Source organism: Adiantum capillus-veneris, chromosome 5 (genome assembly GCF_014529385.1).
Source record: "Adiantum capillus-veneris isolate H3 chromosome 5, ASM1452938v2, whole genome shotgun sequence".
Taxonomy (NCBI): domain Eukaryota; kingdom Viridiplantae; phylum Streptophyta; class Polypodiopsida; order Polypodiales; family Pteridaceae; genus Adiantum; species Adiantum capillus-veneris.
The window spans coordinates 82,319,965-82,392,053 of NC_140935.1; the positions used below are offsets into that span (position 1 = coordinate 82,319,965).

The following is a 72,089-nucleotide window of genomic DNA, read 5'->3' on the forward strand; positions in this document are numbered from 1 at the left end:
TGTAAGTTTATTCCGACCAAATCAACGGTTAAGACACCGGAGCTAGCCAAGTTATTTGTGGACAATCTATACAAATTGTATGGTTTGCCAAGTAACATTGTTAGTGACCGTGATCCCAAGTTAAACAACACTTTTTGGAGAGCTGTATTTAAACGATTGGGTACACAACTAAACCTCAGTACAACTGATCATCCAGAAATGGATGGTCAAACGGAATGGGTTAACCAGGTGCTAGAGGATATGCTAAGAGCATACGTCAGCAAAAAACAGTCAGACTAGGAAGAATACTTACCTGTTCTCGAGTTTGCCTACAACAGTGCTAAGCATGTCACAACAGGTTTTAGTCCTTTCATGCTCATGTACGGGTTTCAACCTAGGTCACTAGTTACGGTGGGGTTGGCATCCGAAAAACCCCAACAGGTTAAGGATTTTCTCCAAGACCACATGGATATGCTGAAACTTGCTCATCAGAATGTCCGGCAAGCACAGGATCGGTATAAGAAATAGACTGATGAGAAACGTTAGAAAGTTACCTTCGAAGAAGGGGAGGAAGTATTTTTACATGTGCCAGAACATTCAGAAAGTCTGAAAACTGAACCGACACCTAAATTATCTCCCCTATATTGTGGGCCTTTCAAAATACTCAAGCAAGTCGATGATCGTGCCTACAAACTATTACTACCATCACATTCTTGCATTCATCCAGTGTTTCATGTAAGCCGTCTACGAAAGCGGCTACATGGGGATGACACGTCATTGACCAACAGGTTTTGGTTGATTACATTGAACCTCTTACCTTATCACATGAACCTAAACGTGTTCTGGATTATCATGAGTTGCGTACATGACATCACGTACGACAACAAGCCTTAATCAAGTGGAAAGACTGACTTGAAGAAGGTGCCACTTGGGAAAACATTAGTGTTCTTAAGAAGAAGTTTCCCACTTTTGTTTTCGAGGACGAAAACTCTTCTTAAGGGGGGAGTAATGTCAGGACAAGGGTCCTGTAACCTAAGGACTAGGATGGTCATGGACTACGGCCAAGGGCCGGACTAGACAGTGTGGACAGGGGATCCATCTAGAGCAAGGGGCTAGGAGGCCACCTATATAATGGGTGGTTGGGAGGAGGATCTCTCGTCTAGTTTCCCTAGTTCTTACAATAAGGCACTGTACATTGGTGTTTTATCCCATGACTAGCCAGAAATGCATTAAATTCATGAGACATATACTCCACCCCTCGATCAGAGTGGAGGGTGCCCATAGTACATTTTGAGACATTTTCAGCCATAGCCAGAAATTGTTTGAAGCACATAAAAACTTGGGACTTCGCTTTAAGTGGGAATACCCATGCATTCCTGGAGTAATCATCAATGAAAGTCACGAAGTATAGGTAATTTCCCAAGGACGGAGTTTGCATGGGCCCACAAACATCACTATGTACAAGCTGCAACTTGCATGTGGCCCTAATTGAACCATCCTTTGGAAACTTAGAACGCTATATTTTACCAAAAATACAGCCTTCACAAACATGTTTGACAGGTGCTTCAAGAGGCGGAAAAGAAGCAACCATATCAGATTTCTGCAAACGCAACAAACTGGCGAAATTCAGATGCCCAAATGTGTATGCCACAGTTTTGCATCTGAAATAGCCCCTGAATCTGCAATTACATTTGTAAAATTTTGTCCACACTTGTCATACAAAGTGAGCTTATACAACCCACGACACAAAAGGCCAGATGCAACAATTTCATCATCAAAACTGAGATCATGAGCTATACATCTGTCATCCACAAATTTGACTACAAGTCCAAGTCTAGCAAGTGCAGATACAGACAAAAGATTTTTCTTGATCCCAGGTACATAAAGTGCATCAACAAGTGTGAAAGAACTGCATTTGCAGCAGTAAGCACAATCTTTCCAACTCCCTGAACCAGATAAGAGACATTGTTGGCACAAGTGACTGAATTCCCATGAGGGACAGACTCGAGAGAGGTGAACAATTCACGATGTGAGGTAATGTGCTTTGTAGCACCATTGTTGAAATACCACACTTGTGAATTTGTAGCAACTGACATGCATGCATCATGGACAACATGATTGTAAGTGCACTCTGCACTAAAAGCCCATTCTACATCAACATCAGCATCACAATCTCCTTTCACAGAAGACTCAACAATGGCTGCATTTGTAGTGGAACCAGCATTTGCAGTGGAACCACCCTCTTTCTTCTTAGCCTCTTTGGCCTTCAACTTAGGACACTACTTGATCAAGTGATCATTAGCTTCACAATAATAGCAATGCATCTTCTTTTTGCCCCTTATCACCAGAATTTCCAGACGAATTGTTGCCAACAGAAGCATTAGGAACATAAGTTTTGCCACTCGCAGCAGAACCATAAGAAGTGGCTGCATTGCTGTTACCACCCTTTCTTTGAGAAGCAATAAAAGCTTGTTCAACTGCACGCTGCCTAGTCCTTTTTTTTTTGGAAAGTGACTCTTGCAACAGCAATGTGCATAATGCATCAAACTTGACAACTTCAGGATTTCCTTAGGTCATAAGTCTCGAAGTTCTAGCAAAAGTTTGGTAAGAATCTGGTATGGCATCAAGAACCATCTGCACAAGGGAGCTGTCTGGAATGACTTCACCTACAGAAATAAGTTCTCATTGATATCCTTGACACCAGCAAGGAAAGTGTCCATATCATCTTCCTCATGCATAATCTTCGATTCCAGCTCTTTACGCAGCAAAGCAATTTTAGCCTCATTGCGGCTTGCATAAAGACCTACTAGAATATCCCAAGCCCGTTTTGCAGATTTTACTGAACGAATGTGAGGAGTGATGGTGCGCTTCACAGACAATGCAATCAACACATGAGCCTACACATCCTTTACATCCTAACGAGCTTGTTATGTCGTAGGCAAAACAACTCTAATAGCAGCAATCCTTGCAACAAGACCTGCAACATCCTCAACATCGCCTACATCCTCAGAACCAGGACGTACATCAATGCCCTGAACAAGATTCCAGACGCTCTTTGACACAAGAACATGTTGCATCATGTAAGCCTACGTAGGGTCATTGTCCCCATCCAATCTGTCTTCAACAACAAACATCTTGAACACATTTGTGTTGTTGTCCAGCCATGGAAAATGCATGCACCTGATGTGAAAACTGCCTGAAATGAGGAGAAATTGAGTGAGATCAGCACGTGCTATATAGCACAACCCGCAGCAGACTGTATGGGACTTGTTATGCAGTAGTTGGCGCTGGCAAAAATTTTGCACAAAATGATAAAATTGCATGTGTAGACATGACTGTAGTGGAAACGGAGGCCGAAATGAGCCCGAATCAGAAATCTGAGCAGACTAATCTCTTAGAGCTCTCCCGAAATTTTTGTTGACCTACGGACGCTTGCCAAAGCTCACAGAATTCGGAGAAAGTGAGCAGGAGTGTGTGCTGGAGCTGCTGGCGACTAAGCCTGGGAGGACGCAATTTGCTCTAATACCAATTGTTGGAGTTAGGGTTGCAGAGAAACACACACAACTTGGAGAAAACGAAGGAAGCTCAAGGCACACAACTGAGAGTGTATTACTTAGTGTGCAATGGAAAGATAGATAGCCCTACAGTGATGGGTGTGTATATAATGCACGGGGGAAAAAACCTCCTAAAAAGGGAAAAAATGCCCCGGTGGTCCTAGTGTGTTCACACACATCACTACCACATGTATATGGTAACATTTGCAGATCTCATAATTCTTTGGTTTCATGAAATTTGGAGGGACATAATCCTGTGCTTGCCAAAGATCACAAGAGCTAATTCCTTGAGACCATGTCTCCAAGCATGGGAATTCTCCCTTGAGCTTTTAGGGGCTTTGGAAACTTGGACACCCAACTAAATGGGTATGACCTTATGTCCTTCCATGGTGTGGAGTAGTGAGCAGTGATGAAGGAGAAGGTGGAGATGGTGCAGCCTCCATAGGTCTTGTCTCGCAAAGCTACAATGATAGATTTTTCTCCCTTCGGCCTTATGACCTCTCCAAGCTAGTCTCCACGTGATTTGGTGCAAGTCACCAAGGTCTTGTGTGTATGTGTGTGTGTGTAATAGTGTCTGCATACATGGGGTCTCTGCCCTCAAGCTCGGCTTCATCCTTTCCTTGCATGCATGCAAACTTGCTATATGCATACACCAGATTTCCCTCTTACTGTCTCTTGATATCAACATGGGACACAATACCACCCAACCACTCGTATATAGTCTTCTATGGCTATATAATCCCCCTTTCCTAGGCCTTCGAGCTTGCAGCCTACTTGCTAGGCCTTATCCCTTGCCTCACACATGATTTTCCTTGTCACGGCTTGGGATGATAGTCTATGGAAAAAGACAGTGTGGTAAACTGTGTTTACAAGGAACAAAACTTGTCATACAGATAGCCCAACACAAACCATAGGATGTCTTTAATGAATTGAAGCTATGGAATCTACAAAGAGGTGCTTTGCAAGTGATAGCCTACCATGTACAAACCATAGGGTCTTTAATAAATTGAAGCTATGGAATCCACAAAGAGGCATTATGCAAGCGAAACTTGAGGAAAACTACCCCCCTTGAAAGATGGGAAGAAAAAGTAAACACTCACAAGGCCCCATCTCGTCCTAATGTTCCGCATCCCCATAGCTTAGTTTCATCACTTGGACTTCTTTGAAGAAACACCTTGTGTCCTCATCACCGAAGGGCATAGGGTACTCAATGAAGTTGTGACCCTAGGATCAATTGTTGAAACCTCAACACACGAACCGTGAGAGACACATTATCGAATGCATGCAAAAGTAAACTTGAGCCAAGTTTATTACGTTTCCCATAGTGTTTAGAAGATGCGCTAGGATGTATGATTGAGATGGAGTCATCGTGATGCCCACACGAGGAACATCCGAGAGTCGATTTTTGTGTGTGGCCCCACCACCTTGAGACTTGTTGCGTTCTCAATTGTCAATGATCCCATGATGCACACCTTGTGCCCTTTTCTTTGGGAAGTCTAAATCCACCACCTTGAGATTTGTCGTTTTTGCTCTGGATTGTCAACGATCCCATGACATGGACCCTAGAACCTTTAGTTTGAGGAGTCCATATTTTAGTGATGAGAAATCATTGAGGATAGCCTAAGCAAGGTGACAATGATACGTTATGTGGAGCTTATGAAGTTAATGAAAAATGGTTGTAAGTTGTCCGTAGTTAGAATTAGCACGGACGTGGGCGGGTGGGATCAGGGCTTGTATCAAGCTTGGGTGCTGATGTTAGTCGAGCCGATGCCAATCTGCACTATATGACTTTTTTGGGAATGTTGTGTACTTACTTTTTACGAACATAATCTTGAGTACTTGAGATTACCTGAGATTACTTTACCTCACGACACATGCGCATGTTAAAAGCTGACAAGGATGCTTATACATCATGAAAGCACGTACAGGCAACCTGGTTAAGGCATGTGTCTTGCAACGTCTAGGTTGTGGGTTCTAGTCCTTCGAGGTGCAAGGGCGTGGTAAGAGAGGGTAGTGGAACCGATCCTCATCCTTTCATGCCCTTCCAAGATAGATAGCCTGCGCACATGCATCACCACGGTGGCTGCTCCCGACGAAAAAGGGTTGAGAGCCCACCAATGGCCCGCCACGCCCCTGTAGCTAAGCACCGAGAGACTCACCGACAGTGTACCGACAGCATCAGAACTTCAAAAGTTGTGCGTAAACGGTAACCCCCGGTGCTAGCCGTTCACGTGGAGGGAGCAAGCCTCATTGGCTGTGACGTAGGGACAATGTGCCGGGAGAGGTTGACTTTTGACTTGAATGGCCCATCGACGGTAGTGCTGCAACATGTGCGCAAGGTGCGATAGGGTAGTGAAGCTGGGGTCTCAACCGGCCAGCCATCGGAGACCACCGCATGTGCGCAGGCTAAGAGGCCTTTAGGCCAAGTGTTGCGTTCATGTGTGGATGAAAAATTGTTATAGCCAGAGAGGCCTATGCATTGCATCATGTGGCATGTCCTTGTAGGTAGATTCGGATGATATGCTTGCCCGGCAAAATTGGGACAAACCTGGAGGTTGGTTTCCAATCATTACACATTGGCCTTTTAGAATTGAAAAGAGCAAAAATCTGCAGCGCGAGCGAGAGGGGCGATGGTCGACCGCCGAGGGAATTTTGTGCGTGTGTCAGACGGAGTAACAGATGAGCGTCGCTGACAAGCGATTCTCTCGAAGCGTTTGTGCGCTGCCACTTCTTCACGCAACGAAGAAGAGGAGTTTTAGCAGGAGCGATCCGACGTTGGAATCTGGATTCTCGTGAGAGTAAACCCATAATTAACGCAGACCCTCAGCGCAAGTAGGGCGCCTTCACGGACGATCCCGTGCCTTGATTCTGACGCAATCCATCTATCCCCTGCCTCTACAACAGAGTCTACGCTCAAAGGTACCCGCCCCCTCCTCCCTTACGCTTTCTCTGCATTGAATTTCATTGCCTCCCTGCGCATGAGAGGATGGTACCCTTTCACGTCCTGCTTTGAAGTTCGATTGCTTCCATGAAACTTTCGTATCTCTGCACGTTGAAATCTGACCCAATGAACTTTTTTAATTTCTCTTCATTCATCACAACCTGTGTCAGTTTTCCTACCGAGTTCCTACTTTTTGTCGTAGACCTAGGTAATAACATGGCCCAGCAGGATGACCGTTTCTTTTCAATTTTTGTGGTTTAGAGTGTAGGGCCTCTGCTCGCATCTGTTTTTATAGATTCACATCTGTTAGATGGATGCCGCAATATTTGAGCTTTTCATTTTAGAAAGCGTCTGTTTTCATAACTACATCAGTAATACATGTATCAGCCAATTACAGTTACTTATTGGAGTCGCTTACACAGTGGCGCTCATGTTTTTCCTGCGTTTTTTCCTGCATTGAGTCGCTCCATTTTGTCCTTGTGTTTGGCAGCTTGGTGACACAGTTGCCATTTTGTATCTCAGTTTTATGTATTGAAGCAGCTACTTGCCTTCCTGCAGTGGTTTAAACTTTCAAGTCTCTTTGGGAATTACTTATGTATATGTATGACCTCTGCTGCATTTCGTGTGTGGGCATGGAGAGTGCAACGGGGCAAGAATTAAGATGCCCAAGCGTGCACATGCTAACTCAATCATGCAATCCCCACAAAAGCGCAACAGGTAACCCTCGAGCTTCTTTGCTATCATCACCCTTGGTTGATCATCACAAGCCCTCATCTGGCAACCATAAAGATAGTATGCCCCAAGGAAGCCCATCCAGCCCATCCCAAGCTGAAGTCTTTGAGCCTCATGGAAGCGTTGCTGGCATTCTGTACAAATGGGTCAATTTTGGCAAAGGCTGGAGAGTACGGTGGTTTGTTTTGAAGGATGGTGTTCTATCATATTACAAAGTCCATGGACCTGATAAGATTACTTTAAGCGATGAAAAGTACACCACTTCAAGAATTATTGGAGAAGAATCTCAAAAGCTTATTAAAAAACAGAGAAACATTCACCGCCCTCGCAAATCATTTGGAGAAGTGCATTTGCAGGTTGGCCTTTTACTCTCCAAGCTCGTTCTCATAATGGATGTTTTTGTTAGATGAGGCACTGATTGTTAAAGGCTAGCTCAGTGTACGAGATGAACACAGATAAGAGTGATACACCCCCTTCCATAGCTGAGTGTCTTTATACATTCAATCATAAAGGGTATTTGCCCTTGTCCAATTGCATCGCATCATGCAAGTCTGAGTAGTCGTAGTTGTCCCGACAATTATCTGATACGTATCTTTCATGCGTGTCAGGTGGCTTCTATACGAAAGAGCAGCTCAGATGACAAGAAACTTTACATATTTACAGGAACCAAAACGCTACATCTTCGGGCTGAGAATAAAGATGATAGACGTGCGTGGCTGGAGGTCCTGTTTGCTGCAAAAGATTATGTTCAAGGAGGTGTCACAAAACAAGCTAGTGCACCGCCTTCTTTTCAGACAGAAGTTTCAACTAAATTACTCAGAAATCGATTGCTGCAGGAGGGAGTAGCAGAGAGTGTGATTGTGGATTGTGAGGAAATTTTAAGATCAGAGTTTTCGGTGCTCTTAAAGCATTTGAAGATTCTTGAAGATAATCATATCAATCTTCTTGAGAAGCTTAAGCAATTGGAGGTACGAGAAGCCATAAATTTCTTCTTGTATTGGGCCGAGGCTCATGCTTACTTCCAATCTGTTGGAGTTTGTTTGTGTCTTGTGCACTTTTTTCCTCGTATTTTTAGCTCAATATTTAGGAGATGCATCATAAGCATGAAATGTTAGTCAATTTTCTTGGCTTTAATGTAATTTTTTCTTGTTTTATACTTTTTTGGGTTTTCATTAAAAGTTTTTTTACCCTTTGCCACAGGGGGAAAAGCTGGAGCTAGAGACTACTGTAGTAGATGAAAGTCAAAGTAAGGCTAGTGCTGAAGGTGATGTGCTGGTCGAGGAAGGGCAAGGTAACCACCATGAACCTTGTCTTTTATGTCATTTGATGTGCATTTCAATGATAATCATGTCCATACTACTATTCTCATTAGTCTCTTAATGAAATTGACAGTAGTACCCTTGCCTGGCAATAGTCATGTGTGCTGATCATCTGTCTCGATCACCTTGCCTTCCAATAGCTTTTTTTTCCCATTGCAATTGTATCGATGTCCAGATTTTCTCAGATTGAATATAGTGAAAGGATGAATTCAAATGAAGTTATAGAAAAGTGTGTTAGATGCTAATCCATGGTTGGTCTGCTCCATGTATGCATGACCTGCACCTTTTATTTGTCATCCTGTATTGTGTGTATCCCCTTCTTATGGACCTCTGAGTGCATTGTAACACCTTCAGACCCTCCTCTTATCATGTTCTAATGTTGAATCCCTGCTGGTGGATATCAAATATTACATCTAGAACTTCAGAGGATTTAGCATGCCCCCCTGCTGAGATAGTTTACCTGTTAGATTTGGCCGATCCTGCGGAGCTACTTGTGCCTGAGTATCCCAGGGGGGCCGATCATAGGGATTGAGGGCAGTGTTGTGGCTGTGCCCGGCCTGTGTGAGGTAGTTTCCTCATTTTCGGCAAGTTTCCACCATTGCTTTGTCCACCCTTTAGGGCTCGAGTCTGGCTGTGTCATATAGTTTGCCTCTTGGGGGCCCATGTCTTTGGCATTTTATCCAAGAGCTCAATGCCACTGGTTCTCACCTACAAGGCATAAATTTTACCCTATTTTTAGGGTAGTGAGGTTTTTGGGGAAGGTGAGCAACCTGGCAGCCTTCCCATGTAAAGGAAGGGAGGGGGGGGGGGGGGGTTTGTTCACCCCTTGGTCATCAGTTTTTGTACAAGTTTGTGCATCAGTATAGTTTGCCGGCATTTGGGGTCTCTCTCTCTCTCTCTCTCTCTCTCTCTCTCTCTCTAGGAGTTCAACTCTCATCGTTGAGGTCTCTTGGGATAGTTTCCTACGACGTTAAAATCCTCTTCTTCTTCTTCTTCTGTGTGTGTGTGTGCAAGTTATGTGCATCAGTATAGTTTGCCAGCATTTTGGCTCCCCCCCCCCCCCCCCCCCCCCCCCCCCCCCCGGTAGTTTTGTCTTTGGTGTTTTTTGCTGTCACAAACGGGAGTGCAAACGAATAATCAATAGACTTAAATAAATAGAATCTGAGAGAGAATAGGGAGAGCAGTGTCTAAGAAGATTGACGTAGTACTGGGGACTCGAAGATGGGCTGTAAAGATACTTACCATTGTAAAATGAAATGGGACGGCACCATGTGCCAACGGAAAAGAACAAACGGAACAGATTGACGCTCCAAAACAATTGAATGAAAGAGAGACACTTCACACGAGAAGCTTCAAAACAATTGAATGAAATAGAGACACTTCACATGAGACACGGAGTGGCGTGGTCTCACCCCAAAAGTGCACTGGCCCCAAACTGTAGCGCCCCTTTCGGTATTTCTTGATATTGCTTCAACAAGGTACAATTGGCAGCACTGCTCTACATCTCCCACGGGTAGTATGCCAAAGAATGAGCCCTTAGTGGATATTTAAAGGCCCTTGGCCATTCAAAAGTAGTTACATGAAAAGCAATAGGCTCTAAAAGCATCTGTTTCCCAAAAGCTAGCGCCCTCGGGGGTTGTCCGTAGTGTAGTGCACGTCAACATGCTATGTAAAACGCGGGATGCCATATCAGCAATCAACAACCCTAGCCAACCTGTAGATCGCCGTCGAGGAGCCTAAACCCTAGTAGAAGAAGAAGAAGTCTTTAGCAACTTACAAATCCCCGCCGAGTGGCCCAAATAACATGATGGGTTAGGATTAATGACGCCAGTTAACTTATCGGACCCCGTCCGATGGGGCCTAAAAATAAAGCACACACTGTGTAAAAAACTGATGTTGTGGCAGCTGTACGGAGCCGGCATTTTGTGCTGGCTTATGGCATGGCAAGCTTTGCGGGCTTCCGCGAATTGTGCTGATAGCTTTTGGGCTCCAGCTTTTTGTCACGTGCGCATGGCTCTGTGTGCCACGTGGACATGCTTCATCGACTTTGAGAGCCAATTTTGCACCTATCCCTAGATAGGAGTGTCTAAAATCCTAGGATTAGTACCGACAATTTTGTGAGCTTATTCGTAGGACCTGCATGTTTGGACGAGTCCATTAGAACCCTCTTGCATAAATGGTTTGTATACACGTTTTGACAGATGTTATTACACTACGGTGGGATTTGGCATGACGTGCATATAGTTTTAGGTTGGAGAAATTCAATGAGCCCTTCCTCGCGTCTATCGGATTCCCCCGTGGCAATTTCACCCAAAAATTGACCTAGTCAAGCTTATCAATAAATCATTATAATGATTTATTTTAAGGAATTTAAATGAGTTTTTGCCCTACCTAAGCCTTAAGGAGTTTATAGCCAGTAAATTTGTCCTGTAAAGGGAGCTAGAGACCTAGCGATCTCACTCATTAACAGCTAGCGCTCCCTCAACTTGGCGTTTTTTGCACCAACACTCAGCCATATTGTTTTTTTGCTAGTACTCGCGAGATTAGCCCCAACGCTTGCAATCTAGCAGATCAGCCCTAGCGTTTTCAGATTTTAGCCCTTTCCGTCACCGGAGAATGGCTTGGATCTGCGTGAGCGAGGTTCCTGTTGCGGTCTAGTACTTCGGCAGCCCGCCTCTCCTCGGCCCATTCCCTTGCCTCATCAAGTGCTCCCATTGCTGCCCATCATCGGCATCGTCGAGATCTGCGTTTTCAGCCCTTCATTCCTCTCACATTGGGAGCGCAATTCAGCCCTAGACCTACCTTTTAGTGGCCATCCCGCAATCCCACATCGAGACTTATCCATAGGTGCATCAAATCAGCCGCGGAGGTGCTTCATCTTGAAGAGTTACCGAGGCGACATTCCCCATTCTAGTCAGTTGAGTTTGCACTTGAGGTATTGCATGTGTGTACATTCCATTTACGCAATCAAAAGCAAATACCACATTGGCAACGGTGTGAGGAGCCCTTGAGAGAGTTGGTTGGGACCTTATCGGGTGTCATTCTCCTCTTCTCTCTCTTCCTCTCTGCCTCTACACATCTCTACCTCGCTCTCTTATCCCCTGTCTTGAGGGAAAGTAAAAGGAACCATCATTCATGCTAAAGCAATCACTAACGCAAGGAAAGAAGTAGAGATTTGTGGAAGTGTAAAAACCTAGATCTTCACCATTTCAACTTCGCTACACCTGACATTGGTATTAGAGCTTTGTGATTTTTCACTAATCCGCTAATCTTTGGAATTTTTTTTTTGTCTCTAGTGTTTGAGTGTGTGTTATAGCGTTTCGTCCAAGGACGCTTCTCTCTCTCAGTGAACTGTAGGACTTTGCCATTGTGCGTAGGACCATGCGCCTTGAGCCTAGGCAATGCAAACGCTGTATACCGGGGGGTTACAATTGTGGTGCGCATGTGAGGGGGTAGTTGACTTGGTGTGACCGCTCGACCACCTCGACATATAGAAATCCTAGCATGGATACGTGTAGTCAACTTTTTCGACATGACAGAACTCATCATTGAAGACATGCATTGGAAACATGAAGATGTTGATTGTGAGTATCAGGATTTGTTCATGGCCTATGACGACAAAGGAGGGCGCCATCCAGATCAACCTATTAGCTTTGGAGTCTTGGCATGTTTGCACAACCATCTCTCCCATTTGCTTGGAGAATTCCATCATTTCTAGAAGAGGCATTGCATCGTCATCGATGTGTACACATCATTGGCAGCACCTCGAGTCCACACCATCTGCATCTTCTCAGCAATCGGTAGCCATCAATTCGGAGCCAAAGGTTGGCAACCACCGCGGGAGTTTGTAGGCATCGTGAGCCTATCTTCGCAGCCATATTTGCTGCAGAGACGAGGATTCATCCAGCGCTTCCATCATATGGCAATCTAGTCAAAGCCCCAAGAGGAGCCTCTATCTTTGAGAAGTTATTTGGCGGTTTCATGAGACATCATATAGAGGACTTGCCATGGTTTGTGGGCATTCCAAAAGACATATCCGTCTTCATCTCCCCATTCGGCATTGCTTTCGCCAATCTGTCCTCGTATGGGTAGCATAGACCGGCTGGTAACCTTCGTGGGCATCGACATTTGCATATCCAGCCTTATGCTGTGCGAGTATCCATCCGGTTTGCAGTTTGGTTCACACGATCCGAGTTCGGGAAGCAAAGGTTGGCTGGTAACCAACAATGGAATTGTTGATCCAAGAGGCGGTCCATTGGTGGTGAGTAGATGTATCGTCACCATCCCTGTCTTTTGGACACAACCCGAGGTAGCTACCGGTGGTGGTGCTGAACCACCCGTCAACGAGGAGTGGGGAGATTGGTCCTAGTTCTACTTAGGCGTAGGTGATCAACCAATCAAGATACCTACCCTCCATATCTTTCTCTTCGATCGGCAATTGAGTGGCGACAACTATGCCATTTGGAAGCGACCAAGCTGGTGGTCTTTGACTATTACGAGCTTGGAGGCTTTGTTTCAAGCAACTTCAAAAGCCAAAGGATCCTGCGGGAGCGAAGTTATGGGAGCGTGTCAATGCCCGAATCTGTTCTTTCACAATCTTGAATATTACACAATCAGTTATATCCGATTGATGAAGGGCGCAAAGTTGATTTGGGATAGGTTTTCTTCACTATGTGATTGAGTCTCTCCAACGAAGCGGATAGCCTTAGAGGTGCAATTGAGGACCTTGGATGCGAAGCACTCCTTCATGAGGGGGGTTCACATCAACAAGATACAAGAGCTGCCAAAGGTACAATAGAAAAGGGTGAATTGGGTGATTATCTCGTGTGCAACCACGAGCAGACCTCCTCTCGGGAACGAGCAGTGAATGAATCTTTGATCTATCGTGACAGATCTCCTTGTAGACAAACTCCAATCGCATACTGCTCACCGAATGGGCACGGGTTGCAATCTGCAAGTGCAACCGGTGCATGTGTAATTACTTCGCCTATAGTAGAACTGCTATTTTCTAATAATGGAAAATTTTTTAAATGATTTTTAAGAATTAATGTGCACATATGAATTAATGCATTCATAGTTACAGGACAAAACGTGCGGAGTTTATGACCGTTAACCTGACATAGAACAGAGCGTGTAACAGACTTGGACACTCCAAGTCAAGAATCTACCGCGACAGCACCAAATAACCACTTCAAAACAGTTCATAGTTCACAATTTATTCGACACTAACCCGACAGAGTTCCATGCCTAGAGATATTGGCCCCGAAGACTGGCGCCCCTTTCGGTATTTCTTTTTGTATTAATCTGAGTTAGAGTGCGGGCAGGTGCTCACACTCAGTGTAAGGTACAGCGGAATGAATGTTGTTCTTTCTCAAGATGAGTGCTCGTACTGTGCTCAAGGTTCCTTTTGTTCTTATGGAAGGGAGAGCCTTCCGTTCGTAATGAGAGAGTGCAATGATCACAACAAGTGAATGGACATTGTGCGTGAAAGTGTATGAGACTGAGAGATCGAGAGAGAAGAGAATACGACACCAGAGACGTTGTAAAACCCTCCTCCGAAGGCCCCACTCTTGTTGGCGAGAGTGGTCTACGATTGATTGCACAAACTGGTACAAAGTGGATGCATGTGACTGATGCAAGTCTAGGCTAGATGGATTTCGACGACGGGGATGACGAGACCGATCTAAGGGCTGAAAATAAGGGTTCTTGTCTTGCTGTCCAAAAACGCCAGGGGCTGAAATCTGCTGCTGCTGAAAACGCAAGGAAAAATGCTGGTTTGCTGGTCTTTACTTGCTGAAATTTTGCTGCTGTGATGAGGCTGAAATTGCTATGGAAATGGGGCGACGGCTTGCTGAGAATGCCAACGGCTGAGATCTGTGGCGATGGTTGCTAGGATGAAAAATGCTAGGATTGAGAGGACTCGGCAATGAAGCTATGGCTGAAAACGTCAAGTTCTAATCTGTTGGCGATGAAGCCTTGCTGATGAAAACGCTAGGGGATGCTTGAAGGAATCGCTCAAGGGTTGGTCTTGCTGAGAGAGAGGGGAACCTACTGCCTGTGGCCTGTATTCTCCTTGCTCTTCTGCCAAATAGTGCTAGCCTTGGTTTGCTTATATGTTATCTTACCCAGTTTGTGAAACCGGCCTGTTCAATCCAAAAAGGGCGGTAGACCATAGTAACAGGGAACGGCCGTTTTTAGGTCTCTGTTCCCCGTTCCCATTCTAAGTTCCCGTTCCGAATCCCCGTTCCGTGTTTCAAACGTGAGTAGCCGTAACAGGGAATGGCATTTTGTGGCAGTTGCCGTTCCGCGTTCCCGTTTTGGTTTCCCGTTCCTGGTAACCATGCGGTAGACTTTACTTCAAACCTTGATTTAGCTTTCACCCATTATTAGTCGTCTATTTTACCTGTGCTATAATGACACAAGAGAGGGGAATGGGATACAGATGCTAGAATGCACCTGTATGAGAAGACCGACACCAGATTGGCCCCTAACTTAGGCGCCCCTTTCGGTATTTCTTTATTGTTTAAAAGAGGGAATAAACGCTGTGGTTCTTTCCAAGCTGCCCCGCACAACCTTGGCTGAATTTTGACTGTTCTGGCCTGATTTCGGCAGCATAATTGTACTAGAACCCTTCACGGTCAGTATTCCCATGCATTAAATGACTTTCCTGACGCATACGGGCACTTTGCAAAACCTGGCGAGAATCTGCAGCACGCTGAACTCTCTGTTTTCAGCCTTGAAAATGCGCCAGATCGCCTGTACAGCGGTCCCCTTGCGTCCCCGAACGTCCTGGGGGTATTAGGGTCCGTTTAGGGTCAAAACCCTAAACCTGCAAAAATACACAGCAGGCTGTAATTTACTGTTTCGGGCTCCGTTTCGCGTGCCGGTCGCATCCGTAGCAAGTCCTCGAGCTCACGCACCTGTAGGGCTACTTGCCCTTTGAATCGGACGAGATTTCGAGCGTGAAACCTCTCCGAATCACCTGTACCTGTGGGGGATTAGCTGCTAGCTAATCCAGTACCTGTGCAAGAGGCTCTTGCCTCGGCAATCGCGCATGAACCCACACAACTGTACATTGGTCAAATGAAGAGCCCACTAGAGGGGCATAACATACTGCCAAAGGGGAGAGAGAGGGCAGTGCGTAGCGTGCAGGGCATCACTCCTGGCACCGCACTGTGCATAAGAGGGAAAGCAAGCACTCCATAGCTCTTAACCTGTGACAAAATCAGCAAATGAGCCCTTCTTTCCTTCAAATTCAGCGCCACCTTCTCTTGCATGAGGAAAGTGCACCAGACTGTGCCACTTGGCACATTTACAAGCATTTTCCCGTTTTGGGGTTGCCGCCTAAAAATTTCCCAATCGGTTGCCCAGTTGACTTCACGGCAGAGTAAGAAAATGTTCCCCTTGTCATTCCGGAGGTAATGACGCAAACACATTTTCAGGTCCCAAAATAGCAGTTCCCTAAATTTTAGGAGATACTGGCATTGTATCTTACTAGGTCATCTGACCCTCTTTGTACACTGCGGCCACATCCAGAACTGAATTGTAGCCTCTGTAGCAAAGGATTCCACTTTGGCTAGTCAATGACCCCACTTTGGCTAACCATAGTCCTTGTCCAAGCTTAGTGCTCTCTTGCCCTCAGGCCTGGACTCCCTCTGGACAGTTCCACACTAGCTATGCAATGCAGGGCAGTTAGATTTCCGGAGGGGTGTTTCCAAAAAGTGAGTAAATAAATAATAAGAAAGAAATCAACAAAAAGGATAGATAGTAGTCACACGTTGGTGACAGTTTTCCCTACTCAGTTCCCGACAAAAGTCACTTAAAATAATAAGTGAAAAATGTCAAAAATAGGGAAAATAGGTCAAATACACTGGAAAATTCCTCTGAAGGATTCTGATGGATTTTGATGGGAATGCTTATGATCATGCTGTGTGCAACCAGAGGATATGCATCTTCACTAAGTGCTTGGGCATGCACGGTCTGCGAACAAACTCACAAAAGTGTAGAATACTTGCTAATCTAGACTGATTGGACTGACGGAACCCTTGTTATGAAGTAGCTTGTCCACGGACACATAGGATTGGATGTGTCATGCGCCATCCCCTCCTTTTTAAAGTGAGGTACTGGTACTGAGCTGCATGGCTTCCTTGTAGTCTGCCAACAACGTTGGGTAGTCCTTGAAAAACTCTTCGTCGACCCACACCGCTTCGTGGGTTCCTCAATCCTTGAACTTCAAGAAGTATTGTCTCACTTGCTTCTTCAAACCATGTCGAAACCGATGCAACAACACTTGCTCCGGCTCCATGACTTCAGCTTCATCGATGATCTCCGGTTCTTCTTCTTCCGAAATGTCCTTTGGAGGTGTTCCCTGAAACACTTTCAACCAAGAAACATGGAAAACGTTGTGCATTGACCATGAGTTAGGCAACTGCAATTTCATTGAAACCTCATTGATCTTTTTAATGACCAAAATGGACCATACATACGAAAAGACAACTTTGGACACTTCTTTCCAACTTGCTTAAGATGTTGCTTCATGATTCTTAAATACACCCAATCTCCTTCCTTGATCGAAACATCCTGACGATGCTTGTCAGCCTGCGTGAATAAGATTCCTGAGCCTTGCTTAGCCGAAGCTTCACACTCTCAGAAATCTCATCCAACGATTGACTTTCAGCATTTGCATCAGGCATTTGACTGACCGAGCGAGTCAAAAGTGATTGGAACGGACGGCCAAAAGCTGCCTCATATGGAGTTCGACCAATGGCAGAAGAAAAAGAGTCAATCAAAATAGCCTGGACCAATGGGAGGTTGAAACCGGGCCGTGGGGTGGTAGGCGTGGCTTTCACCCGAAATTCTTTACTTTAGACACACACACAAAGCACTTTGCAAAGGAAACCTGCGACGGGAATTAACACTTAGTCACACACACGGCTCGGAAGCTAGAATGCTCCGAGCAGACCTCGACAACTTGTAGGCCCCAAAATTGGCGCCCCTTTCGGTATTTCTTTATTCTTTAGGAGGGTAAATTACAAAGAAGAGTCCCAGGAATCCTTTATCTGTATCGAGCTAGATACCACTTGTTTTGGCCAAATTTCGGCAGCATAACAGCCCCAAAACTTGCGCGAAACCAATTCCCCTGCTGGAACTCTCTTCCAGTGGCATAAACCCTCTGATTCCTGCCCAAAAACAGTAAATTCAGCACGCTGTATTTACTGGTTTTTGCCCTGTTTTCAGCCCCAAACAGTCCCCTAACTGTCCTCTGCCAGTGGGGGTACGATTCCCAAAGGTTCTGGCGTCCGTATGGCTGAAAAACAGTCAATTTACAGCGCATACACAGCGCTGAAAACGCACGTGTACAGTGAGGTTATGACCCTCACTAGTGCCTGCTTTGGAGTAGCAGTTAGGCTCTTGTCTCAACACAAAAGCATGAAACCACACAACTGTACATCAGTCAAATGAAGAGTCCTCTTGTGGGGCATCACATAACTGCATGAAGGGGAGAGAGAGAGCAGTGTGTAGTGTGCAAGTCATCACTCCTAGCACCACACTGTACATAGAATGGAAAGGAAGCACTCCATAGCTCTTAACCTGTGACAGGTTCTCAATGAGGCATCCCCCCAACATAAATCGAGCGCCCCCTCTTCTGCCCTTGACCTGTAATGCATCTGTGAACAAATAGATGCAACAAGGGGAAGATTTCCATGGCTGCCATAACTTGCGTATCGTTGAAAACACAGCAAAACAGCCCTGTAAACACGCATCGGATGCCTTCCAATGCTGAAAATGAGCGCCTTGGTCCTAGATAAAGTCATGGGAAGCTCAAAAATGGGAGAAATGGTTGAAAATCACAGTTATCAGCCTACAAAACTGCTCCAAAAAGTCAGTTACGAGTTTTGTTGTCCCAAACTTGGTAAATTGGCCAAAAAGTGCCACTTGACACTCATGCATGCAATTTCCCGCATTGGGCTTCCTGCTTAAAAATCTCTCAACTGGTGCATCAGTTGACTTTGCAGCAGAGTAGTAAAATGTTCCCTTGGTCATACCGAAGGTAATGAGGCGAACACATTTCACAGTTCAAAATAGCAGTTTCCTAATTTTTAGGAGATGCTTTCATTGGGCTCCCACTGGTCATTTGACCATCTATCCTCATTGGGACCGAATCTAAAAGTGCAATGTGGCCCAACTGTCGGATACTTCTGTTGGTGATCCCACTTTGACTTTATGCCTTTATTGAGTTCACTTCCTAGTATCCACCAACTTGCTAAGTGTGACGAGGGGACCTACATGACCTTGAACTGAGCCTAGACATCCTTTTACTTTACAAATTCCAGTGCCGACCAACTTCCCGTCTGCGGGTGAAACTACCGTTCACATTGGCCATACAATGTCTGACCATTTGCAACTTCAAAAAGAGGGTCTCAAAAATTAAACAAAATTCATTGGAAAGAAACCAACAACGAAGGTTAGCAGTTGCCACGTCCTCGTGACATACCGCCCTCTTGAAATCGCAAACGTCCTCGATTGCATACCATAAATACATGCAACTGATGATCTTGTGTTGTTAGCACTCTTTTATCATCGCATGTATCCGCAAGAAAGGTCGTAACACATAGATACAAATGACTTAATGAGACCTTCATACTTTTGTCATTTCCATCTATTACACTGAATTCATATGTACATTTGATATGCTAGCTCTATCATTACCCCTCCGTTGCACACATTGGGTTGGGGCATACGTAGGCTGTAATCCAAAGGCCTCAAGGTAAAGCTGCAATACATTTGGTGACTCTGATAGTTCATACTCTTCCATCCACTTTGCATCCATAGGTGGATAGTTCTTGAACTTCACCACATAGCATCTTGCAACCTGTCCCTTAACTTTTTACCTGTGCAAGAAGCTCTTGTCTTTGCAAACTAGCATAATTACACAACACTGACATACCACCCACGACCAAGCAAGCTCAAATTTCAAGATGATTTACCAGTGCGTCGTAGAATCAAAGCAATCGCCTCAGAGAATCGGCAAGCAGCGTGCCACTTAGCAGACCCACATCACTTCCGCAGGAGATCTAGTGGCCAGCCTACCACCGTGAGACCTCTCCCTATCTCATCTTGGTTCATACTTGCAAACCCTAAAATCGCAACAGAAAATCAGCCCTAATTTGATCACTTTTTGGTAGGCTGAACGTGCGGAATTTCCTGTCTGTTCTGTGAAGAGGAACCCTCTTCCATAATGCCCTTTTCTTTGTTGGCCATAGTGTAACCCCGTGTTATCCAAACGGGTTAGTACCCTATCGACTTCCCTTTCATGTAGTTCCCACGATGCAGAAAAAATGAGAATATCATCCAAAAAGATGAACACACATACACCTACCATATCGCCGAAATGACCTACCATGAGACGATTAAATGTACCCACGGCACTTGTCAATCCAAAAGGCATAACAATATACTCCCATTGCCCTCGCTCGGTGCGAAAAGCGGTCTTGAAGATGTCGCCTTTGAATAGCCGTACCTGATGGTATTCAGTCTTGAGATCGACCTTGTTGTCCCATTGAGCCTATTCAGGATATACTCAATGCGAGGCATCGAAAATTTGTTCTTGACGGTCATCTTGTTCAATGCCCTGTAATCAACACACAAACGAGACGAACTATCCTTCTTGCAAACAAACAAAATAGGAGCAGCAAAAGGACTCTCACTAGGACGTATGAATCCTCTAGCCACCAACTCTGTGAGTTGTCGCTCTAACTCTTCCTCCTGTGTTTTGTTCAAACGATAGGGAGCCTTATTGACAGGCTGTGCCCCCTCCATAAGCTCAATGCGATGGTCCTCCGGTCGCTCGGGTGGGAGACGGGGTGGAGGATTATCCTGCAAAAAGAGATGCTTAAACTTGGTGAACAAATCTGAATGGTTAGTTGGAGCCTAAATGCTCTGGGAAACTGGAGCAGCATAGATGAATGCCGCTTGTGCTCCTCGTCGTAATTCACGCTTTACCTGCACATGAGAGATGGGAGGCAAAGAATGCAAGCTCTCCTTAGCATGAATGATGAGGGAGGAATCCGTTTTGGTATTTAATGTGAGAGTGTCAGCCTCCCAATCAATGAGAGGGTTATGCTCACGAAACCAGCTTATGCCCAAAAGCATATTACATCCTGAGAGAGGAGACACAAGAAATTTCCTATGGAAAGCAGCTTGTTGAACGGTAAACATCACATCAAGGCACTCTTTCGTGATGAGAGAGTCCATACCAGGAGCGAAGCCAGAAACCTCGAGAGGAGATTTCTGACTAACCTCTAGGCAGGCTCTCTCAACAAGAGAGGCACTAATCACATCATGCATATTGCCTTGATCAAACAATATGACCCTTTACATGACCATAACACTTCATGAGAGACTCATCAATGTGTGTTTCCGAGACATGAGAAGATTCAGCTTGGTTCATTAAAGTGCTTGTGGTTGCTATGGCTGCCTTTGGTTCTTTAGGTGGGGCTGTCTTAGGACAAGCCTTCTTAATGTGACCTTTGACGTGACATTGAAAACATCTACCTTCCTTAGCATAAATCACTTGTTCTTCAGCCGTGATCTATCCTCCTATAATTCCTTGTGCAGCTTTTTCATCTGGGGCTAGCTTAGGTTTTGCAGGTGCTTTAGCTTTACCCTTAGATTCATTGTTAGAGTTCTTTTCCGAGGAATCAGAGGAAGAAGAGCTAGAATTCTTACCATTTTTACCATTCTTACCGTTCTTTCCATTCTACGTGGTCTGAGAATTTTGAGGGGTTCCTTGAGAAGTCTTGTTTTCCTTAGGCTTTCCTTTGTTGTGCTTCATCTCTTATGCGAGAGCAAATGCTACCTCCTTGTTGAGATCGATTGGATCAAGTACCTCCACATCATACTCGATATACTCGTCCAATCCATAAAGGAATGTCTCCTTGCGCTCCGCATCCGACTTGCGTAATTGAGTGTCGAGCTGCAAAACACGATTAGAAAAAGATATAACCGGCATACCATTTTGCTTGAGAGCGCGCCAATCGTCCTTTATTCGTGCGAGGTACTGAGGTGGCATAAACCGTGCCTTGAGCTTGTCTTGGAAATCAGCCCAATTGAAGGAAAGGGGCGTGAATTCGTGTCACGTGCACATGGCTCTGTGTGCCACGTGGACATACTTCATCGACTTCCAAAGCCAATTTTCCCCTTCTTCCTAGATAGGGATGTCTAGAATCCTAGGAGGATTAGTACCGGCAATTTTGTGAGCTTGTTCGCAGGACCTACATGTCCGAACAAATCCATTAGATTAGGTTTTCCAGTTTGGAACCCTCTTGCATAAATGGTTTGTATACGCGTTTTGACAGATGTTATTACACTACGGTGGGCATCTGGCATTATGAGCATGTAGTTCTAGGTTAGAGGAATCCAACGTGCCAGACTGCACGTCGATTGGATTTCCAGGTGGGCAGATGTGCGACAATCTGACCAAGTTTGGACCAATTTTTAATAAATCATTATTTGTTGGAAAACCTGGTGGACAATTGCCCTACCTCAACCTAAATTAATTCATAAGGCCTATGCCTCACCTATAAAGGGAGTAGGAGAGCTCCCATTTGGAGACAAGTTGCAGAAGATTGAACAAGCGCTAGCAGGAGACTACAGATCAGCCTAGCGTTTTCACATCAAATCAGCCCTAGCGTTTTTGGCAAGAAGTCCCAGCGTTTGTAGGTTTCAGCCCTTGTGCCAGCCTTAGCCTTGCAGATTAGCCAACGTTTTCAGTTTTTAGCCCATTCCGTCGCGAACGGTGCGAGATCTGCTAACGCTGCCTATTCCCGTTGCGGTCCGGTACTTTGGCAGCCCATCGAGCCTCCTCTCGGCCATTCCCTCGCCGGCATCGAGTGCTCACATTGCTGCCCATCATCGCCGTCATCGAGATCTGTGTTTTCAGCCCTGCTCTAGGCGAGAGATTTGCTGCGTTTTTCCTCGCAGATCTGCGATTTTGCAGCTGTCATTCGCCCCTTTATTCCTCTCACATTGGGAGCGCAAATCAGCCCCAAATCTACCCTTGGTGGCCATCCGCAATCCCACATCGAGAAGGATCCAAAGGTGCATCAAATCAGCCCCGGAGGTGCCTCTTCCCGAGGAGTTACCGCGGTGATTTGTCGTCGTCAAGTCATTAGAGTCTGCATTGAGGTATTGCATTGTGTATACATTCCATTTACGCAATCTAAAGCAAATACCACATTGGTAACGGTGTGGGGGGCCCTTGAGAGGGTTGGTTGGGACCCCATCGGGTGTCGCTCTCTTCTTCTCTCTCTTTCCCTCTCCCTCTACACATCTCTATTGCATTCTCTCAACCCCTCTCTTCAGGGGAACATAAAAGGAACATTCATTGAAGTATAAATCATTCACTAGCGCAAGGAAAGAAGGAAAGGATTTTGTGGAAGTGTAAAACTAGATCTTCACCATTTTTATTCCGCTGCACTTGACATTGGTATCAGAGCTTTGAAGATTTTGCACTAATCCGCTAATCCACAACAAGTTTTTTTCTCTCTTGTGTTTTTGGTTGTGTTGGCAGCCCTTTGGTGTATACTCCTCCCACTCTTGGAACAGCAGGCTTGCCATTGCGCGTAGAGCCGTGCGGCTTGAGCGTCGGAAAATAGCAACCAATCGTATACCGGATGTTGCATGCGGGGTGTGCCGACGAGGGGGTAGATAGTCTCCCGAAGATTAGTTTGCGACCTTCCTTGAACCAAGAGGAGAAATCCTTGCATGGTCAAGACTCGTAGCGGTATGAATACCTCCCCAAATCAAGAAGGCGAGCAAGAGCCACCTATGGATCCTCCAAGCCCTCCCCCAACTCCTCCACCTTCGCAATCAAATCCCATGGATGCTATGATGCGCATGATGATGGAGATGATGATGCGGCAAGATGAAGCTCGGCGACAAGAGCGTGTGGAAGCGGCGGAGCGTGAGGAGCGTCGATTGGCGGCCGAAGCCGAGGCTCGTAGGCTGGAAAGGGATTCTATGCGTGATCTCATCACCACCTTGGCGGTGCGACCCGATCCCCAATCTTCGAAGCCCGATTACAAAAAGCTTGCCAAGACCATCCCGGAGGCAACCATTGCTACACGGACGACCAGTGATCCAATTCCTAAGAAGATCACGTTCAATAAGTATGACGGTAAGATAAATGCTATTGTCATTTACTCGTGGTTGCATCAATTTACATCCTATTTTGCGGTTGTTAGAAAGTCTGAAAATAACAAGGTTCTCTTGGCTTCCATGCATCTCACGCATGATGCCATCACTTGGAAGGATGAATGGATGGAGAAGCAAGAGGTGGCCCATACGGCTGCCCATGCCGAGTCCTACCTCGTTCCCCCTCTCGAGCTTAGTTGGGAGGAGTTCGTGGAGGATCTCAAGACTCGCTTCCTCCCTTCACAATACTTGAAGCGTTTGAAGGAGGATTTTCGGGCTTTGTCTCAACAAGGTAAACCGGTGATGTCGTATGCTAACCGTGTGTCACAGCTAGGTGGACAATTGCGAAAATCGGATGAGGAGAGGTTAGAGGCTTTTCTCTTTGGATTGGACCACTCGATCAAGTTTGACGTGGAGGCCGGTGATCCAAAGACATTGCAAGAAGCAATCCGCTTGGCTCAACTCCAAGAGATGAAGCACAACAAGGGTAAGCTTACGACGGCCTCAGGTAATGGTACTTCTTCCTCTCATGACTCGTCTAAGGAAAAGGACAAGGATTCTATTGGGAATGGTAGCCATAAAAAGAACTCTCTTAGTTCTTCTTCTCGATCTAATTCTCCATCTCGATCTCAATCTAAGGGCGATAACTCTAAGGATAAGGGTAAAGGAAAATTTGATAAAACCTCAACTCACACCTGATGAAAAGATTGCCCAAGGAGTTTTAGGTGGTCAATTAAGTGAAGAAGAACAAGCATTGTATGCAAAGGAACATAGGTGTTTTCATTGTCATGTAGTCGGTCACATGAAAAGGGAATGTCCTAAGAAAGAATCTAACAAGGAAACCTCTACTGCGTCAACTTTTGCTGCTACCCCTCAAGTGAATGCTATGAGTGTGGTAAAGCAAGAAGCTAAGCAGGAAGGGACTTTCGAAGAGGATGAACTCATAAAATGTTATGGACATGTTAGTGGTCAAAAGGTCATTGTGGTGTTTGATTATGGAAGTTCTCAAGATGTCATAAGTGAATCTCTTGTGAAATGTGCACGTCTTTAGACTTCTCCCATCCCCACCCTCCCGGTGCAGGGGTTCTCTGAAGGCATGGACGCTTCGATTTTTCAAGAATGTGATGATGTCAAGTTGATCATTCAACAAATCCAATTCACTCGTCGTTTTGTAGTCTCTAAACTTGCAGGATGTGATATCATTTTGGGTATTAAGTGGTTTCGCATGTTCAAACCCATTATCGATTGGGAGAAGCTCATGTTTCTCATCAAAGATTATGTGTCGCAGCCCGTCCTCATTCAAGGCGAGAGCGGTATTCCCTCTCTCCCTCTCATCTCTCATATCCAGGCAAACAGAGAGCTACGTTGAGGAGCCCAAGCGGCGGTCATCTATGTCAATCCCACATCAAGGAACTCGGGTATTCCTGACAGGTATAGTGAAGGTTTTGTTAAGGTCAATTCGGTGTTTTCGCAGGATCATCATTCCCTTACACACCCTCCCTATCGATCTATGGACGTTCTCTCCGACCAATTGCATGACGAGGAACATGTAGGTAAAAATTTTTCTCCATTGGATAAAGAGAAGCCAAAACCAGGTGATTTCTCATTTAGGAGGCTTCGCCCTCCCAAGGTACGGTCTTTTGGTTTACTAGTTCTCTTTGTTCGTAAGAAATCAAACTCATTTCAGTTTTGTGTGGATTTCAGGGCACTCAAGTCAAGGATGGTCAAATTCCGGAAGACGAGACCTCACATGGCCGTTCCTTTGGAGCGTCCATAGGAGGCACAATGAGTTTCCACAGTGGACCTATCGAGTTGCCGCCACAAGGGTGGACTTCCAAGGAGCAATCCAAAAGAAGAACCACCGGAGATCATTGTTCCACTCAAAGTCACCAAGTCGAAGTGTTTTCTAATGCTTCCATTTCAGGTTGGCAATAAGAAAGAAGCGAAGCAATATTTCCTCAAATTCAAGGATCGAGGAACACATGAAGCGGCGTGGGTGGACGAGGAATTCTTCATCGATTACCCGGATGTGCTAGCCTAATACAAGGAGGCCATGCAGATCGGTACTCGTACCTCACCTTAAGCAGGAGGGGATGTCACGTGCACATGGCTGTGTGCCACGTGGACATACTTCATCGACTTTCAGAGCCAGTTTTCCCCTTCTTCCTAGATAGGGATGTCTAGAATCCTAGGAGGATTAATACCGGCAATTTTGTGAGTCTGTTCGCAGGACCTGCATGTCTGGACAAATCCATTAGACTAGGTTTTCCAGTTTGGAACCCTCTTGCATAAATGGTTTGTATACACGTTTTGACAGATGTTATTACACTACGGTGGGCATCTGGCATGACGAGCATGTAGTTCTAGGTTAGAGGAATCCGACGTGCCAGATTGCGCGTCGATCGGATTTTCAGGTGGGCAGATGTGCGACAATCTCACCAAGTTTGGACCAATTTTTAATAAATCATTTTATGATTTATTTGTTGGAAAACCTGGTGGACAGTTGCCCTACATCAACCTAATTAATTCATAAGGCCTATGCCTCACCTATAAAGGGAGCAAGAGAGCTCCCATTTGGAGACAAGTTGCAGAAGATTGAACAAGCGCTAGCAGGAGACTACAGATCAGCCTAGCGTTTTCACATCAAATCAGCCCTGGCGTTTTTGGCAAGAAGTCCCAGCGTTTGCAGGTTTCAGCCCTTGCGCCAGCCTTAGCCTGATCAGCCAGCGTTTTCAGTTTTCAGCCCATTCCGTCGCGAACGGTGCGAGATCTGCTAACGCTGTCGATTCCCGTTGCGGTCCGGTACTTTGGCAGCCCATCGAGCCTCCTCTCGGCCATTCCCTCGCCGGCATCGAGTGCTCACATTGCTGCCCATTATCGTTGTCATCGAGATCTGCGTTTTCAGCCCTGCTCTAGGCGAGAGATCTGCTGCGTTTTTCGTTGCAGATCTGCGTTTTTGCAGCCATCATTCGCCCCTTTATTCCTCTCACATCGGGAGCGCAAATCAGCCCCAAATCTACCCTTGGTGGCCATCCGCAATCCCACATCGAGAAGGATCCAAAGGTGCATCAAATCAGCCCCGGAGGTGCCTCTTCCCGAGGAGTTACCACGGTGATTTGTCGTCGTCAAGTCATTAGAGTCTGCATTGAGATAGTGCATTGTGTATACATTCCATTTACGCAATCTAAAGCAAATACCACATTGGTAACGGTGTGGGGGGCCCTTAAGAGGGTTGGTTGGGACCCCATCGGGTGTCGCTCTCTTCTTCTCTCTCTTTCCCTCTCCCTCTACACATCTCTATTGCATTCTGTCAACCCCTCTTCAGGGGAACATAAAAGGAACATTCATTGAAGTACAAAGCATTCACTAGCACAAGGAAAGAAGGAAAGGATTTTGTGGAAGTGTAAAACTAGATCTCTACCATTTTTATTCCGTTGCACTTGACAATTCGTCGGCTTCCTCTAGGTGCGTGGCTAATTGTGCCTCTTGCCATGCGTGGTACCAATTGATGGCATCACCGTCAAGGTACATAGCTGCCGTCAAAACCTTGCTATTTCCTATCTTCTTAGTTGTCGCAAAATAAGCATTAAATTGATGCAACCAAGAATGAATAACCGTAGCAGCCATCTTACCATCATACTTACTGAAAGTCAACTTCTCTGTGACTGGGTTGTTGGAGTCCGCATCCTGGCTTGCGCCACTTGAGGAACTACCAACATCTTTGGCAGCAGGTTCAGACTTCGAGGCAAGAACTGTCGAACCAATTCTTGAGTGCGTAGTTCTCTTTGAATCTCACGATCGGCCTCCAAGGCCGCTCGTCTTGCTTCGGCTTCTTCCTTTCTTTGTGCTTTTCTGTCTTTTCGTTCATCGCGCTCGCGTTCCAAGGCAATGCGAGTCGCTTCTTGCTGTTCTGGTTTTCTTTTTAGGTGTGCCATCGCAACGCGATTCGTTTCTTGTTGTTGTGCCAGCATCTCCAACATCGACTTGACCATCGCCTCCATAGGATTTGCTACAACTCGTGGCGTAGATGGGGAGGGGGGAGGGTCGGAAAAACCTCCTGGTGGGAAAAATTCTTCGTCGCCTCTATGCACCTAGATCACTGTGTAGCCATCTCATCCTTTCGAAACTCTTGATCCACTGGCAACAGTATCTAGTCATCTCATCCTGATTGACATCTTGATGCACTAGAATTTCATTCACTTAGGCATCACATCCAAATCGCACTGATCTCTAACGGATGTGGAGATGACTAATGACGTGGCAGTCCGTACGGACAATGACGTGATAGTGCTGTACGGATTTTCCACATTTTGCATTACTGTGTTGATGTGGAGGGATGTACGGATTTTTTTGAAATAATGCTAGTAGCTTTTGCGATTCCAGCGCTAGCTTTTGGGGACCAGAGCTTTTGGGGTTGAATGCTTTTTGAACTGATTGCCTTTGGGGCTCTGCTTTTGGGCATCCCTTGTAAGTTTATAAGAGCCCTTAGGCCTCTCACTCTGTTGAGCATCTGGACGCAGAGTCTGAGAGCAGAGAACCCTCGGGAGTTGTACTTTGCAGTGATCAATAATAAAGAAATACCTAAAGGGGCGACAGTCTTTGGCGTGCTTTTGGGCGCGGAATTCCGCCATGCCGTGTCGATTCTCTCTCTCTCTCTCTCTCTCTCTCTCTCTCTCTCTCTCTCAAAGTTCAGTGGTTTTGAAGTTTCTGCTCGTCTTGCTTGGAGTGTCCAAGCTTGTAACAACATGTGCTACATCTGAGGGGTCATACTGTGACAACTACTGATTGGAATCCATACTCCTTAACTGTCAGAGGATCTCTATCCTTGATCTCTATCGACATCAAAAAATAGTTCACCTATAATAAAGTTCTATCTCCCTCAGCAAACCAAAGTCGCGGAAAGTACCGTGTCGTACAGGCATCAGGCCAATCTGTTGGAAAATATGAAGTCGTTGCAGCTCGCAAGGTATCCAACAGTCACTTTGGTAACTTATCTGACTTGCTCTATATGGGAGGAGCTAGTGGTACATCTGGCTCTACCTTTGTACTATGGTGAGAATCACTGTCATCTGCAACAAGTGCATTTTCCTCCGTAGCTTGGGGGACAGGAATAGGAGAAGAGGGTTCATTAACCTCAAGAAGTGCCATCTCAACCACTGTCCTATTCTTCGGCTCCACAACTCCATTCTTTGAGGGCAATCCGGTATTCGCAAGTTCTCGCTTACCTTTCTCCAATCAAATTGTCTTCAACATTTAGTTGCTCTTCTTCTCCACGAGTGCGTCAATACTTGAAGAGGCCAAATGCCTTGGACTCGTGTTGTAGAAAATATACCCAAGTAAAGCGGCTGAAATTGTCCACCAGCAACATGAAATAGAGAGTTTTGCCAAGGTAAGGAGCTTGCATAGGTTTACAAAGGTCGGTGCGAACCAACTCCAAAATGGCAATACCTCGGCGTGTAGCATGCTTCTGAATAACATCTCGATATTGCTCCCCACGAATGCAAGTAACGCATTTTCCCTTCTTACTCCCAACATCTTGTAAGCCTGTAAGCATCTGCTCATGAAAAGCAAGCCGAAGAGCATCATTGTTCAAATGATCACATTTGTAATGCCAAAGATCACATGTAGGTATCCTGATTGTTGAAGAAAGAGCATGGAGCCTGTAGAGTCCATTCTTGGTTGCTTGGTTGGGTTCTGCAGGTTGGCTAGGGGAGTCCTAACCCTCTTGGTCTTTAGTGATTGACACATCAGCAGTTCGTGACATTTTTTCCCTATGGTTTGTTGTTGTGTTATATTTTCACCATGAGTTGTGTGTTTTTGTGATGCCTATCAGTGGATGTAAGCCTACGTGGTTACGTAATAGAAAGGTTATGCCTGGGTTTGAGAGAGAGAGAGAGAGAGAGAGAGAGAGAGAGAGAGAGAGAGAGAGAGAGAGAGAGAGAGAGAGTTTTGAAGAGTTCTTTCTAACATAATGTTCGCACCTTTTCTACTAGGAGCAAGTGAAGCAGACACAGATGATGAAAGGGATGTTTCAGGTGGACTTGAAGGAGAGTCTGAAGAGGATGACAATGTTTTCTTTGATACAAATGAAATTCTGTGTTCAGACTCATTATGCTCATCCTCTACTTTATCTCGAGAGGATTCTGTGACTTCTTGTGGAGAGCGTGGTGAAAGTTCCTCAAGTTTGGATGAAGCCTCAGGTAACTCAATGGAGCTTGTTGGTTTTGGCTACCCGCATGTAGAAAGACGGAAGAGGCTTCCTGAGCCTAAGGAAAGGGAGCGAGGCGTAAGTTTGTGGTCCATGATCAAGGATAATATTGGCAAGGATCTTACAAAAATATGTCTACCTGTGTATTTCAATGAGCCCCTGTCCTCTCTCCAAAAATGTTTTGAAGATCTAGAATATTCGTATCTTCTTGATCGAGCGTGTGCGTGGGGAAAGCAGGTATGGTTTAGTTCTTAGCAGTGAAACACTTCTTTTCTGGATCAATTTGTTACTCAAAAGATACTATTGCGTGTCTGCAAGCTGAGGTGTATTACCCATGATTGTGCGTCTGCAAGATGAGATGCGTTATTTACGAATACTCGTTTGTGTGTATGTGTAGACTTGAGTGCGTGCATGTGTGCTTGTTTTGATTTTCTATTTTCATTTTCTTGCGTACACACTCGAATCACATTTGTTTTTAATCATTTTTTTACCTTATATGCTTATGCACTTGGCTGTCTATTAACTGACATTCTTGTGAGGTTGTTATATGACAGGAAAACAGGCTTATGCAAATTTTGAACATTGCTGCATTTGCAGTGTCAGGGTATTCTTCAACTGAAGGTCGTGCATGTAAACCATTCAATCCTCTATTAGGAGAGACTTATGAAGCAGATTATCCAGATAAAGGTGTCCGTTTTATTTCTGAGAAGGTTTATAACTCAAACAATTTTTGCATACCTTTTTTTTTGAGTCTCGTTGTATCAAGCTAGAACTGGAATGCCATAACTAAGGAAAAAGAAATATTTTCCTTACAGTCAATAGTGTTTTTTCCATCACCATAAATCGAAAGGATGTTTTTGCGGCTTGTAGGTTAGCCATCATCCAATGATTGTTGCATGCCATTGTGAAGGCAAAGATTGGCTTTTCTGGGGAGATTGCGATTTGAAGAGCAAATTCTGGGGCCGCTCCATCCAGCTAGATCCAACGGGACAGCTTACTTTAGAGTTTTCCAATGGACAGCGCTTTCAATGGAGTAAGGTCAGATTTTGGTTTCAGGCTTCACAATATATTTTTCAAGTGGAGAACTCATATGCACTTGATTGGTTTTCTTGCAGGTGACCACAGCAATATACAACTTGATTATTGGGAAGCTGTATTGTGATCATTATGGCACCATGCGCATACAGGGAAATGGTGATCTGTTTTGTAAGATCAAATTTAAAGAGCAATCTATTTTGGACCGGAATCCACACCAGATTCAAGGTTACGTCTACGACAAAGAAGAGAACAAGCTTGCTTCACTCTTTGGAAAGTGGGATGAGGCTGTTTATTTCGTTTTAGGAGATATAGCAATACGAGGAAAAGCCTTTGATCCTATGTCAGAGGCAACCCTGCTTTGGAGAATTAACAATCCACCAGAGTTTCCGACTCGTTATAATTTGACTAGTTTTGCCATTACGTTGAATGAGATCACCCCCGGGTTGCAGGTAATAGTTTTTTTGTGTTGGTTGTAGGACTTTATAATCAGTTTTTTGTGTTAATATTCATATATATAGTAGTTCCTTGTGCCGAAGTCTCATGTTGATGCATGCATGGGTGGAAATGGTGTAAGGACCTCAATTGTTATGGTGTCAATTCTGTGTTTATGCTTTCCAATGCCCGATAATGCATACCACGCTTTCTGTAAAGACGGAAATACTTTCTATGTATAGGAAATGCTACCCCCAACCGATTCAAGACTAAGGCCTGATCAAAGGCATCTGGAAAACGGAGAGTTTCAACTGGCAAACGCAGAGAAGCTGAGACTTGAGCAGAAGCAACGACAGGTCTGTGATTGCCTCTTGTTTTGAGTTGTGGTATTTTAGAGCAGTCTTTGAATGCAAAAAGGGCATTTTTGCAGGCAAGGAAACTGCAGGAAAGAGGGTGGCAGCCACGCTGGTTCTGCAAGAATGATGGCAACTTTGTGTATAGGGGCGGATATTGGGAAGCTAGAGAACAAAAGAATTGGTCATTATGCCCGGATGTATTTGGAACAGATGCGATCAGTGTGTAGTTTACCCAGTTTCTGGTTTTGTCAAGGGAAGTCAAGACCAGATGCAAAGAGATTACCCAAGTTCTACCTTAAGTGGCCAGAATAGGCATTGAATTCTTGTGTAAAGCATTCATTCTAATTCAGGCTAGTACCACTTGCTTGTGATCAAGCCAAGGACCACAAGCTTGGTTTGTGATGTAAATCCCCTTCCTTGTGGACAAGAACTTCTAATGAATCAAAGCCACCAAGGAAAGACTTGGTATAGAGCATTCTTATGAGCAACTAAAAAATTTCCTTCTGTACATGCTTTTCCAGATGTGAATGAAAGCTCAAGAGTTTTTTCTTTGAACCCCCCCCCCCCCCCCCCCCCCCCCTCTCCCCGCCCAAACCAAAAATAAATAAATATATATTGCTGCGGCGCCACTTTGGCTTTTGAAAGGACACATTCGTATAATGGAACATTGGGCGGTTCCTTGAGGTTGGGCTGAACATTATGATGTTACAAGTTGTAGAGATGGGCTTTTCGCAATTTGTTCGATGCTACTTCATTCCATGAGTAGACTAAGTTGCCTCGTGATGCTAGAGAACATAGCCCCACAATTGTAAAGTCCCATGTTTGAATGTGGGTGTTCGGCTACAGCCTGACAAACAGCATGGCACATCTACAGAGCGTTTGTTTTCAGCTTTTCACATAAAAGAGTTGGAGGTATGCACTTGTTGGATTGTTAACACTTAAGTATCCCTTCTTTGCAAATTTAAATGAAATGGTAGAGGAAATCCAGAAAACACCTCAAGAAAACTTATAAAATGTCAACCAAAGTACTCATAAAAATAATAACTCTTCACTGTTTTACACAATCTTAATAGTAACGACACATGAAAAGCACCTATGCGAAACATTTGATGTTTCACTAAACCTCAAACCTCAATCTAAGAAAAAAATGATAGGGTGCATGCAATAATCCATGGTGACTACTTATATATGCGCTTGACATTTTTGCAACTCGTGTGAAAAAATAATAATTCTTTGTGACTAGAACTAAATATAGAAAGTCGTGTGGGTCATATGCAACATTTGTGGATTCAATTGACAACTTAATAAAACATTTAGTTCATCTAAATTTGCATTGTCTTATGTTGCATATATACTAGATCTAGCACTACATTTCTTAAGTGATATTATTGGATAGGAATGCAAGCCACATTTGGTGATCTATGTCATATCCCAAAAATTGCTCATGTTGAAACTCTTGTTTTCTATTTATCAAAGTTTAGCCTTAGAATAAAGTCCATTTTTGTATTTGTTCGTTTATCTCATTTATTTATATGAAAATACCTCATAGGAGCACAATTGGAGAAGCTATATGCACACTTTCATTGGCTTTTCATAGCAATGTTTGGTTGACAAGGAGATACGTACTATATTTTTTTTTACATGACCATGAATTACAAAATGTAGGTGAGATTGAAACCTTGAAAAATACTTAGTTGATGGGTATTGACCAGTAAATACATTATAGGCCTTGGGTTTTGCCCCTTAATCTCATGTTGTTAATCAAAGTCAGAACTAAGTTATGAAGCTTGAGTGCTTCTTATAGTAAGTTTGGTCATATCTATAAATCTCAAAGTCTATGCAAAATCTTACTTTGGTGAGAAGTTATGTTCAATTTTTGAAAATTTTATTAAAACTGCACTAGAATTTTACTATTTTATCATTTTGAAACTTATCACCGTAGTCTTAATATGGTATTATTTTGAAAAAATTAAAAAAATGACTGTTTCTCAACTCAACTAACGTAAGGCATGAACATGACCTATAAATCTTGTTTTTAGTTTCACCTGACAAGTTGCTTGAAAAACAAGACACTTTAGTGTCTCACGACACTTGAGTGTCCAATATAGAACTAGTCTTAATGGGAGCGAATCCGCGCATAAGAATGTGTATTGGTTCCACCTCTTCATGTTGGAGAAGATTTATTGGAGACCCATAGGATTTGGACCCAAGGGAACTTCATCAAGGAGACACTGATATATCATTTGGATGACGTGTGCAAATCAAATACATCCATCTTTGTCTAGGTGTTGTAGGGCTAGTTTTCTGTGTGTGTGTGTGTGTGTGTGTGTGTGTGCGCGCGCGCGCGCACAACTTGTGCAAAAATCAAATACATCCATCTTTGTCTAGGTCTTGTAGGGATAGTATCTCTCTCTCTCTCTCTCTCTCACACACACACACACACACACACACACACACACACACACACACACACACACACACACAACTAGATTCTCACTTCTCTCTGTCGATCTCTACCTCTCTCTATATCTCCCATTTCTAGCTCTCCCCAAACATCTTGCACAAGAAACATGAACCTAGAATCGATCTCCTTTGAACGCTTTCACACCGACTATATTCCCCCTTGGGACACAAAATAAGGTGATCTCGTATCTATTAGATTTAGTTTACTTGTCACGACGAGTGCTACTCTTAGTAATGTGACCCTCTTTCATGTTGTTCCTTCCCTTATGAGTAGCAAGTTTTGTTCTTGTCGTAAGATTATTCTTGGGATTGTTCCTAGGACATTATAAACATCTCTTCTCATGTGTGTGTGTGTGTGTGTGTGTACAAGAAGAGGAGGCCAGAATGATCCTCCTATCACCCAAATTTGGTAGCTTGGTTATCTCATAATTGTTGGAATTAGGGTTCCAGAGAAACGCACACTTGGAGAAGACGAAGGAAGCTCGATGCGCACAATTGAGAGTGTATTACTTAGTGTGCAATGGAAAGATTGTTAGCCCTAGAGTGATGGGCACATATACAATGCACGGGGGAAAAAACCTCCTAAAGAGGAAAAAAATGCCCTGGTGGTCCTAGTGTGTTCACACACATCACTACCACATATATATGGTAACAAATTCCCCCTGGAGTGATGCGGTGGTGCCATGCCCTGAGGACACGATCTGTCCACAAAGGGGAGTAAGCCCAAAGCTTTGCGGAAAGGTTCGAACTTCTCACGAGACAATTCCTTTGTGAAAAGATCTGCAAGGTTGTCCTGTGTTGGCACATAAGCCGAGCTGATCTTTCCTGCTGAGAGCCTCTTCAGGACATAGTGGTAATGCACCTCAATGTGCTTTGTGCGAGCATGAAAAACTGGGTTCCTTGCAACTTTCAATGCGCTCTGACTGTCAGTGTAGATAGTATTAGCATATCTGGCCTCATGTTGCATACATAAATGAGGCATCCAACAGCAGTTTGGTAAAGAGTGACATCTGCAGGATCACGAGCATCATGAAGACTCAATTTCAAACCTATTTCCATGGGAGTGGCAATATGTTTGCAATCCTCAAGTCCAAACTTACATAGCAATGTCTCTATGTAACTTTTCTCACACAAGGCAATACCACCATCACACTACTTAAATTGTATACCCAAGTAATGATGCAACATTCCCAAATCTGTCATCTTGAGAGTAGCATTCAAATCAGCCTTAAATTCAACAATATGTCTCTCATTTGGTCCAGTGATCAGCAAATCATCCACATAAAGAACCACAATGAGAAGTACATCAACCTCACGCTTTACATATAATGTGCTTTCTGTTGGACTGTTACGAAAGCCTCGTTTGACCACATGAGTGCCAGTTTTCTCATACCAAGCATGAGGATATTGCTTCAACCTGTACAAAGCCTTCTTACATCTGCACACTTTGTCCTCTTGTCCTTTCTTGACAAAACCGCAAGGCTGCGTTACATAAACTTCCTCAAATATGTCACCATTCAAGAAAGCAATAACAATGTCTGATTGATATACATCCCAACCAAAATGAGGTGCCAATGCACATAGAAAACGCATAGTAGTCATACGACAAGTGGGAGAAAAAGTTTATCCATAATCTATGCCTTTTTGATGCACATATCCTTTTGCAACAAGTCGAGCCTTATGGCGATCAACCTCACCATCCAGCTTGCGTTTCAACTTGTAAACCCACTTTGTACCGATGGACTTTTTGCCAAGAGGCAAATCACATAAAGTCCATGTGTCATTTTCTATAAGTGCATCATATTCTAATTGCATGGTAGCCATCCAATTTTCTGAATTCTGTGCTTCATCAAATAAGAGAGGTTCCTCAACATCATGTAAGCTAGACATAGCTAAAGCATAACAATCTGATGCATAAGATGCATGGCGAGGGCCTGAACGAGTATGACTAGATAAAGGTGCATCCAATTTACTGTCACACAATGTATGCACCAACCATTTTGGCATACCTCTAGCCTGCTCATTTTTTAGCCCTTTCCTCATCAAGTACATCATGTACATCTGCATCAGTAATAGGCTGGTATGTAACATTTTCAGAAACCCCCATTGGCTGTACATTTGCCTCATTGGAATTTACATTCGAACTTCCACCACTGAAAAGAGGCAACAAAGTGTGATAAATGTCATGTGATCTTACATTCCTATCTCTAGTACATGACAACAAGGGCTGAACAGAATCTTCCACAAACACTACATCCCCTGAGACCAGAATACGCTTTGTTTGTGGATGATACAACCTATAACCTTTGCTTTCAACACTATAATGAACAAAATTATATTTGACAGCCTTATCATCCGATTTCCTGCGCTGTGCTTGTGGCACCAAAGCATATGCCAAACATCCAAAAACACGCATGTGCTCAATAGAAGGCTTTCTATCATGCCATGCTTCAGTAATAGACTGCAAAGCTTTTGTAGGACACCTGTTAAGTACATAAGCGGCACATATGATGGCCTCAAGCCAAAAAGAATGCGACAAAGCTTGACTTTTGACCATACATCGTGCCATTTTCGTAAGTAACCTGTTTTTCCTCTCAGCAACACCATTTTGTTGAGGTGTATAAGGCACCGTACATTGGTGTTTTATCCCACGACTAGCCAAAAATGCATTAAATTCATGAGACATATACTCCCCATCGGAACAGAGGGTGCCCATCGTACATTTCGATACATTTTCAGCCATAGCCAAAAATTGTTTGAAGCATATAAAAACTTTGGACTTCACTTTAAGCAAAAATACCCATGCATGCCTGGAGTAATCATCAATGAAAGTCACAAAGTAAAGGTAATTGCCCAAGGACGGAGTTTGCATGGCCCACAAACATCACTATGCACAAGCTGCAACCTGCATGTGGCCCTAACTCAAACCATCCTTTGGAAACTTCGAAGGCTGCATCTTACCCAAAATACAGCCTTCACAAACATGTTTGATAGGTGCTTTAAGAGGCGACAAAGAAGCAACCATATCAGATTTCTGCAAACACAGTAAACTGACAAAATTCAGATGCCCAAAACGTGCATGCCATAGTTTTGCATCTAAAATAGCCCTTGAATCTGCAATTGCATTTGCAAAATTTTGTCCACACTTGTCATACAAAGTGAGCTTATATAGCCCACAACACAAAAGGCCAGATGCAACAATTTCATCACCAAAATTGAGATCATGAATTGTACATCTATCATCCACAAATTTGACTGCAAGTCCAAGTCTATCAAGTGCAGATATAGACAAAAGATTCTTCTTGATCCCATGTACATATAGTGCATCAACAAGTGTGAAATAACTGCCATTTGCAACAGTAAGCACAATCTTTCCAACTCCCTGAACCGGATAAGAGGCATTGTTGGTACAAGTGACTGAATTGCCATGAGGGACAAGCTCGAGAGAGGTAAACAATTCACGATGTGAGGTAATGTGCTTTGTAGCACCACTGTCAAAATACCACACATGTGAATCTGCAACAATTGACATGCATGCATCATGGACAACAGGATTGTAAGTGCACTCTGCACTAAAAACCCATTTTGCATCAACATTAGCATCACAGTCTCCTTTCACAGAAGACTCAACAATGGCTGCATTTGTAGTGGAACCAACATTCGCAGTGGAACCACCCTCTTTCTTGTTAGCCTCTTTGACCTTCAACTTAGAACACTGCTTAATCAAGTAATATCATTAGCTTTACAATAATGGCAACACATCTTCTTTTGCCCTTATCACCAGAATTTCCAGACGAATTGCTGCCAACAGAAGCATTAGGAATAGAAGTTTTACCACTCAAAGCAGAACCATAAGAAGTGGATGCATTGCTGTTACCACCCTTTCTTTGAGAAGCAATAAAAGCCTGTTCAATTGCACGCTGCCTAGTCCTATTTTTTTTGGAAAGTGACTCTTGTAACAGCAATGCGCATAATGCATCACACTTGACAACTTCAGGATTTCTTTGGTTCATAAGTCTCCAAGTCCTAGCAAAAGTCTGGTAAGAATATGGTAAGGCATCAAGGACAGTCTGCACAAGGGAACTGTCTGAAATGACTTCACCTGCAGAAATAATTTGCTCATTGATATCCTTGACATCAGCAAGGAAAGTGTTTATATCATCTTCCTCATGCATAATCTTCGATTCGAGCTCTTTACGCAACAAAGCAATTTTAGCCTCATTGCGGCTTACATAAAGACATGCTAGAATATCCCAAGCCTGTTTTGCAAATTTCACTAAACGAATGTGAAGAGTAATGGTGCACTTCACAGAAAACGCAATCAACACATGAGCCTGCACATCCTTTACATCCTAATGAGCTTGTTCTGCCACATGCAAAACAACTCTAATAGTAGCAATCCTTGCAGCAAGACCTGCAACATCCTCAACATCGCCTACATCCTCAGAACCAGGACGTACATCAATGCCCTGCACAATATTCCAAACGCCCTTTGATACAAGAACATGTTGCATCATGTAAGCCCACATAGGGTAATTGTCCCCATCCAATCTGTCATCAGCAGCAAACATCTTGAACACATCTGTGTTGTTGTCATCCATGGAAAATGCTTGCACGTCATGTGAAAATTGCCTGAAATGAGGAGAAACTAAGTGAGACTAGCACGTGCTATATAGAACAACCCGCATCAGACTGTATGGGACCTGTTATGCAGTAATTGATGCTGACAAAAATTTTGTACAAAATGACAAAATTGCCTGTGTAGACTTGGCTGTAGTGGAACCGGAGGTCGAAATGAGTTCGAATCGAAAATCTAAGCAGGTTGAGCTCTACGAGCGTGCCCAAAATTTTTATCAACCTGCGAACGCTCGCCAAAGCTCACAAAAATCAGAGAAAGTGAGCATGCGTGTGATGGAGCTACTGACAACTAAGCCTGGGAGGATGCAACCTGATCTGATACCAATTGTTGGAATTAGGGTTGCAAAGAAACGGACACAGCTTGGAGAAGACGAAGGAAACTCAAGGCACACAACTGAGAGTGTATTACTTAGTGTGCAATGGAAAGATGGATAGCACTAGAGTGATAGGAGTATATACAATGCACGTGGGAAAAAACCTCCTAAAGAGGGAAAAAATGTGTTAGCGGTCCTAGTGTGTTCGAGTCCCACTTTGCATTTGTATAATAAGGGAGATTAGGCTCATCTTGGTAAGTAGTACTATAGTAGTCAGACATGGTTGTCTCTTTATTAGTGATTTAAGGAGGCAACTTCCTTAAATCTAGGACTCTTGATGTTGAGAGTTTCCTTCTCAAACAGAAACTCTTGATTAGTGATTTAAGGAGGCAACTTCCTTAAATCTAGAAGGACTCTTGACATTGAGAGTTTCCTTGTCAGAGCTCTCACGTTGGATCTTCTAAAAAAGGCATTGTCTAGTTTCTAGTTTCCCTCTTGCTTGTAGATTGTCTTTCTTGTACCTTGATACTATTGGGTACATGGTTTAGATGTGTGCAAAATGGTAAGACATTTTTAATTAGATGCTTGTAATTGTGTATTGGCTATACATATTAGAGTTGAATTGTAGTTCACTACCTTGATTGCATGGTCAGGACAAACAATCACACCTCGTTTGTCCACCGTATTGGATACATATCTCTTAAAAAAATATGGAATCAATTGATTTCATGTTTGAAAGTAGCATGCATTATTACTACAAACCTAGTAGCTACGTAGTTGATGGCCTTTTGGGGAGTTTTTAGGTGCATCTACCAATTGTTCAATGACTATAGGATTCTATTGTTTGTTACAATCTAGCATATATGACATCGATAATTCTATGTGTATATGGAATATTTACACTCTTCAAATTTGATGGGGAAACTCTCTTGATGGTAAGAAAAGGCATAGAATAATTTGGGGTATGATATTGGATAACCTAGTATATAAATCCATGTTGGGAGAGTCTATGAAAGTTAGTGCAAAGCTATTTCTGGTAATTGGCTACTAGATTTTAACACCACTTTATGGACCTTTATACACATATATTTCACCTATTCTCAAAGTTGTGTGGACTAAGGAATGCTATATTTTTATATAGCTTCTTGTATGCATCATTTAGGACGAATACATGTAAGTTTCACATTCGCATGTGACATAATTTAGATGTATAAGAAGGGTTTTTAAATGTGTGATAAGACTAGATTATGGCTTAGGTCCATGCAAAACATCAGGATAGTCACTTATCATAACTACTTTGTGATACACTTGCTATTCTAGACCGATGATAGCTTTGAATGGGTTCATTGATATATTTGTGCCCTTTCATACGTTCTATCATGATGTTTGACATGTAGCTAGGTCTCTATTCCCCATCATTATGTGTCATGGACTTCTTAGTCAATGATATGGTTGCCATATGAACTTTGAGCATAGATAAATTTAGCTCATAAACACAAAAATAGACAAGTTAAAAACACACTAGACCTTGGTTCTTGGCAATTTTCGATCATAAGAAGCAAGCAGGTCAAGAGGAGGGAAGGGAGAGAAATTACTCCCTCATAATGTGACCCAAGGTGAGGGGGTGGCTTTGTAGACTCGGCAAACACATGGGCAATGTCACATGGAAGAAGGGATTGCTAGGTTGAAGCCTATGCTTTGGTGGCCTGTGAGTAGTGCAACATCCTTTGCATCCTAAGAGGGGCTCTTCATTAACACATGGCAACTAGCAGTCGTGCAAGGTGTTACGCACAATGATGAGCTATACCACACTTATGGTGAGCATCCCGTTTTGCATGATTTTTTCTTGAAAATTTTACTTTTCTAAGTACCCTCCAAATTGATCATTGAGGACAATGATCAAGAACAAAGATGCCAAGGATAGCCATGGACTTGTATAGCAAGATTCTTGTGTCCGGCATATGCTTGGGGGATCTTATAAGTGGAGTAAGGGCATGACTAGGGAGTGTGGTGATATTTGGGTATTGCCAGACATCATCCAAAGACACTTATCCACTCCACTTATCAAAATAAGTGGCATGACTAGGGAGTGTGGTGATATTTGGGTATTGCCAGACATCATCCAAAGACACTTATCCACTCCACTTATCAAAATAAGTGGAAATCCCCTTAGAATCTCTTTTTGAAATGTTACATTCTTAGTCTGGTTTCCCTCTTATTATCTTTTCAAAATGTAAAGTTATAATTTCTTTTTGAAATGTTACATTCAAGGATGTTTCATCCTCTTAGTCTCGTTTCCCTCTTATTATTTTTCTCTTTCTCTAAATTGGCTTTGTTTTGGCATCTTCCTCTAGACTTTATTCAAGCTCATCATCTTGTTCAAAGTGACCCTTAATAAAAGAGTTCTTTACACAAGGAGTTTTGCGCTTTAGTTCTTGGCTGAAAGCAAGGTTTGGTGGTACAAAAAGGGGCATCCTTGACACCACATTGCATTGGGGGTTCTTTGTGTGAAAGTGTACCAAATTTCAACTGAAAATGTAAAGGTAGACGATAACCTCTAGTATCTTTAAATGATGGCCTGGTTTTTATAAGTCTCTTTTTATAAACGTTTCAAAAATTGAAACATGGGCCCTTTACAACGGGGCTCTATGGAAAGCCATGCAAGCCCATCCAGCCATGCTGACTCAAAGCCACCATATAGATTGGATGCCATGGAAATTGGTGTGCCTACTTCCATTGAAATCTCTCTCTCTCTCTCTCTCTCTCTCTCTCTCTCTCTCTCTCTCTCTCTCTCTCTCTCTCTCTCTCTCTCTCTCTCTCTCTCTCTCTCTCTCTCTCTCTCTCTCTCTCTCTCTCTCGCTCGTGCGCGCACACGGACACACACACGCACACGCACACACACCGCACACGCACACGCACACACACAGTGGGGCGTGCTTTGTCCTTCATAAACCAACTCTCTCTCTCTCTCTCTCTCTCACACACACACACACACACACACACACACACACACACACACACACACACACACACACACACACACACACACACACTCACACACATGTAGTGAAGCGTTCTTTGTCCTCCATAAACCAACTCTGTGTGTGTGTGTGTGTGTGTGTGTGTGTGGTAAGCCATGCAAGCCACCATATAGATTGGATGCCATGGAAATTGGTTTGCCTACTTCCATTGACAAATATCTCACTAACCAAGCTTATATCCACATTTATTGGGTGACAAACAAGCATGAACAAAGAAGCGAGGAAAGGAGTCATGGTATAAAAATCAGATTGCCAAAAGCCAGGCCAAATTTGAATGTGGCTTGATGTTGACACAAGTAGAACCAAGGGCTCCCAATAATGAATAAGAGGAGATATTTGAGTAGCTCATGCACCACTAAACATTCTCCAAGTTTTAAAATTCAAATGCAGAATCAACTCTTGGCTCCGATGTTCGTAAACACATTGATTCAGCTGAAGGTCCCCACTCAGCAAGCGAGTTTTTTGTCAAGCAAAGCTCTTTGATGATGATATCAACTAATAATGATAGGAAAACTTCAATAAATTTATCTAGAATTTCTAGTGTCTTGGGTGTTCATTGAAGGAATATAGTGGCAGCAAGTTCTCTATTGGAGATGAAAGATGAGGATGAAATGTTGCCATTGGGTGCTTGTCAGAGACAATTACCTTGATGTACCATTATCACATGTGAAATTAGAGATTCTTTCTATGCCTTTTGTACATTGGAGACGTGAGTTTTACCTACCAAAAAGGACATATGTAAGCAAAGAATTGGAAGGAAAATTGTTATCATACATACATCTTCTCGTCAATGACTCTCAAATAACCTCTTTTTCTTGCAATCAATATTCCTTACTGTTTCATTTGGAAAGATTTTAAAGTAGAGAGTCTTTTTATAGTGGTATATCCTCTAGACATTACCAAATTTGGTAGTCTACAACAAAGCAATGGTTCCATACACTACCAAAAGCACCTAATAGTATATTTGGTATTTATTATAGGACAATGGCTCCATATGCTATCAAAAAGAGGTAGGTAGAGTAACCAAGCATTTCAAGTGTACAAAAATGGGTAGTATGATGCGTAGAAATCGTTCCATAAATTACCAAAAGGAAAAATGTAGTCCTTTGGTATTCCTCTATATACCACCAAGCCCCACTTGGAGTTCCAAATTTGGTAGCCTTTAGATGGTAGATAGTTTAGGGTTTTTCTCTTGCTACCTTTATACCACCACAACATGCAAATGAGCACCAAAATTGGACCTCAATTGCATAGCAAAAGTCACATACAATACCAAAAGTGCTAAAACTTGTACCCAAAATTAGACCTCAATTGCATAGCAAGGGTCACATACAATACCAAAAGTGCCAAAACTTTTACCCAAGTCCCTGTGAAGTACCATATTTGGTATTGTTTTGCCTAGCACTAATTCTATACATTACCAAAGGAATGAAGAACTAGTACCTTATCAAATGTTTAATGCCATTTTTGGTACTTTCCTGCCTGAAAGGAGTACCAAAATGTTTGAAAAAAGTACCCATGGGAAGCTTGGATGGTACCAATGATAGTAATATTGTTAAAATTTTGGTGCTTTATTGTACCAAGTATAGTACCCAAAACTCCTCCGGTACCAAATCTGACGGACTCAATTTAGATAATAATCATCTTGGTAGTAAATAGTACCAAGTTGCAACTACTTACTGATTTGAAACTATGTGCCACGTTGGTACTATATAGCAGTATGCAACACTTTGGTACTGTCACTTTCAAATTAGTTCTATGTAGAAGTTTTGTACTCAATACTATCTTATTGGTACTCTACAACACTTTGGTGCTAAAGATAGACTCTGATGTATCTATTTCTGCTTGCTAATACACAACTTAGGATTTTATTGCTATTTGGGTACTCTCTACCACCAATTTTGGTAGTTTTCTCAATGCATGAGTTGTAATCTAAATGATTGGAATGTTTTGATGTGAAAAGCTAAGCTCTAACTTGGACTATTTTGATGTGATAGGTTGAGCTCTACCAAAGATTCAAGAGTACTCATCCTTCAGTGAAACTATTATTGAGATTCTTTGAAGCACTAAAACCATACTTTGTTTGGAAGAAAGAGAGGCATACTTGATGTTGTGTATATCATTTCTAGATAATATATTTCAAAGAGGCTTTCAATCAAATGTAGCAAAAAAAGTCTGGGCACCATGAAAAAGGACATCTTTGTACATGCTCAATTTGTTGCACAAGGGGTAATCTAGGTGAGTGTTTTGCAAACTTGGTAGTATGTCATCATATTAGTAATTTGTGGGAATCCATATTGTGCCCAAAGCATCTGGACAATGAGTATAGATAGTAAAGAGTTGACTGTGAAGGTTTTTAAGGATGTCTAGATCGTACATGTTGATACCATTGGTAGTGAGAAGAAGAGAAAGGACTTGATTGTGGAGAGAATGAAAAGTGCTTTTTTTCTTCACCACTTTTCATATCATCTCAAAAGCTTCATCAAGCATAAATTCCTCTTTAGATGGAAGGAACAAAAATTCAAAGACTGCTTGCTTAGCTTTCGTAGTGATGTTGTTGTGTCAGCTGTTGATTTTGTAGAGAATTATTCATTTAAAGTGCAGAATGAGATCTAATCCATGCATTGGTGGTCAACCTATGTAACCATATTGGTGCACATGAATTATGTAAGAAACTTAGCAGATGTTGTTGAGAAGACACTGCATTTTTACATTTCAAATGACAAGCTCCAGGACATGCTATTTGTTCAACATTTTCATTTTTGCTTCATGATAAGTGGTTGAAACAATAGGGATATAACTTACGATATCATTGGATGTGGTCAGATGGTGCTGCCTCGCAATTTAAGTCACATAGAGCTTTCTATTTTGTGGCAAGGTACTGTTAGTTGACATGATTGCACATGATGCATAACTTCTCTACTTCAAGACATGGAAAGGGAGAGAGATGGTGCATGTGATATCATCAAGAGAACCCTCACTTATGAGGAGCTAAAACCAGATGGCTGGCCTACGAAATTTGCATCTCATGTTGTTAATTTTCTTAATGCAACATTTAGTCCACAAGGGAGGAAAATAGGTGCAATAATCAGAGGATATTTTGGTTGGTTTCAAAGGATGATGTGCAATGCAATTTGCTATGGGATTGTTAGCTTATTACAGGTTCTCACTCATTCAATTATGTTGATGGATATTCAAAAAACAACCCATGTGCTCTATGCCTTTGAACGCTCTCATGCTTTTGTAAGTCATGTGTGTTGAGACAATGGAGGAAATGCAAGAAAATACATAGAAGAATGGAAATATGTTTCCATCATGCCATTGCTAGAGACAGTAGAAACAGACAATGAAAAAGATGAAGATGACGAGGAAGGAAGTAGTGTTGTATTGGCCATACCAATGGGCCATGATTCTAACATGGAAATCTACAAAGGTAACCTTGAATTTTGGTGTGAATTTTGCAGTCAAAACTGCTGAGGATAGCAAAGACTTCTATCTTTTGAAGCGCACGAAAGAAACATATCAAACAATGAAAACCCAGAAGGACAAGTTGCATAATAGAATTGTTTGTGGTGGCATAGTAGTTGAAGGCTTGTACCATGGACATATTGAGGGGAAGATTGATACATATACCTTATTGGATGAAACACCTCCAATGATGATCTACTCTTATCTTGTAAGAGCCATACACTTTTCCATGGAGCCTATCCTTGGATTCCATAACTAGTTTAGATTGTCTACTGAGGTAGATGAAAACATATACAACAATATTCCATTTGAAGATTAAAGTGACCAAGTGTTGGCATCTAAGCCTTTAGCCTACCTCCCAAAATTGCAACTGGGACAATTTGTACTTCTCCCAAATATAGAATTACTTTTGCCAATTTCCTATTTTTTACTTTACTGTCTGTATTTCACTAAGTTGTGACTAAAAGAAGAACCTAGAGCAAAGGAGCATCAACTCAACACCTTATGATCTTGTACAAATGATGACTTTCAAACAATACCAAAATTGGTAAAACAAAAAACCGAATGTATCAAAGATGCAAAATAGGGAATAAATTGATCATGTATACCAAAAATGGGATTTCCATTAGTGAGCATATATAGAAAAAGGACATCTGGTTACAACTTTCAATCAATGTCAGGGGTTCAAACCTATAGGAGTACCCCTTTAGCTCTATAAAATGGTATCAATTATAGGGGAGATGTCATTCTCACCTTTGGTAGTATAAAGTTTTCAATCTGGTAGTATTAAGTACCAATTTGGTACTGTGCAATATAAAAGCTAACATACAACATTATCTAACTCCATAAGAACCTTATAAGAAAGACAACAAGAAAAAACAAATACTTTATAAGAAAGACAAAGTAAAAGATTTTTACTCAGTACCAAAATTGGTAGTATTTGACAGACCATTTGGAACTATAAAGTGGTAGTATGAAGTACCAAAATTGGTGCTGTTAAGAGAATTATAAAAACTAACATTTGGTTTTATACTTATAAGAAAGACGACAAAAAACATTGCTAAAACTTTATAAAAAAGACAACATGGTTGATTTCTACTGGGCAACCAAATTTGGTACTACTAGATAGACATTTTTGGTAGTATACGATATCCAATTTGATAATATGAAGTACCAAATTTTGGTGTTGAACAATACCAAAACCAAGAATTGATTTTACACAAGATTACTCGACTCCTTCACAAGAAAACATGAAAGACTGTATAGCCTGTATGACAATGACAAAAGAACGATTTTGATTCATGTAAATCCAATACAAATTGCACACCTTGGGGGGCTAACCGTGTAGGCATGTGGCTTCAAACCGCAACTTGCAGAGTGCTTTGGATTGTTCAAGCTTCAATAGAGTGGTTCTTCACCTGCATACTTGTCACCCACAAAAGCCGTATCCCTCACACCCTTACCTTCCTTTGCAGTTTTAGTCTCATCACTCTCCATCTCCTCTTTGCATCAAACCTCTTGTTCATGGTAGCATATCATGTCGACCTCTCTTTGGCATCATCTTTCCCCTTAACATTGTTGGTGCTCCCCCCCTTTCTTGGAAATATCTCGTGCTTGTCACATTACCTTTTTGTTGGGCATTCAAGCCTGGGTTCAATTAATGTGTCAAGCCCATGGGAAACTCCTCCTAAGGCATGCAATTAAAATCTACTTCATTTAGAAGTTTGTATGGAAAGTGAAGCTCTATATATGTAATAGTTTCTAATCAAATATACAAGGGGTGTTAATTGCGTTGTGTTGAAGCTTCTCTCTTTCTCTCTCATTCATCTTTTTTTGTTACCTTCTCTGCACCTACATGCCCAAGGTCTCCATGGTTTCTTGCTGGTGGCATCCTCCATAGCTCTGCAGCCTATTAATTGGTATCAGAGCCCCTCGACACTCCTAGGAGACATTGGGTGGGTGTATCAAAATGAAGCAGGATGCAAGGCAAAGCGAATAAGCTCTCTGTGCAATGGTAACCATCATCTCTCAGAATGCCTCGAGATAGCACACAGTTGATGGCACTTATGTGCAATTTTTTGCAACATATTGAAACACTGGGTGTAGAAAGACAATGAGGTTGTCTACCGGATATCATCTCAAAAAGCTACAGATTGATAGACTTTGAAAGGCATCTTTGCAAGGCATTTTAAAACGCAGCCTTCAAAAGGTAGATTTGGAGAGCATATCAAAATGCTAACAGCGAGTGATAAGCTAGCTTAAAAACCTCAAGGAGAAGATTTTCAAAAATAATCCTTTGACCACTCTTACACCTCTGTTACACACCCGTTGCCAATGCTTATGGTGGATGTTATGCTCATAGCACACATGGAAGAGGAGGGACTAATATGCGTAAATAGATCTATGAAAAGAAACTAAATACTTCCCACTACAATTATCAAAAAGCCTTGCTAGCACATTTTGGACCATAATAGAATGTGAAAATGAATCACATCTAGATAGAAACAATGTAACATTTTCATTTACAGAACACAGCCTTGCTATATGCGTAAAAAACCATCCATTAAAGTTGTTTAACAATGCTTGTAACCTCAACAAAGCTTATTTAGTATTTGACAATTTCTTTACCACTGAAATTGTTGTTGATACTCCATGCTCAAAATTGTCTAATGAATGGATTTTGACCAGCACCTAGGGACTCTGTCACGACACATAATTGAAGAAATAGACACTTTTGTCAGCCTCAGAGATTCACATTCGCCTAATGTGAAATATGTCTTATATACTAATGTTAAAAAAAATGACATCCATCAAGTACGAGATGTATGTGTGTGTGGAGATAATTGTAAACACTTAACAACATGAGTGAGAGGGACCCTCATGAACCTTGCTCCACACTAGCTAAACTGAACTCCATGAGTTCCTAGACCATGGTGCACACCTTGTGACAAAAACATGTGCCAAACAAAACCCTACCATGTAGGCCAGTAATTATTTCAATATGGAAGTAAACCCTTGATTGTATCATAATAAATAGTTAAAAGAGAAATCAACAAGTTGCAAAAAATGGTACCTGGTACAAGACTTTCCTCAAAGTCCTTTGCTCATACATGAACTTGTCATGTGTCTGAAAAGTTCAGTGGATGAAATCATTGTAGCATACACATCCCACCAGACGTGAAGTACAATTTTGAAACCTCAAAGGTACATTACCAAAACTCCAACCTCAAAGGCCGTGTATTCCTTTGACATGTTAAACACTAAAAGTAGAGTTTAGTGAAGATAAAAAAAGATTTAGTTGATAACCTAGGTGTTGCCTTGGCAATCGAAACCCCTTGAGTTAGGTTTTGCAAAAAAAAACTTAAACTATCAGTTAATTGAGACCATTACAATCTATCATGTTATGCATAGTGATTATAAGCAGCTGGGTAAGGTGAACTTATCTACTATTCCTTGATGGATTGAGAACTTCTTTCCTTCAAATACAACTGTCAAGATGCCAATGAGTGACCATCAACACTTATGGAGTGATTTTTCATTAGTTGGATCGTACCCCTAAAAATACCACTCCTATAGACACAATCAATGCTGTAAACTAAGCATCATATCCTCTCAAGTTGGAATCTTATTCACAATTGGATCCTATAAAAAAAAACCATATCTCCCCATGAAAAGAAGAGAAAGATTTCCAACACCAAAAAGAAGGTAGTCCTACTAGATATTCTTTGGTGTTCTTTTTTGTTTTGTTTTGTTCTTTTAAACAAGAGATTACCTACCTTGAGTCTCTCTTAGCAGATTCATGTTATCCCATGAATTAGTTGCTACAAACAGAAATCATCATTTGTAGTACATGCACCTTGTGCGTAAAACCAATAATATAAAGTTCATTCATTGCAATTAGATGCAACAAACACAAGCAAATATACCAGCCTCAACTCTTATTGAGTAGCAGGTTACAACTATGGGTAACCCCTACAACAACATTGACAAGAGAAGTATTGAGAAATATCATTGGAAAAAAACAAGATCTTAGCTCATCCTTGACAAAGTAGCTGGTGTTATAGCGAAATTGTAAACAATGATGGGTGGAATGAATTCCACCTGACTGAAACACCATGCATGCAAATAAAAAAAACAAAGTGGTAAGCCCTTGGGTACAATGACGGACTCAATAGTTTGAGATGATACCATAAGTGCCTTGCACAATCTGTACTAACATGGATGCATCACAATTTGAAGTTTCCATATGTAAAATGTGAGCTTATATCACCTTATTGCCAATGGCTCAAACCTGTTTTCCATTACCCTTGATCCTAAGTTAATGGGTAGTATCTTGTCACGGAGTAGAAGCCTTGCTTCTCATGCTCTTCTCATGATGGCCTTTAAAGCACTTTGCTTTGCAAAGTAAAAGATGTGTTCCAAAGTAAAGGTTAGAACACAAAAGAACAAGAATAAATTGAAATTGTCTAACCTTGTCACCCGTATGTGGCCACTTTATCTGACTACAAAAGATTTCTTGACCAAAGCATTAGCTTTTGCTTGCCAAGTGGGCTTTGTAGAAAATTTTGCAAGACAGAATAAATTCAAAATTTTAAACATTAAATTTAACTTGCTTACCAGATTGCTTGAATCACACCCTTGGCATCGAAATTTGTAGCACCCCAAGTATGGTTGTATACATTGGATTCAACTCGTAGTCATGGATGGGAATGTGCTTTCTTTTATTTAATTTTGCAATCCTACAAGCTTTACGTGCTTTGGATTTGCCTTTGGATACGTGATGGATGGTCGTTTTTAGGATTTTTGACCATTCTAGACACAAACATATGGCCAAACTTGTAATTCCATCTAGAAACTACCCCAAAGGGTCTCACATTGGCACGAGACCCTCATATGAGCATTTGTTTCTAGGGTTTTGGGGCGTTTCGGATGCAATAGTGTGGTCAAAATTGTCAAATTCTAACAATTGCAAAAATTTCGATTAACCCAAACCTTTTTTGAATATTTTTTCTTCATAATAAAATATATGAATATTTACTTTCAAGGTTTACAGGACATTTGCCATCTTTCTAGGATCTATGAATCATGATCATTTCAAACATAGTGAAAAATCAAAATTATCAATATTTATCTCTCCCATAATATTGTAATAATAAAAAATCTATAATTTGACACAAAATACCTTGCAAGATTTTAGGTCATGTCCACGTTTTTTTGTTAAGTGTTAGAACAAAGTGCATCCACAGAATACAAAGTGAGATCAAAGTTGTTATTTTTTGTTGTTTGTTAATTTTTCACTAAAAGTTGAAGTAAAATATGTTAAAAATATACTTGATTGCAAATTGGATGCTATATCACACTCTTTACTGTCTCTAGAGAGATGGCTTATAAGTCATTAGGCAAGGGGATTTCTTCAATGTCAGCATGCACATTAGTTAGTACGAGTAGTCTCTACTCTCCACAAAGAAAGCTTGATGATTGGGTTTCATGTCATGATCTTGCAATATCTCTTCAATGGCAGTATGAGTATAAATCAAAATTGTGTTATATAACCATCTTTTTTTTGCAAACAAGTGGACGAATCACGTTTTTTAATCAATATTTTCCTTGATTAGATGTATGGCTCGCTTGGTATTTTGTGTGCTCAAAAAAGTTCACTCGGTGTTTGGTAAAACTTCCATGATGTTAATTCATAATAAAGTAAGAGAATTTTCCCTTAACGATCTGATTTTGGTTGATGCCAATGGCTTGGATAATGCCAAGTGGTTATGGGTAGGTTGACAAAATAGAAAAACCTCATTAGGCTTACCCAAAAAAAATAAAAACAATGGTGCCCCTTACTTCGTGGCTCACCCGTTCATGTTGCTATCCTCCTGCCACATCAGCTAGCCTACCTAGCTTATCCAACACTTTTTATCAAGTGACCTACCACCTAAGTAAACCCTTCATCTTTGACACATGCAAGCCAACAAAAGATGAAAACTTAAGAAATGTAGCAATACATTACATGAGTGCAAAGTCAAGTACACTCAATCGACCTATGTTTAGTCATGGCCCAAGTAGCAAAGATGCTTATAGAGATCAGCATGGGGCACTTTGGGGGGAGGAGGGCACAACCAAAAGATTAAAGGGGGGCAGGGGAGAGAGAGAGAGAGAGAGAGAGAGAGAGAGAGAGAGAGAGAGAGAGAGAGAGAGAGAGAGAGAGAGAGAGAGAGAGAGAGAGAGAGAGAGAGAGAGAGAGAGAGAGAGAGAGTCGCTAGCTAGGTTTGAGATAGATTTTGATCTAGCAGAGTGAGGGAGTGTATTACTAGCTGGTTCTTGAAAGAAAATGTATATGAAATCACCTATGCTTTTGTTTTGAAGTTATGGGGCACTATGCAAGACATTGATATGGGCAAAATAATTAACGATCATATTGTTAGTGAGGTGTTGTTGAAAAAAAACATCGTGCTTGGAAAATCCTTGTTTGACATGTATGCCAAATGTTGGCTACTCCAAAAAGCACAAAAAGTGTTTGAGGAGCTTCCTACTTGAGATGTCCTGTCTTGGATTGTTCTGATTGTGAAATAAGCCCAACAGGGGCGGTCCCAAGAAGATCTAGGCTATTTTTAGAAAATGCAAAGTGAGGGAATCTCTCCAAATGCAATTACCTACACTTGCATTTTGAAGGCATGTGGCACTATGCAAGACTTTGATATAGGCAAAAGAATTGCTACCTGTCATTCTGCTTTCCCAACCTCACACGAGTCAAGTGGTACCTAATGCATGTAGTCCCTTCATTCCTCCCCTACCTTCCTCACTTAATCAACCTCATTACCCCTCCTCTTGCACCCCCAAGGACTCCAACATACCCTCCCAAGCCCTTCCCTCCCAAGTGAAACCAAAGAACTGAAGGTTTTTCCTATGCCAGTCCAATTAAAAGATATCACAATGCAAGTCTTTCTAGGATGATTTTATCCATGGATCCAATAGATTCCCTACCTCTTAGCTTGGGTCAATGGGTGAGGAGGATTGTGGTCATATCCCTAGGCATGGAGCATTCATTACCCTTATGGAGGATGCTACCATCCCTGGAGCCAACTGCTACCCTGCCTTGAAGCTTGATGCACATGCTCTAAAGAAGATTTTTTTTGGTCATGATTATTTATTTTCCTAAAAACGTCAAAACTAAGTATGACATACGTAGCCTCTGGGATATGATGATTGATTCCACATTAAGTAGCATGGTCCTCTGGTTTCTTACCACATGTGGTAGCATGGTCTTCTAGTTTCTTGCCACATATGTCATAACAGTTGATCTACAATGATTTCTAAGTTAACATGATGAGAGTTCTCACCAGGTGCTTTAGATGAGAAATTTCTTGCCACATATGCCATAGCACTTGGTCTATAAATGACTTCCAAGTTAGTGTGATGAGAGTTTTCACCAGATGCTTCAGAGGTATTTGCAACTCCCTCTAGGTTGCAATTATCTGTCTACACTAAAGCATCTAGGTAGCATTCATTCAAAGTGGAGTGATGCTTACCAAAGAAATGCATGTACAAGGTTTTGTCCTCGATTCCTTCAAGGAAACATGAAATAAGTCATTCCTTTGAAGGCTTTTTTGAAGTGGGACACCTTGAGATCTATCACTTCAATAGATCAATTATAACTTGTATGGTTTCCTTAGGCTCTTGCTTAGAACTAAAGATTTAAGTTAGCATACTATGATTTTGATTCCATTTTTGATGGTTTTATAAATGTCTTAATCATAACATCAAACTCATACAAAACAGGCATTTGTAGAGTTTGGAACCAGCAAAAGATTGCCTTCCCATGTAAGGCCAAATCCACGAACCATGATGTGAATATTCATGAAGTTTTAGCATAGATTACTTGTTTGAATTATGCCACAAAATAATGGGGTTTAGTGGTTTTATTAGAGCACTTGCAAAGCTTTTATAGGTGAAAAGGATTGGCCTCCTTGGAATTACCTCCTGAAACTTGCATCTTGGCAAAAACATTATCCTTGGGGCACATTTTTCTTGTGAACTATTTCCCTATAATGTCATGGTGGTTTTAGATCCAATGGTGGGACAAATGGATTAGGAGTAAAAAAGACATGGGTTTTATTTCACTTCTTTCCATCTAGGCCCCATCGAATTCCTCCCCTTACATCCCATCTACTTGGTGGATATTGAGGTGCTTGGGCTGTATGTTAAGGAGCTCGAGATTGGGTGTGGTGGGATCCAATTCATAAAAGATATAGTCATTGGCCCTTACATCCCTAACTCCCCTTGAATTTTTTTTAACACCACTCCAAGTATCATCTTTTATATATTGAGGGTTGAATTTGAAGTACTATGCTCCCCATCTGTCGTAAGACTAAGGCTAGCCATGGCTTTGTAAAAGCAAGTCTTGAGAACTATTATCACACAAGATGGTTTCCTCAAAATTAAATGCTAGTTCTTGTTCAACTTTAGTCTCTAAAGGATCCTTGGAAGGTCCCACACAACTACTATGAGCAGAGGCTCTAGAGGGTACTTCAAATCTGGAGCCGCTATGGTGGTGGACCTCAACTACATGAAGTACTTAAGGATCTTTTCTTCCTGAATTTCCTACCTCAATGGGTCAAACAAATAAAATTATTTTCCAGAGGCTCTAGAGGGTACTTCAAATCTGGAGCCGCTATGGTGGTGGACCTCAACTACATGAAGTACTTAAGGATCTTTTCTTCCTGAATTTCCTACCTCAATGGGTCAAACAAATAAAATTATTTTCGAGTTTTTAAGATATTTTGTGTAGTCCTTTATTTTTAGGATTGCAAATGAGTGAATATCTCCTTTTCTTGAGTGGTCACACAAGTCAAAACTCCATGGAAAAATGATAGGTGTCCTGGCTAAGGCTTAGATTGTTTTGGACATCAATGCATGCTCATATTATTTTGGATCTCAAACAATGTTCATATCATTTTGGGGTTTTTATTAAAAAATGGGGGTCTTAAACCTTGAGAAGAGGGCCTAAAGTGGCCGACAATAACACAAGGATAAGCCCTCAAATAAGTAAGAAAGCTTGATCATGAACTTCAAATATATATGCACTAAGGAAGAGAGGGAGACAATAAATTGGTTTTATTCAAAACCTCAACCACTATGTATGAGAGGGCATGTGGAAGTAGAAGAATACAAAAAAGTATATCCTTGGAGCAGATACAGACACTAAAGATCTCCTTGGTGTTCTCAAAGTTTGTAAGCTTGGTGTGACTACATTCTCCAGTTTGGAACCCCCAAAATGAACTTAAAGTGGATATTTATCCTAATGGGCTTATAAAAGCAAGCTTTGCATTTGATCGGCCAAAACTGGTTAGTTATAGTCTTGGCACCTAATTTTGAGCTCATTGAGCATCATATAACTACAAAAAATTCACTAATCTTCCTAATCAAATACTACGGCTATCTGTACCAAAAAATAGGGGTTTCCATATCCAAAATCACATGGGATATCAATAAATAATGGGGGATTATTTACAAACGCATAGAGGCTTGTGGGCAAAAAGGGGTAAAAAATAGAGTGCTCCCTTTATACCTTTGCTATCATCTCTAATCCCTTCATCTCTTTTGTACTTTACACTTCAAATTCTTGTGGTTGTTTTGTAGCTCTGGTATATAGATCTCCTTGCACTTGCAGGCACACACTAATATGAGAGAGAGAGAGAGAGAGAGAGAGAGAGAGAGAGAGAGAGAGAGAGAGAGAGAGAGAGAGAGAGAGAGAGAGAGAGAGAGAGATTGATTTATGCACCCATATACCACCATGCTACAAGAGTGGTATCAAGAACAATGAGCATTAGCCGAGTACCAAATAAGAATCTTATGAAAATAAGCTATCATAGATGCAATCATTCCTATTGATGACATTCTTACAATGGAAAATAGCTCTCCTCTTGTTGTAGGCAAATCACCATATGGTGCATAGAAATGGCACATAAGCTAGTAGGTTAGAAGTGAGTTATCTAGAACACCAAGAAATCTTCATAGTGAATCTTGATATGTCGATGACTTCATGCATCCTCAAGGCTTGTCATAATAACTAATATCTAATTCTCCTAAATGATTTTCTCATGTTAAACTGATCATTTTAACATGGGGAAGTACCAGGGGAGAAAAAGCTAGAATATTGGTTAGGTTGGCAGATTGGTCACAATAGGGATCCAAAGGAGGGAAAATAGGGATCCAAAGGGGGGCATCTACAAAAGAGAAATGTGCATGAATGGGCATCAAAGACCCTAAGGTTCAGCCCATTAAGACTTCCATAATGCTAGGGTTCCCAAATTAAATCAAATACTCAATGGTCAAGCCTTAAGGAAAATTTGGATGCTTGTGGGAAGACTCAAAAGTCTTCCCACATCTCTATCAAGGAGAGGGCGAGCCATATTAGTAGGGGATGAGAGAGAAATAGACACACACACACTCTTCCAAGCTCACTTTACACAAAGGGCATAGTGGACACATGTCAGCTTCCTAGCCCAGTATCCCCCAAGGTGCATTCAAATCCTATTGGATGGACATAGAGGAGGACCAATGGAAATTAGGCTACAATAAATTTAGTTTAATTCATTTAAAAACACTTGATAAAAGAACTAATCTCTCCAGAAGACTATTGGATAGTCTCCCAAGGGGTCCAATGAGCATTCAACAACCCAATGGCTTGCCTGATTCCTATTGGCCAGAAGACTAAGAGGTCCAATGAGAGTTTAATTGCATTATTTAAATACCTAAAGCTCTCACAAAAGGGGAAAGGGGGACACATGTCACAAGGCTAACTCTTATGCTTCTTAATTGTCATTGGCTAAGCTTTGCAGGGGCCAATCGGATGCTAGCATGAGAAAATAGCAAGAGGGGTTGACCAAGAGAGAGAGGGGGCTGATTTTTGCAAGGCATTATCACACACACACACACTCAAGATTTTAATGGAAAGCTCATTATCTACTCCAATCTTGTGTGAAGGGAGGTAGTACACCAACAACTCTTGGCTTTGTGATACAAATCCAACCAAGAGCCAAGATCCAATGCATGCTCATCTCCTCTACCATGCTAATTACTAAGCTATGCAAAGCTATTAAGAGTGATTATGTGAGGAGACAAACTTTTTTCTCGTAAGAATAATCCTTATTCATCTCGATCTCATACCCCGCTAGCTCTCACCATCTTCGAAGGTGTGTGAGGTCTTGGGTCTGAGACCGTGAGGGAATTGATGTTGTGTTTTCAAGTGCAAGCTTGATGCTTGAAGCTTCCATCTTCATTGCACGAGTAGGTTATTGAAGGAACACAAAGTATTGTATTGTAAAATGTCTTCTTGGATGGGGGAAACCTATAATACAAAGCCTTTTGAAGGGGGGACCGGCTCCATGTAAATCCAATCCTCAATTGTTGTTAGTAACTTAATTTCTCTCTCTTTTTGAAGTATTCTTCATGCCTATCTAGCTAGATGTTATGCTTTTGTTACTCTCTCCATCCAAGAACTCTTGCTATGCTCATTAGGAATCTAGTCTTAGTGAAATGCTCACTATGCCTATGTTATTTTCTGCTACACACAAGTTACTAAACTATTAAATGTTACATTGGTATTAGAGCAAAAGGTTTCTCTTTTCTTGCTCAAGAAGAGAGGTCCTCAAGCTGACTATAAATGGTTGGTATTATTAATTACAGTTGAGTAAGTAGAATAGGGAATTTTCAGCCTTGTAGTGCACCTGCTTCGTGCAGATAATGGGGCACCACGTTGAGAGCTATGGTCTTAATAGTGGAGTCCTACAGGGCTTGCCTACGGCTTAACCACTATTGAACTATTAGAAGTGTGACAAGAGCCGGTACAGTTTTGGTGGTGAAAGACCCTCTCTTCTATTCCTTGCAATTAATGATATTCGAGCCATGAGTACAGGAGCTTGAGTGCTTTTCTAAAGGGGTTAAGAGGAGTAGCAACTAGGGCTTGAAGGGCCAAAGCACACTTAAAAATTTTACACTTAAAAGTTGTTAGCATGGCTGATAGCTTTGATTTTGCTAATGAATAGGCTACTAATGATGCCCCTATGCTTGTTAATTACGTTGTTACTAGGCTTCAACAAGCCATGGGAAATCCATCCCTCCTAAGTGAAGTGCAACGGTAGCTACATGCTCATAGAATTATCCAAACTCCCCACCAAGAAGAGAGAGTACCTAGGAAGCCTCCTTGTGAGACTTCCAAAAGAGGCCTCTCTCCGATAAGGGAAGAAGAAGAGGATCCATACAAGGGGCTCAAAAATCTACTACTTGACTATGCATCTCCTTTTCAAAGGAGAACTCAAGTTTCAATGATAGAGACCCCACTAAAAGAACAAAAAAGAAGTGAGTCTCCTGCCACCTCGACGGAGATGGCTCCACGAAGACAGCGGGCAAAACGCTCTCCAACACCCCCTAAACGGAGAAGACCATCGCACACTTCTCTACACCATAATTCAAAGAGGGAGCACATAAAACAAGAGAAGAAAAATGCCAAGGAAATGGAGGATTCCCATCATTCTCACTAGTCCAGGGGTAGGCATTCAAAGAGAGCAAAGAGGCACTCTTGCTCTAATGAGCATATAGATGACAATGAAAGTAGCAGAAAAAGACATAGATAAGTACATAGAAAGTCAAAAATAAATTTGGAGCTAGAAACTGTGATTGAGACATATGACAATGATGAATGGGATGCTGATATATACCATTATAGTAAAAGACAAACTATAGAGAAAAAATCAGTCTAAAAAGAGAAATCCACATAGCATGAACGATCCACTGACTTGAAGATTGCATTTCTAGTGTTCAAGAGGGTAAGAAAGATGATCCAGATGTGTAAATTCAAGATTTCAAACAATATGCTGAGCTAAAAGATATTCATGAAGATGAATGGGGGAGTACTTTCCCTAGACGCTAAAAGAGGTAGTTAGGAAATGGTATTATCATTACCTAGCATGCTAGCTCAAAATTTTTAGCAAGTAGATCAAAGCTTTTTGCTTAGACTTGATAATAGGGGAGACGAGGACAACCTATGTGAATTGGACAAAATAAAGAAAAGGTAACTATCAATTCGAAGCTATGTTGCAAAGATCAAGGAAGTGACTAGACAGTTACATGAACCCCCATCAAAGAAAAGAATGAGGGCTTGATTCCTAAGTAAATTCAAAAGCAAGAAGCTGAGAAAATAGGAGGTTCTAGCCCCAACCAAGAAGTTTAAAAATTTGGTTCAGAGAGCCTTAAAACTTGAGCAGTAGGCTCATAAGGAAAAGGCCATAAGAGCAGAAGAGATTCCAATGGAAATGACATGAAAACTAAGAATTCAAAATCAAGCTCTAGTGATCCAAGTCATCTGATAGTGATTCAAATGATAAGACTAAAGACAAAAAGAAAGAATCATGGACAAGGAAGCTGGAGGACATGTTGAAAAAAATAGCCGAAATGGCTAAAATTAGATCCTTAGTCTCAGTAAACGAGAGACCTGGTGTTTGAAATGCATATCTAGGTATCACAAGTTACATGAGTGTACCCAATGTACATACTATAAAGAATATGGTCATGTCTAGAACAATTGTGGAATCAAAATTCACCATTTCAAAAAGGGTAAATATTTGTCAATGCTTGCACTAACCAATCCAAAAGTGGTGAAGAAAGATGGAGCAACTAGTTCCAAGGGGAATGAGGCAAGTACATGTGCTAGAATTAGCAAAGGAAGGTATCAAGGGGAAAGTGGTCAAGGAAGGGGTAGAGATTATTTTGGCAAGAGGAATTTCATATGCTATACCTATGAAAAGTATGGCCATTTTGAAGCCTAGTGCCTTGACAATGCAAAACCACAAGTAACTGAGTAGAAACCACCAGAACAAGTACCAGTTTGTGTGATCACAAGAAGCAGAGGTGTGGCAATTGGAGATCTTCCAAATGAACCTAAAAATGAAGTGAAGCAAGCTACTAAAATGAGGAAATGGGAATAGTAGAGGGCTACTTGGAAGGCAAAGGCAAGGCAAAGGTGGTGGATGGATGGCTAGAGCAATGTGATATGATAGAAAAGATTAGAGAGGATCTCGCAAGAAGATGCCAGAGTAGCCAGCGAAGAACCTTATCAAAAGCTGCAAAATCCATAAGCAGGAATAGAAAAGTAGGAGCAAAGGCTATGACAATAGATTTATCAGCCATAAGGGATGATGAGGTTCTTGTCGTTCAAGTGGACTACAAAATCAAAAAGCAATGGGAACCATTGTCAGTGGTTATACTGAATGGAGGGGTAGGAGTCAACATCCTTGGAGAATATCTGAGGCAGAAATTGGGAATTCAGGATCTCAAGCCAACACTATTCAGAATCAGAATGGATGATGAGAGGGAAGTTCAAGCTACTAGCCAATTGAGAACATGTAGATACGAGTTAGAAAGAAAAAATTCAAGACCAGCTTTTTAGTGTTGGATGTAGAAGGAGCATATGGAATGCTGTTGGGCAGACATGGCTCATGACTATTGGAACCATACATGACTATGCTAGTCAAGCATTGCCTAACATAGTCATACATTGACTATTCAAGGACCCAATAGAAGAATTCAAGAACCTTGAAGAAAGCAATACGGTCAAAAGTACTCTGCAAGAAGTATGATACAAAGAAGATCGAGCAAATGCTCGCATCCACAAACATTTTTCCAATTGCAGAGATTGATTTAAATGCTATTATGATGGATAAGGAGCAAGCTGAAAGACAATACCTTGATCAATTTATAGAATCAAATACTAGGAAAAGAAGTGTTCACCTTGATTGGAGAATGCTAGGTCAGTCCAACCACGAGAAGGAAGAGTTAAGATCAGAAGCAGGTATGGTCAGACAAATATGAAGAATCCAGACTAGGCCGCTAAAAGGGTGGAAATGGAACCTAGACTTGAAGACCTAAGAGATCAAGAGGAGAAAGACACCTACTTGAGTCAAGCTCATACCACAATCATAGGTCTATGCTTTGCGCAAGACCAAACCCTACAAAGATTAACCTGGTTGGGTGTTTACTGGCCTACCATGAAGAGAAATGTTCATCACTATGTGAATGATTGCTCTCAATGTAAAGAAAAAGCCACCATACCCCATGCCACGTAATTCCATATTTCAGTCACACCCCAGTGGAGCAGATACGTGGTTGAGTATGTGACTAGTAGAATATTCCCAGAAGACATGAGTAAAAGATGAAAAACAATGAGTATGCGGTTGGCATTTGAACTAAAAAAGAAGCAGTCATTGGAGGTGGGCTAAATTGGCTGCTTCCAAACAATTTGGAGATCGAGGAGTGGAATCTTGGTATAGATGAAAATCCTAGAATGGTGAAGATCAATAAAAATTTGAAGCTAGAGATTAAAGAGAAAGATAAGGCTTTGTTTCAAAAGTACAGACATGTATTTGCATCGAAACACATTAATTGGAATGGTGTCGATCCAAAAGTGTGACAAAAATTTGAGATTGTGTGTGTGTGTGGATCACAAAAATTTCAATGCTTAGACCATTAAATATTCATTCCTACTTTCATTCATAGATATACTACTAGAGGAGATTGTTGGCCACGAAGTATACAATTTCATGGATGGTTATAGTGGCCATAATCAACTGAAAATTGCAACAAAAGATCGGGCAAAAACAAATTTGTGAGTAAATGGAGAAGATTCATGTATTTGGTAATGCCATTTGCATTATCTAATGCTCCAATAACCTTTTAGAGATGTATGATGGAGATCTTTAGTGATTTCTTGCATAAATTTTTGGCTATTTTCATTGACGAGTTCAAAATATTCGCCACTAAAGAAATGCATCTGTTATTTCTAAAAATGGTTTTTGAAAGATGCAAAGAGAAGATGAACCCATTTAAGTCAGTGTTTATCGTACGGAAAGGCCAACTTCTAGGACACTTTGTCTTTAGAAAAGGTATTGAGATGGTTGAAGATAAGATTAAGTGTGTTCAACATGCACTAAGCTCATTCTTGGGGTATGTCGATTTCCATCAACCATGAATTCATATGTTTGCAGCAGCAAAGGTATTTTCTTAGTATGAGTTAACTCAGAAGGGAAAGAAGTTCATTTGGACCTCCGAATGTGAAGCAAGTTTCTAGTGCCTGAAGGAAGCGGTCAGCAGGAAGCGAATCCTTCGTCAACCACACTGGGATATTATTTTCCATGTTCATGTGGATGCATTTGCAATGGCAATGGGAGCAATTTTGGCCAAGCCTAATGGAGAGATAGACTACCTAGTCTACTTTTCCAGTTGTCAATTGAGTACAGGTGAACAAGGTTATTCCAAATCAAAGAGGGAGGCTTCGGGAATGGTTTTTAGTGCAACAAAGTTTGGACATTATCTATTGGGAAAGCTATTGCACTTTTATGTGGATCATCAGGCTCTTTTGTTTATAATCAACAAAGTGATTATGCAAGGGAGATTGATAAGATGGATGATGTTCTTGATGGAGTTTGAGTTCAGAATCTCCATAAGCCAGGCAAGACTCATTGTGGTGCTGATTTCTTATCCAAGAGTACAAAAGGATTTTCAAAGATATTGATGCGCAATGAATGAGTAGACGTTGAATTATTTTAGAATTCAACACCGGAAGGACCATATCCAAAATGGAAAGATGTGCATGATTTCCTTCAGTATGTGGGATTTCCAAAAGATTGGTCCTAGGAAAATAAGAAGGCACTAATTTTGAAAAGTCTAAAGTTCACCATCATAAGAGGAGCTTTGTACAGATTGGGTGGGCCTATGCAAGGAACACAAGACTTGTGCCATTAAACAAGGTTGGTGAGTATTGTGAGGATGAAGATGGTAATACTAAGCTTCCAGTAGAATCCCAAGGTGTAACAACAATGGAAATTCTTGACAGTGGACCTGGTGTTTCTATCGCCAACAAAGAAATTTGGAAAAAATGGGGAAAACCTGCCTTGAGGGCTACCATAATGAAATTGAAGCTAGCAGATGGGTATATGGAAAAACCCCTGGGACTTCTAGAGAAAATGATTGTTACTTTTTGCGGCATTGAGTATGAACATACCTTTGCCATAGTTGACTTTGACAAGAAGAACAATTACAACATCATACTTGGACAACCATTTATGAGACAACTTAAGATGGTTCAAGACTGGGGATATGATCATATACACCTTAGACACATGGAAACCACGATGCCATAAACCTTAAGGACCATAGCTACAAAGACGTGAAATGAACACCAGTGGAGGAATTTGATTCGGCTACAATAGCAAGATTGGAGCTTCCAACTTGGTTATGCAAACCCAAAGAACTATGGATATGCGGTGCATCACAGTGTGGGGGTTTGAAATGAGAAGAGTGTATCTTGGAAAGGGTGCTTGAAGATAAGGAATATGTTCCTGAACCTTTTCCTAAAGAAGCTCTTGAGCCATTAGATTGGACTCACATCCTAGAAACCCTAGATGTGTGTGCCATTTCAGATGGCCCCACAACAAAGTTTTGTGGCAAAGACGGTTACAATGTGGTTCCATACTATATGGTGAAGCGGTCCGGGGTGGGCAACAAGAGAGGCAAACTCTAAACACCCCTCAAGGCTCCCGTGCTGCTCAATTGGGGCTGGGGCAACCACAAGCAAGAAACAAAAACAACAAACCCACAACCAAAGAAGGTATAAAAGTCTTTCGTGGCCTCCCTTTTGTTGAATTTGCATAATCCTCCAAGATTATTCACAAATATGATATATAGATATATATATATAAAAGGTTAGTATATAAACAATTCATGGAATGTAGAATAGTGTCAGATGTATATAAATATAAAATGGAAAAAATAAATATATGAAAATATAGGGAATCAAATGAGGAGACCCTTCTTTGTTTTTATTGATGTAAGACTATTTACAAGAATTGAGGAAAAATAATGCATGTAGAAAAATGGTAATTTAGTAAAAAGGAATGACTTCGTGAAATGTGTATTTTGTGATTTTTTCTCCGAGTGGGTTCACACCAAGATTTGTAGAGGCTTGCATGAAAATATTTATTTATATAATAAAGAGTATGCACACTGGTAAGAAAAAATATGGTAATGTGAGTATAACATTCTTAGGAAAATAATGGCCACATAGGTAGAAATATTTAACCCCCTATATTTAAACCCTGTATAAAAATGAAATATTTACACACAAATGGATCATAATATATATATATATATATATATATATTGTTTTTGTTTTTTTTGGGTTCAACTAGCCCAATTACTAGCTAGCTGAGGGTTTTAAGGAGATATGGGGAAAGTCCCCTAACTCACACACGCCTATGTACAATGAAAGGGTGAAGATAGACAAGTGTTTGAGTGATTTTGATAGGGTGAGGTAGCTCACTATGGCAATTCCAGATAGCCAAAAAACAACTATCATTAGCCCTCCCTTAGGATGATGGTACGTTCATGTACCATCAAAAGGTATATTTTCCAATGAGAGTGTTTCCAAGATATTTGCAATGTTTTGTGCCTTAAACAACTCTTCATTTTGTAGTTCTTCTTCATCTTGTCTTAAACTACTAACACAAAACCAAACTACAAGACTTACATGATGATATAGATTCTTGGTGATGCTCTTGCAGATCCTTTGATAGAGTGCGGCTCAAGTAGGGCTTTAGTCGATACCCATTCACCTTCTTAGGATGCTTCTTGCCATCTAAATCCATGAGCTGATAGTAACTTAAATTTAAAGATTTTATGACCATATACAGACCTTGCCATATGGTGTTGAATTTAGCATCAAACCTATTGTCGAGTCGATTGTCAATACCCTTGTCCTTAACGTTCTTATCAAGCTTTTCCTTTGCTTTCATAGCTTTCCTCTTGTAGCACTCATAAGCTGCTTCTCTTTTCCACTCAAGCTCAACTAAAGTAAGAAGTCGATTCCACCCATGCATCTTGATCTCCAAGGAACCCAAGAAGAAGATAGGAATTTACCCAAACCCTATAGAGGAGATCGAGCGAGTCAAGCAATTAATGAGTTTGGTAGAAGAGACCCAAAGGGACCTAGATCCAGCACCTAGGTAGATCCAGATTACAGACACAGTGTTCCCTACGCAAAATCAACTTCACAAAGACCATAGAACACTAACCATACCTAGTGTTATCCAAGAAGAAAGCGAATTTAAGTCATTGGGAAGTGGGCATCCTCCCTTCTTATTGGAGAGAATGTTTACAAAAGGATTACCTGACCCTATCAAAGAAATGGAGATCCCATCTTCCCCATGTCAAGGGAATGAAGCCCAAAAAGTACCGCTAAATATTGCCAGATTGATGGATTTCATCACTTCAGAAGTTAGAACCACCATCATGTCTAAACTATATGGAGACCCCAAGCTATTCTTAGCTCTTTGAGATTTCCTCAATGGACAATTGAAAGTCGGGCTACCACAATTTTCACAGATGGATGGAGCTAGGGAGGTGCCAATAGAGGAGGAACACTTAGATCCAAAACCCAACCTACATGAGAACTCTGTTTTTGAAATACCTATTAACAAGTTGGGACAATACTTTGAAGGTGATGAATCCAATGCGACCATACCAATCACAATTAAGGGATTAACTATGAAGGGAATCCTTCATGGTGGTGCTAGGGTTAGCATTGTTACTAAAAATGGATGGAAATATATGGGAAGACCTCACCTTGGGACTAAAAACATAGTGGTAAAGATGGCCAATGGGACTATTGTCAAACCTACTCGGATGCTAGAAGATCTCAAGATCAAGGTCTTTGGACACAAAATAAGACATACCTTTATTGTTATGCATTTTTCCAAGCACACTATGTCATATGAGATGATCTAAGGATGTCCTTTCATGAGGGAAGAAAAAATGGTGCATGACTGGTCTAAAACATTGTCTACTTGCAGTTCCAAGACTCTATTATTCAAGTTGATCTTGTAACTCATCGAGCACATCCTCTAGGAAAAATATTTATAATTGATCATAAATCTGATACCACAATTCACTTGACCCCATTGCAGTATTGTTACACGTGTAAAAAGGACACTCATGTTGGGGAAGATTCCCCTTATATGGATGTTCTACCTGGGATGACTGATTCTGACAATGTGGATTGGGTCCATCTAGCAGCAACCATAGACACTTGGGGAAATAGGGGGACGACCTGGATAACACTCGAGGGGGATGAAATTCCACAAATTATAACTTTAAATATGATAGGAGCAATGCATATAACTCGCGGGGACCTACAAGGTGAAGGCTTGATGGACACTGAAACCATTAGCATCTCAAAAGACTATAGCTCACATGATTTGGATAGAGATCATCATTTGAAATCTACTCTGATGACGAAGAATTTGAATTGAGTATTGGTGCAAATATGGAAACCAACCATACGGAGGCCAACAGTGCCCTAATTGACAATCTATCTGGGAGAGGAGAAGACACAAGTAGGGATTCATCTAGTGATCTCCATTGGAGGAAGGTTGTAATAAAAAATTAAACAAGAGAAGTAAGAGATATAAGAGGCAATGATATTGAGAGAATGTACATGCTAGGATAAATGAAAAAAAACTACCGCAGAATGGCATAATTATGTGGGGGCATGTGATGCTCATCTAAAGTTGTTAGATAATTGGGGTAAATACCTTTAAAGCGTCATGTGCTGCAGTCCACAACCCATTGACATCACACAGCTAGAAGCTACAGAGAAGCCAAAGTTGATCCGTACTGTAAGGAGATGAAAAAATCGAGAGATATCTCAACAACAAAGGAAGTGGAAGAGAAATCACATTCCACAAAACAACAAGACCCTAGAGATTTACATCTTGCACCTTAGAATTTCAAATGCTACACCACAAAGGAGCGTAGGTTGTGTATACAAAGGCCCAGAGAATACCTATCGCTCGCTGGAAGTAATAGAGTTTATGGTGGTCCAACAATAGTTAAGGAAACAAAGTTAGCAAATTCAGGTGAGGAGTCCAAACTTGTTTTCATTGTTCAAGATTTGACAGAGACTGAGGAATATGTACTTGATAGCGGGAAAAATAGCAGTGCAATCGGGTGGCCTCTGTACTCGTGCACACTCCACAAACCACGCCTCATGCAAACAAGCAAAGAACAAAACAAAGGGGGCACCACCCTAAATTAAGAGGTTTAGGGACCTCACACATAGTGCACATAGGCAAGTGAGACTTCTGGCATTATGATGGCATCAAAACATATGGCAAAACACATAGAAACGAAGCTTAGGGAGCTTATGTAGCATATATATACACAAGACATCAGCTTAACAATACAACGGCATCTGATCATACATAACAAGGACATAGAGAAGCAAGCCAAGGATGGCATAATCCCTTGTCAAAAACAATCAACCCAGCAAGTAGGTATGATCCTACTAGCAACACATCAATACCTTAGAGAATGATGGCGAGGATGGTGGCCATGGAGCATGAGAGAAGACTCCTTATTTAGGTTTTAGGGCTATTAATGTAGCATACTAGAGGGAGAGAGAGAGAGAGAGAGAGAGAGAGAGAGAGAGGGAGAGAGAGTAGAGCTCCATCCATAGCTCCTCGTTGTGAGCAATGTCGTCATAGCTTCATTGCTTGGTGAAGGGGGTGAAGTGTTGGTTTTGAGAGAAGGCCTCCTTATATAGGTTTCTGAGAGGGTTTAGGATTAGGGATTAACATGCTTAAATCCGCTGATTGGGGTTACTTTTTGCTTAGGGTGGTCAATAGATTGAGGTCACCTGATATGTCACCATCAAGATATTCTCTAGAGTGATGTGAGAGGGGAGGGTAAATGCTGATTTTTCTGATTGTGACACATGGGGATAAGGCCTTGACCAGCATTTAAGAGCAGGTAAGGTGGCTGTTGAAACTGGAGGTTCTGCACATGTCAGGGGGGGACCTGCTGGGTCCTCCTGAATATCAAATTCTCAAAAAATCCTCAACCATGGCTTCTTTTGACATGTGTTCTTTGAAAAAATCAGCATGTCTCTTTTCAACTCAAAAGTCTTTATCCCTGTTGACTCACCTTTACCATAAGATTTTCTCCTTTTCTCCTCCTGTAACTGCATTGTTGATGCCCAATCACTGCTTCTAGTAATAGTGAACTATTACCTACCAAATACTTATGGTGCAGTAAAAAAGATTTACCATGGGTAAAAAAAGTTACTGTAGGTAAAAAGTGATTTGTATTTACCATGTAGGTGAAAAATATTTACTGCAGGTAAAAAATATTTACTGTGGTAAAAAATATTTACTGTCGGTAAAAAAGTGAAAACGGAGTATGCTGTGCTGTGAGTCCACACGAACATCCTCGTGTAAGTTTCACTAGAAATTCACACCTAGAATGGGCTATTCTGTAAGATATAGGTTGTAGGCATGCATAAGAGCTCGTTCCCACGTATCTTCTGTCCATGGAACTTTTTACTCTTTGGTGCTTGTGAAGTAGATTTTTCTTCTCTTTCGAGATCCCTTGGACTAGAGTATCCTCATCTCCCCAACAACTGACTGTGCCTTTATTGCATCTTCAGAAGGGGTCCTAAAAACCATGCATCAGTACTTAAGGAGCTTCTCAAGGAATTCAAGGATATATTTTCTTGGACATATTGTGATATGAAAGGTGTTCCACCTTCCATGGTGCAACACACAATTCCCATATATAGCATGGCTAAACCAGTCCAACAACGACCCTACCCAATGAATCCTAAGTATGCAAAGATTGTTCAAGAAGAGATTGGAAAGCTTGTCAAATGCGGATTCATATACCCTATTGAGCACTCAGAATGGGTGTCTCCAATAATTATGGTGCCAAAAAAGAATGGGAAACTCAGAGTGTGCGTGGATCTCAAGATTGTCAATGCCTCCACTAGGAGATATCATTACCTCTTGCCATATTTGGAACATGTGTTTGAAAGAGTGTGCGTGGATCTCAAGAAGGTCAAGGCCGCCACTAGGAGAGATCATTACCTCTTGCCATATTCGGAATATGTGCTTGAAAGAGTTATAGGGAAGGAATTTTTAGATGGATACTCTGGCTACAATCAAATCACAATTGCACTAGAGGACCAAACTAAAACTGCTTTTATAACCAAATTTGGAGTGTTCACATTTTGTGTTATGGATTTTGGCTTAACCAATTCCCTTGCTACCTTCCAAAGATTAATAAACACTACTTTTAGGGAATATTTGAGGGAGTTTTGTGAAGCTTTCTTAGATGAACTTTGTGTCTATTCTTCTTGAAAAGAACATCTATCATGTTTACGAAAAGTGTTTGAAAAGTGCAGATTGTATTGCATCTCATTAAACCCTTTCAAATGCCAATTTTGGGTTAAACATGGAGTCATTTTAGGGCATATAGTGTCAGAAAATGGAATTTCCACATATGAGAGAAAAATTAACTCCATTTCCAATTTTCCACCATCTACAAACTATAAAGAAGTACAAAGGTTCATGGGCCATGTTGGTTATCACCTAAGGTTTATTTTAAACTTTGCCAAGATAGCTTGCCCATTATACAAGCTTCTTATTGAGTTCCAATGGACCGTAGAGTGTGACCATGCTTATGATTAATTATAAAAGGCCTTAACAAGTGCTCCCATCCTACAAGTGCCTGATTGGAATGTAATTTTCCATGTGAATATTGATGCATCAAACTTTGCTATTGGCTGTGTTCTAGCTCAACCAGGAGAACATAAATTGGATGTTGAGAGGTACTACATTATAGAGCGGGAAGGTTTAGCTATGATTTACGTAGTAAAGAAATTTTGATACTACCTTCTTGCCAACAAGTTTGTTTTCTATGTGGATCATTTAGCATTGTTGTATTTAGTAAATAAATACAACATTGTTTCACAGGAAGAATTACATGATGGTTATTAATTCTTCTTGAGTTTGATTTTATCGTTGTGGTGAGACCCGGTAAAAGACATGTCATGGCGAATCATTTGTCTCGCATACCCAGTGGTGAAGTCCCTACTGGAATTGATGATGAATTGACCGATACGTCCCTGTTCCTAGTCGAGACCATGTCTAAATGGAGTGAGAAGATTGTGAACTTTTTAGTTAATGGTTTTCCACCCAAAGAGCTTCGTAAGGATATAGCTCAAAAACTATTAAAGGAATGTGAACCTTATTCTCTAATTGCCGAAACTTGCTACAAGCTAAGAAAGGATGATATTCTTAGATGTTGTGCTCGTGAGGATGGGTATTTATACATACGTCAAAATCCCCACATGGGTATAGTCGGAGGACATTTTTTAGGGAAACTAAATGCTAGAAAGGTGTTGCAATCATGCTATTGGTGGCCTACCTTATTCAAGGATGCATCACTTTTTGCAAAAGGGTGTGATTAATGCCAACGTTACAAGATCACACAACAAAAGGATAAGATGTACTTACATCCTATTAAAGTGACTCAACCATTTGAAAAATGGGGTTTAGACTTTCTAGGCCCAATTAATCCAGCAACTCGTAATACTCAATCTTGATATATTATTGTTGCCACTGACTCTGTGACAAAGTGGGTGAAAGCCAAGGTGACACGCAAGGTTCATACAAGGTCAAAAAGGCTATGTCATAATAATCAATATCTAATTCTCCTAAATGATTTTCTCATGTTAAACTGATCATTTAATATGGGGAAGTGACAGGCGAGAGAAAGCTAGAATATTGGTTAAGCTAGTAGACGGGCCACAGTAGGGATCCAAAGGAGGGAAAATAGGGATCCAAAGGGGGGGCCATCTGCAAAAGAGAAATGTGTAACAGTGGGCTTAAAAGACCCTAAGGTTCAGCCCATTAAGACTTCCAAAATGCTAAGGTTCCAAAATTCAAAGGTTGTGTCCAAAGGTCAAACAATAGGGGAATTGGATGCTTTGTGTGTGTCACAAAAAGTCTTCATAATCCCTACATAGGAGGGGGCGAGCCTTGCAAGTAGGGGATGAGAGAGAAACTCACACACACACACACACACACACACACACACACACACTCACAAGCTTCATTTGTACACAAGGGGAAAGAGGGACACATGTCAGCTCCCTAGCCCAGATGCCCACAAGGTGTACTCAAATCCTATTGGATGGCCTTGGAGGTGGAACAATGAGAATTAGGCTAGAGTAAATCTAGTTTAATTAATTTAAAAACACTTAATAAAAGAACCAATAAGAATTAAGCTCTCTAGAAGGCTATTGGACAGTCTCCCAAGAGGACCAATGAGCTTTCACCATCTTCAAAGGTGTGTGAGGTCTTGGTTCTGAGACCGTGAGGGAATTGATGTTGTGTTTGATAAGTGTTTTGCTTAGTGCATGAAGTTTCCGTCTTCATTGCACTAGCTAGTATTGAAGGAACACAAAGAATTGTATTGTAAAATGTCTCTCTTGATGAGAGAAACCATAATACAAAGCCTTTTGGAGGGGGGACTAGCTCCATGCAAATCCGGTCCTCAACTATTGTCAATTGCTTAATTTCTCTCTCTTTGAAGTATTGTTCATGCTATCTAGCTAGGTGTTATGATTTTTGTTGCTCACTCCACCCAAGCACTCTTGTTAATCTCATTAGGAATCTATTCTAATGAAATGCTCACTATGTTCATGCTATTTTCCACTACACACAAGTTATTAGGCCATTAAATGTTACATTGGCATCAGAGCACAAGGTTTCTCTTTTCTTGCTCAAGAAGGGAGGTCCTCAAGCTAGCTATAAATGGTTGGTACTATTAATTGCATGTGAGTAAGTAGAATAGGGATTTTTCAGCCTTGCAGTGCGCCTGTCTTTGTGTAGTTAACAGGGCATCACCGTCGAGAGCTATGGTCTTAATAGTGGAGTCCTATGGGGCTTGCCTACGGCTTAACCAATATTGAGCTATTAGAAGCTTGACTGGAGCCAGTGCTGTTTTGGTGTTAAACGACCCTCTCTTGCATTCCTTGCAATTAATGGTATTCGAGCCACGGGTACAATAGGTTCAATGCTTTTTCTAAAGGGGTAGCAAGGAGTAGCAACTAGGGCTTGAAGTGCCAAAGTACACCTAAAAAGTTTACACCTAAAAGATGTTAGAATGGCTGACAATAGTAAAGAGAGTGAAATTAATGTTGATAACTTTGATTTTGCTAATGAGCAAGCTACTAATGATGCCCCGATGCTTGTTAACTATCTTGTTTCTAGTCTTCAACAAGCCATGGGAAATCCATCCCTCCAAAGTGAAGTGCAATGGCAGCTTCGTGCTCATAGGATTCTCCAAGCTCCCCACCATGACGATAGAACACCTAGGAAGCCTCCTTGCAAGACTTCCAAAAGAGGTCTCTCTCCGAAATGCAAAGAAGAAGAGGATCCATATGAAGGGCTCAGAAATTTTCTCCTTGATGACAAATCTCCTTATCAAAGGAGAACTCAAGATCCTCGACCAAAGGAACGAGA

General features: G+C 41.6%; 1 protein-coding gene across 7 annotated transcripts; it reads left to right on the top strand.

Annotated features, from left to right (window-relative positions):
* The first annotated feature begins 6,108 nt into the window (after positions 1-6,108).
* Positions 6,109-32,303, top strand: LOC147457608 (oxysterol-binding protein-related protein 1B-like). Of its 7 annotated transcripts, XM_086512481.1 has the most exons (11): positions 6,111-6,452; positions 7,033-7,562; positions 7,815-7,928; positions 8,043-8,174; positions 8,407-8,497; positions 29,714-30,165; positions 30,483-30,638; positions 30,799-30,966; positions 31,044-31,415; positions 31,641-31,754; positions 31,829-32,303. In XM_086512481.1, the coding sequence occupies exons 2-11, from the start codon at positions 7,068-7,070 to the stop codon at positions 31,979-31,981; spliced, it is 2,247 nt and encodes a 748-aa protein (XP_086368607.1). In that variant the 5' UTR covers positions 6,111-6,452; positions 7,033-7,067; the 3' UTR covers positions 31,982-32,303. The 7 variants fall into 7 exon arrangements, with proteins under 7 accessions (XP_086368606.1, XP_086368604.1, XP_086368607.1 ...); XM_086512480.1 differs by having other exon boundaries at positions 6,109-6,452; positions 6,965-7,562; positions 7,815-8,174; XM_086512478.1 differs by having other exon boundaries at positions 6,109-6,452; positions 7,815-8,174.
* The last annotated feature ends 39,786 nt before the right edge of the window (positions 32,304-72,089 follow it).

Coding starts and splice junctions, on each gene's coding strand:
- LOC147457608 (XM_086512480.1), top strand. CDS start 7,068: ATGTATATGTATGACCTCTGCTGCATTTCGTGTGTGGGCATGGAGAGT. Junction 31,416..31,640: donor AGATCACCCCCGGGTTGCAG/GTAATAGTTTTT, acceptor TTCTATGTATAG/GAAATGCTACCCCCAACCGA. Junction 31,755..31,828: donor TTGAGCAGAAGCAACGACAG/GTCTGTGATTGC, acceptor GCATTTTTGCAG/GCAAGGAAACTGCAGGAAAG.